Source organism: Triticum aestivum, chromosome 2D (assembly GCF_018294505.1).
Source record: "Triticum aestivum cultivar Chinese Spring chromosome 2D, IWGSC CS RefSeq v2.1, whole genome shotgun sequence".
Taxonomy (NCBI): Eukaryota; Viridiplantae; Streptophyta; class Magnoliopsida; order Poales; family Poaceae; genus Triticum; species Triticum aestivum.
This window is the reverse complement of record NC_057799.1, coordinates 599,264,215-599,336,303: the sequence shown is the minus strand read 5'-3', so window position 1 is coordinate 599,336,303 and position 72,089 is coordinate 599,264,215.

Sequence of the window (72,089 nt, the reverse complement as noted above, 5' to 3'; positions counted from 1 at the left end):
TTAAAGTGTTACTCTGTTCGTATGAACTTAATACTCTAGATGCATGCTAGATAGCGGTCGATGTGTGGAGTAATAGTAGTAGATGCAGGCACGAGTCGGTCTACTTGTTTTGGACGTGATGCCTATATACATGATCATATCTAGATATTCTCATAACTATACTCAATTTTGTCAATTGCTCAACAGTAATTTGTTCACCCACCGTAAATACTTATGCTCTTGAGAGAAGCCACTAGTGAAACCTATGGCCCACGGGTCTATTTTCTGTCATATTAATCTCCCAACAACAAGATATTTCTGGCGTCGTTTTTATTTTACTTTCTTTACTTTGCATCTTTATCATAAAAATACCAAAAATATTATCTTATCATATCTATCAGATCTCACTCTCGTAAGTGACCGTGTAGGGATTGACAACCCCTTATCGCGTTGGTTGCAAGGATTTATTTATTTGTGTAGGTGCGAGGGACTCGTGTGTAGCCTCCTACTGGATTGATACCTTGATTCTCAAAAACTGAGGAAAATACTTACGCTACTTTGCTGCATCATCCTTTCCTCTTCAAGGGAAAACCAACACAGTGCTCAAGAGGTAGCGGGGCTGACGAAGGCAATTGTTTCGACGGTGGCGCTCAACCTTCTAAATCAGCCCCATTGCCACCCTCTCCGCCGATTTGCCCCGCCGCCGCACCGGACGGCCATGGCAGCGCCGACGTCGAGCCGCCCTGCTAGTTCCACGGCCCAGCCATGACCGTGGCGCAGCCCACCTCGAGCGCGGGTCCTGGTGACAGATCTGCCTGCAGCCTTGGCCTCGCCATTAGCCTCCCAGTGGCCGCCCTACTATCGTGGCCTCTCGCGGAGCCCCACTTGCCTTTTCCTACCAATCTCAACCCGGCTCGGCTCGTAGGCATGCCCGTGTGTCGTTCGGTGTCTTGTCGTCCTTCCTCTAGCGAGATCCTTCATCCCCCTCGAGCACCTTCTTCTGCAAAATCGAGTAGGTTCTTGGTCATCTTGCATCTCGTGTCCGTCTTTCTTGTTGAATTTGGTTCTCATGGTGGTGAATTCTGCACGTATTGGGGATCGAAGGTGTTTAACTGTTTTGCTCGCTGTTGACAGGTAGCCAATCTCCTGCAGTTTTGTGGGTGCCTCACTGCTGCGTGCATGCATCCTGTTTCCTGCTCCTCTCCACCCTCCCTAGAGGGCATTCAGCTTGTCAGGTGCCGGCGTGTGTGTTTGCAGGTCCTACCGTCCTAGCAACCGATGGGTCACCCCTTTTCAGCGAGCACTGCGTGCAGTGCGGGCGAGCGTGCCGTGCAGCTCGCCGGGCGTCTGGGCGACGAACCTGACTTGCAGCTCTCTCTCCTCCACTCCTTGTTGTTCGCGGGAAGCAGGGGACAAGCGCACTGCACTAGGGGTGGCCGGTGCACTAGGGGACATAGCAGCCGCACGGGATGCCGCTGAAGGCGGGCAACACGTCGGCGCGGCGCGGATACTGGACTGCATCCTGAAGGCCGTGCAGCGGTCGGCGTCAGGGATGGCGGGAGATGATCCCACGTGTGAGGCGATCAAGGAGGAGCTGCGCGACCTGAGCGCCCGCATGGGCGACCAGCGGGAGTACCAGTAGACGGGGCACGCGGCCTTGCTGGCCGGCATGAGCTCGCACGCGCAGCAGCCCGCCTCGGCGGTGGAGCTGCAGTCGGGGAGCAAACCCCGGGGCGTACCTGACTCCCAAGATGGAGGAGATGGTGGAGACGTCGCGTGAGCAGAGCAGGAAGCATGGCAACAGCAGCGGCAGCGGCGGATCCAGCCAGCTTAATAAACACGTCAAGCAAGACCTGACCGACGACTAATTTCTCTCCCTGGTGAAAAAAACAAGACGCATGTTGATTATGTTATATATGATATGATGCCTTTTTATTATTCCGAAGTCTGAACAACTTCTATAAGTAATTGTTGGTCCTCGTCATCTATGCGTGTGTGCAAAAACATTAAAAATGAAGTTTGCCTTTTCTTGCAATTCCTATTATGCTAATTTTTTGAGTGGATTTTATCATGCTACTATATATACTACCCCTAGTGTTATTCATTAATGAGAACAGATATAAAGAACAATTTGCAGTACCAAAAACAGTGCTCTACAAAGTTTTAACATTTGCATTTTTATAGCATTGATATTTTTTACCTAGATACCACTTATGTCATTCGTAAAGAAACTCCTTTGTTGTCCGCTTGATGAACACAAAACAAAAAAGATCTCAAAAAAGAAGCTCGCTTCTATATTAGATGTAGTTCACTCGCTCAATCCTTGAGGTCCACTCGCTTGGTCAACGCGCGTAAAAAATTAATAAGTACGAACAAAAGACAACAAAAACGCATGAGGTTCACTTTTGGTAGTATCGCGGTTCACTTTCGGAAGTGTTGCGGCCCACTCTCGTTAAAAAAAGTTGAAAAAAAGACAACAAAAACTTGTGCGACAAAGTTTATGTCCGACAAAAAGAAATCATGAAGTTCACTTGACTGCCTGCTGCAGTGCGGTTTTTCGTTTGAAGCAGTGCGTTCTTTTGTCCGATGAAAGGTCCACTCGCTTGGTCAACGCGCGTAAAAAATTAATAAGTATGAAAAAAAGACAACAAGAACTCATGAGGTTCACTTTGGGTAGTGTTACGTTCACTTTCGGAAGTGTTGTGGTCCACTCCCGTTCGGAAAAAAAGTTGAAAAAAAGACAACAAAAACTTGTGCGAGAAAGTTTATGTCTGACAAAAAGAAATCATGAAGTTCACTTACTGCGTGCTGCAGTGCGGTTTTCCGTTTGATGCAGTGCGTTCTTCTATCCGATGAAAGGTCCACTCGCTTGGTCAACGCGCGTAAAAAATTAATAAGTATGAAAAAAGGACAACAAGAACTCATGAGGTTCATTTTGGGTAGTGTTACGGTTCACTTTCGGAAGTGTTGTGGTCCACTCTCGTTCGAAAAAAAAGTTGAAAAAAAGACAACAAAAACTTGTGCGAGAAAGTTTATGTCCGACAAAAAGAAATCATGAAGTTCACTTCACTGTCTGCTGCAGTGCGGTTTTCCGTTTGAAGAAGTGCGTTCTTCTGTCCGATGAAGTACACACGACGATTTTGCTCTTGCGAAAAACAGTGTATGTTTTTCGGTAAAATCAAAACCGCTCGTAAACCGTAAGAAATTAGAGAGAGTGTTCTACATGAAAATTTTGCGTCTCATCGATATCTTTCCAACAACATATGATTTGAATCATTTCGACCAGCAGTTCGGAAAAATTTAGCAAAAAACCGCCGCCGCCACTCGTCGTCTGCCGCACGATTTCTAAAATTAACTTAAAACCGTAAGAAATCTCAAAAACATTACCACATATGAAAGTTGTGCCTCGTCCATAGCTTTTCAACGGCGTATCGCACGCATCGTTTTGACAAACGGTTAAAAAACTGGAGCAAAAACAGTACCAAAAATTTGAATTTTTTGAAAAAACAGAACTCCGCGATTTAGTAAATTTGAAACTGCTCTTAAACCATAACGAATTAGAGAAAATAATAGATATGAAAAAGATGCGCATCGATGATATCATTCCAACGGTGTATCATTTGCCTCATTCCGATGAGTGGTTTAAAAAAACGTGAAAAAATGCTCGCTGCCACTCGTCGTGGGCTGCACCATCTTCAAAACTGCTCTTAAACCGTGAGGAATCTCGAAATGTGTTTAACATGGAGAAGTTGCGCCTAATTTATAGCTTTTCAACGGTATATTACATGCGTCATTCCAACAAACGGTTAAAAAACTAGAGCAAAAAAGCTACCAAAAAACACAAGCGTGCAGTTTTTTCCGACGCGAAAATCACTCGCCTGAGTACTGCAGCACAGTTGGTTCAAACAATGACGTGCACTTGCGTTGAGCATGCAGTATATATATATATATATATATATATATATATATATATATATATATATATATATATATATATATATATATATATATATAGTTATTCTTCACCCCCCTGTATTTTACCACCAATGCACTATAATTTTACATTCCGTAAGTTTTGTTTTATTTTTGACGTAAAAAGAGACTGTAAAAAAAATTAATCGCCGTAAAAAATATTTTATGTTATGTAAAATTACAAACGTAAAAACATAGTGTAAAATATATATAAACTCCAAGTTTCTTGTTTTATGACCTATATTTTTATTTTCTTATACCAAATATTACGTAGTGAATCAATATAAATGTAACTATTTGAATCCAAATGTAATTTAATTATGAAATGATCGTAAGATTACCTCGGGTGAAGAATAACTTTTTCTGCACGCTGGGTGATGAATATTAGCAGAATAACTATTCTGATAACACTTTCGCACTGCACGCTTAACGTAAGTGAACGTCATTGTTTGAACCAAGTGTGCTGCAGTACCCACACGGGTGAACTTGCCGTCGTAAAAAACTGCACGCTGTGTTTTTTGGTACATTTTTTGCTCTAGTTTTTAACCGTTTGTCGGAACGAGACGTGTAATATACCATTGAAAAGCTATGGATTAGGTGCTCCTTCGCCATGTTGAACACTTTTAGAGATTCCTCACGGTTTAAGAGCAGTTTTGAAAATGGTGCGGCCCATGACGAGTGGCAGCGAGCGTTTTTTCGCGATGTCTTCTAAACCGCTCGTCAGAATGAAGCAAATGATACACCATTGAAAAGATATCATCGAGCCGCATCTTTTTCATATCTATTATTTTCTTTAATTCATTACGGTTTAAGAGCAGTTTCAAATTACTAAATCGCGGAATTCTGTTTTTCAAATTTTTTGAAATTTTCGGTATTGTTTTCGCTCCAGTTTTCTAACTGTTTGTCGAAATGAGGCGTATGATACGCCGTTGGAAAGCGCCGTTGGAAAGCTAGAGACGAGGCGCAACTCTCATATGTTAAAATGGTTTTGAGATTCCTTGCGGTTTTTAGTTAATTTTGAAAATCGTGCGGTTGACAACGAGAGGCAGCGGCCGTTTTTCGCCAAATTTTTACAAACCGTTGGTCGAAATGATTCAAATTATACGCCGTTGGAAAGAAATCGATGAGGCACAACTTTTTCATATAGAACACTCTCTCTGATTCCTTACGGTTTAAGAGCAACTTTGATTTTAACGAAATGCGGACGCACTGTTTTTTCGCGACACCAAAATCATCGTACGTACTGCATCAAACAGCAAACCGCACTGCTATAGACTAAAAACCGCACTTCATCAGACGGACAAGTGCACTACATGATTTCTTTTTTTGTGGGACGTAAATTTTCTCAAACGAGGTGGAGTGCACTTCGTGTCGAGCGTTGGTGAACCGCAACACTATCGAGAAGTGAACCGCATTACTTTTTTTCATTCCCGTAACAATTTTTCTGTACTTCACATTTGAGATTAAGTGAACCCCGACACTACTGAAAATGAACCGTGACACTACCGAAAGTGAACCACATGGGTTTTTGTTGTCTATTTTTTCATAGTTATTACCTTTTACGTGCGTAGACCATGCGAGTGGACGACATGGATTGAGCGACTGAACTCCATGATAGGGGCAAGCTAACTGCATTGTTTTTTTAGAATTTTTGTTTCAAAAAATAATTAGATTTTAATAGTTTTTGTTTATAATTAATTGCATTTTTAGTAGGGGATGTGAGCTTCTCAAGAGTTTTTATTATCATGTTTTCTTCACAAAGTAAACCACATGAGGGTTTACATTAAACTGCATCTATCTTTTAACATTACTGACAAATAGGTCGCTGGATTTTACTCAACAGGTCTCAAAACCAAAATACAAATACAATCGGTTCCATTTTTCTTTTGCACAACTGCTCACAGTACCGAAGTGTACTGCTTCTAGAGTAAACATTGGCCATGTGCTCCCACTATTTCTTGGACTAAGTGCTGCACCATTGTCGTCGGTGAGCAGAAACAAAATAATATTGCGAGTACTGCACCACTTTTGCTAGTGCACTGCATGACTAAGTATAAAACTAGAACAATTTTGCGAGTACGGCACCACTTTTACGAGTCCACGGCATGACTAAGTGTAAAACTAACAACCAGATAGCCTCCTGCAATTTTTCTGAAAATGGAAAACAATCAACTTCACAGAGCCATAGATAACTGAACCACGAGCTCATCGTCGGGGCCACCAGTGTGAGCCCACACAGCCGCCAAACAGCCCAAATGAGAGGAACTGCGTGCACGCGAACCTGCCGTCGCCCGAGAATGCCAAACGGCCATACACGGCAGCAACAGAACTAAGTGTACTAGCCACCAAATTTTTCATAACGAACTTGCAAAGTAGACAAGAGTAGTGAACTCCAAGAGACTCCTACATGTTTCTTTTTCACAATGTGAACCACAGAACCTTTTAAAGAAATGAACTTCATTCGTTTTTCTTCAACAATTTTTTATACACAAATTAAAATGCCACTCGGGTGATTGCGGAACTGCACGGTCGTGGACCAGCGCACTACAGGGGTGGCACATGTGCAAGTGCACGAACAACGTACTGAAAACACACATTCATCATAAGTCCACAAGTTCATCAAGGGGTGAAGGAACTTGCTGCTAAACCTTGCCGGCATCACAAGGGCACATAACAAATTTTATCATAGGCAGGCAGCACATAAAAAACGTATCGAGAGAACTGCATGAAATAGCTACCCGAGCCGCATGCCCGCGCAAACTGAGCTTCATGCCGCTCGGGGCCGAACGAAGTGCACGTCCACAAAGAACGTACTGCCCATCAAAACAAAGTGCACGCCACGGCCGCCACACCGCACCGCAATGTTTTGCAATCTGTGGACTCCGCACAGAAAAGAACTAGCAGTCCACGAGCGCTGAACGGCACCACGCCCCTAAAAAATAACTGCACATCGACGACGCCGAACCGCACGCGGCCGGTGGTGAGCTGCGCGTCCATGATAGGGAACTGCACACTATGAGACGAATGGAGGAAGCCTTCGGGGGTGGAGGATCTTGATCCGCAGAGGCGCCAGATCCAGGCGCCCGAAGTCCCTACACGGAGGCAGTGGAGAGTGGGATACGCCGGATCTCGCCGGATCTGGCAGGGCGGCGGCGATGTAGGTAGCCGGGCCGTCGCAGGGTGGGGAGCAGTGCGGCTCGCGCAGGAGATGGGGAGGTGGCTGCGTTGGGGCTTGATGGTCAGGGGTAGAGAAGGTAGGAGGGCTAGGGGAGGGCCTCGGGTAAGCTGGCCAGCGGGAGGAAGAGGAGGCACTCGTTGGGGTGGGGTGGGTCGGGCAAGGAGCTAGGTGGGTGGAGGTGGGGGTCTTGGGGATCCAGTGGTAGCGCCGGCCGGCGGCGCAGAAGAAGGCAAGAGGGGCACCGGCGGAGGTGGCCAGGTGGGGGCGCTGCAGGGAGGGAGAGGAGGCATGGCGGCTCTGGGTGGGTGGTTGGTGGAGGGGAGGAAGAAGAGGAATTGAGGCCAGGATGGGAGGATGGTGGCCGGTGGGTGGGGGTTGTGTGGTGATTGCGGGAGGTGGGGGTGGGGTTTGCGGCGTTTGTTTTTTCTGACGGGTGCGCGGTGGAGTTTGTTTGGTGTTAGCAGAATAAGGCTCTGGTGTTAATAGAATAAGGGTCTTAACGGTGTTATCATAATAGACCCATGCTGTGTGTGTTTGAGTTTCATGTCCTCAATAGCATTCACTTATTGCTAATTCTTTAAGTTGTTTTTCTTCTAAGTGAACGTGATCGGACCCGTTCCCCCTCTATGCTAAACTCAACCCAGTCTGTTCACAAATTCTTCACGTGCGTTCTATTTGGAACATATTCAAAATGTTCAGTGTGTCCTTGTCAGCTGAAGAATTTGCGAACGAAACATTAAAATTTTCATATCTAAATTTTTGGCTTTTGTCGCTCAAACCATTCCGCATCCCATGATGGATTAAACTACTCATCCACAATCTACCACGATCTCCACCTCTCTATACATGGGTGACACATGTCGTTAGAAGAGTAAGGGTCAGGGGCATGTTCGTCCAAATTCTTCAGACGGGCAGTTTTTCACCGTGGCTATAAATACCCCTCCCCTTCCTCAGACCTCACTTACTCCGCTCGGCTGCAACTCTCCTTGCTCGAGCTCTCAGACCTAGTGCCGCCGCTATGCTCCATCGTCGCCGTTGAGGAAGAGCTTCACTGCCTCGACCTTGTCGTCGTCGTACTCGCGCCGGCCGCGGAAATCTTCACTCCGCCGCCGCCGTAGCCGTCTCTCGCTGCCAAGTTAGGGCGTGGGAGATCTGAACGGACGAACTTCTCCAACTCCACTCCTAGTTCGTCGTGTTCTTCGTCCAGGGTAATTAAAATCTGATTTTACTGCCCTTCTTTGATTCTCATGATTCCCACAAAATCTTGAAAAGGTGTTTATTCTTCAACTTCTCATTCCTTAAACACCTAATTACATGAGTACCTTGATTTGTTATCCAAGCTGTGTTTTTCTTCAAGATTCCTCAGTTGTGTGGATTTACTAATCTATACAACTCTGGAACCTAAGTCAAGAATGCTTAGTGAAATTTCTCAGGACACCCATGGTCAAATTCCTCAAACTTGATTCTTTTGAAAAAATTCTGAGAACGCATATGACCTCTCCAAATTCTTCGCACCTATACTCTGTTCACAGGTAGAAAAATGTCTGCTGCTGAATCACTAGGTTCTCATCAACTTAACTCATTTGCAGCGTTCCTCGAAGATAAATTGCATACTTCCTCAGAAACATCCATTGTTCAAAATCCTCAAGTGAAGAAAATGGCTAATGGTAAAAGACCTCAGAAGGGAGGAAAGAGACCAGAGTCCAACACTGCTTTTGAGATCCCTGAGGATATATATGTTGGGTACTGTACTCCTGATGAGAAAATTCATGGCAAAGAAAACAAGAATCAACGCAAAGTGTGCATACAAAGAATTGAGAGGAGATGGGCCAAGGAATGGAGGGAATATCGCTATGTCACTCCCAAGTACATGAAGAAATTCGTTGTACACCCTCCATGTCCAAGACCTCCATTGGCTCCAGGCCAAGAAGCTGATCCCTCAAGCATCAGGAGCGGTGAGGAATTTCCCAATGAATGGGCCAAACGCCAAGCCAAATTGGCTAAAGTGGCAAACGAAGCAGTGAAGAAATTCAATAAAGATTCTGTTGCTGCTGCTGCTGAGGCCTCTACAAGTAAGCCTAAGAAGGCTTTGCCGAAGAAATCAGCTGTGAAGCCGAGTTCTTCAACAGCAATGCCCTCACGGCCATCATCAACGCCCTTAAGGCAAATTCCTCAGGCAACCTCTTCAAGGGCAGCTCCAATTCCCTCTGTTGCCACGAAATCCTCAACTGCTACTGCAAAGTCCTCAACACTCGTGCATCTTGGAATGTGCCAACAGACTACAGGATTTTCTATTGCTTTAGGAGCATCTACAAGTTCCTCAGCTACACCACAGTCCTCAACATGTCCAATTATGTTGAAGAAAAAGGCCACTACTGGATGTGGGTCGAGGCCTAGTCCTCATAAGAAGCAAGTGGCTTTTCAAGTTCCGTCTGATGACGATGAAGCTGATGATGAAGAACTTGCTGAAATCATCAGGGACATGCAAGAAAGGGCCGCTAGAGCCAAAGGCAGTGTTGTGCCTCTCATGCTGGATCCGAAGAAGATCCTGGATTATATTGATCTATGGCACAAGGATCCCAACACTCCTCTACCTGACTTAAACCTCACTCCAGGTCAAAGTCATATGTTAACGGCATTCATCAATGAAGAAAAATGGAAATTTGAAAAGGGGAGGCAAGTCAAGAAAGCTCAGTACAAGGAGGAGCGATTTCTGAAGAAAAATGTTCTGAACATGTCTCCTGAAGAACTTGTATCTTTGCAAAAGGATATCAAAGGCCTCAGTGATGAATTTGACACCTATTATGCAGACTGGCTAGGTGCCAAAGTCAGATTTGTCAAACTGGCCACGAACCTCAAACCCAATGTTGCAGCTCCATCGCAACAAGGCTGAAGCATCTGCTCAGCCTACTGAAGAAAATGCAAGCACAGCTGATGAAAATCAGACTGCTGATGACACTGAGAGTACCAGGGCTGCTGAAGAAATTCCAGCTCCTGAAGAAACTGCCAGGGCAACCACCAATGTTGCGCCTGAAGAACAAACCAGGCCAGCTAAAGCATTTGTTGCGCCTGAGGAAACTGAAAATACCAGGGCGACTGCATCAGTCGTGCCTGAAGAAACTGAACCAACACCATCTGCCTCTCCTGGAAAGTCTTCAAAGATGAGGAATATCAACCTTCCTTCTGCATCAGAAGTGAAGAAACCCAAGGCTGCGGAGAGCGCTGCTGTGAAGAAGAGGAAATCATCAACCTCTGCAGAGTCCTCAGCTCCTAAGAAAGTGAGGACTTTGACGAGCTCTTTCAACAACCCAATTGATGTTGTTCCAATTTCGATAGTGCCATCAAAAGAAATTGTCCCATTTGGTGAAGAATATGTCATACCAGATGACATTGATGAGGAAAATTTTTGATGCTTCCTCAGAGCGGTTGGATGAAGAAATTGAAGTGGACGATATCATTTCCACTCCACTGGTATCATCGCCTATGCCTCAGTTCACAGTTGAAGAGGCGGGCGTTGAAGAAATGGATGAGGATGTGGACATTGGTTCTACAACTCCTGTGCTGAATGATGACTATTGGGAAAGGCATCACCCCAATTCACCGTTGACCACACCTCTGCATCAAATTCCTCAGTCCCCTGTGCAAACTGAAGAAATTCAAACGGGATCTGAAGGACATCAAACTTCACTTCTTTCCATTCCTGAAGAATTTCCAGCTACTATAGCTGAAGAAATATAGACTCAACACGCTGCTGAAGAACCTGAACCTTCAATTCCTCAGTCAGCAGCTCTAGAGATTTGAAGCAAGAGGCTGTGAAATCATCAACTGCTAACCTTCAGCCCAAGTAGCAAAACCCTCATGCTAAAAGGCCAAAGTTCAAGGCTGATGATTTCTTCGCTGAGCACCATTTCTTCATGGATTTCAATCCATATGACTCAACAAGACTTCGACGCAAGCGGTTCTAGACTGCAAGCTAGATGAACTTCTATTCTTCACTCTGATGGTGTCGCTAGGACTACGTCGGTATTTCTCCCAAGAGGAGAGGATGATGTAGCACAACAACGGTAGGTATTTCCCTCAGTTATGAAACAAAGGTATCGAACTAGTAGGAGAACCAAGCAATCACAACATAAGCAGCACCTGCACACAAATAACAACACCTCGCAACCCGACGTGTTAAAGGGGTTGTCAATCCCTTTCGAGGTACGGCGCCTCAAGATAGGCAAACGGACGGGACAAAATTGTATTGGATTGAAATAATAGGTCACAAATAAAATAAAGTGCAACAAGGTATTTGTGTATTTTTTGGTTTAATAGATCTGACTAAAAACGCAAAGGAAAAGTATATCGCAAAGCAAATATATGAGAAAGAAGACCCGGTGGCCATAGGTTTCACTAGTGGCTTCTCTCGAGAAAAATATCAAATGGTGGGTAAACAAATTACTGTTGGGCAATTGATAGAACTTCAAATAATCATGACGATATCCAGGCAATGATCATTACATAGGCATCACGTCCAAGATTAGTAGACCGACTCCTGCCTGCATCTACTACTATTACTCCACACATCGACTGCTATCCAGCATGCATCTAGTGTATTAAGTTCATGGAAAAACGGAGTAATGCAATAAGAACGATGACATGATGTAGACAAGATCCGTTTATCTATATGGCGGTAGATATAGATCTCGTATTTATCCTTAGTAGCAACAATACATACGTGTCGGATCCCCTTCTGTCACTGGGATCAAGCACCGTAAGATCGAACCCACTACCGGGCACCTCTTCCCATTGCAAGATAAATAGATCAAGTTGGCCAAACAAAACCCAAATATCATAGAAGAAATACGAGGCAATAAGAGATCAAAGAAACTAAAATAACTTTCATGGATATAAAAAGATATAACTGATCATAAACTCGAAGTTCATCAGATCCCAACAAACACACCTCAAAAAGGACTTACATCATATGGATCTCCAAGCACCATTGTATTGAGAATCAAAAGAGACAGAGGAAGCCATCTAGCTACTAACTATGGACCCGAAGGTCTACAAAGAACTACTCACGCATCATCGGAGAGGCACCAATGGAGGTGGTGAAACCCTCCATGATGGTGTCTAGATTGGATCTAGTGATTCTGGACTCTGCGGCGGCTGGATGAATATTTCGTCGACTCCCCTAGGGTTCTGGGATTTTTGAGGTATTTATAGAGCAAAGAGGCGGTCTGGGGGGCACCCGAGATGGGCACAACCCACCAGGGCGGGCCTGGGCCTCCTGGCGCACCCTGGTAGGTTGTGCCCCCCTCAGGGCACCCCCAGGTGCAACCAGGGCCCATTGCCTTCCTTCTGGCCCATAAAAATCATCGTGGAGTTTGTGGCATTTGGACTCCGTCTGATATTGATTTAATGCGATGTAAAAACATGGAAAAAACAACAACTGGCACTTGGCACAATGTCAATAGGTTAGTACCAAAAATGATATAAAATGATTATAAAACATCCAAGATTGGTAATAAAACAACATGGAACAATAAAAAATTATAGATAAGTTAGAGACGTATCACACTCATGTTGGACAAGGATAAGGTATTTGAGCACCGTCAAATTCCACATGTTGACATGGAGTCCATTCCTTGCTTCCAGCCGGTCTTAAATTTTCTTCACGAAGCTGGGCTTCTGGACTTCTGTGCTGACATCTGCGATTGGAATGAAGAGCTAATTCTTCAATTCTATGTCACACTGCACCTCACTAGAAATGTGGCTGATGTGAACTCATGGGTGCTTGACTGGATGACTGAGAACACTCACTACAAAGCCCCGGTCTCTAAATTACTTCATGTCGTACCAGTCAGTCCTCCTGCTGAAGGCGCCAGGCTTACATATGAAGAACCTGAGCTTCCAAATCATATGATGCAAGTGCTGATGAAGCCTTTGAAGGCTGGCCAAGCTCCAAGAACCACCCTCGTAGTGAAGGATTTGCTCTATGTGCCAAGGACAATCTACCGCATTCTGACCAAAACCCTCAGTCTGATTAAAGGCCACAACTCTGAAGAAGAAGAGGTTGTTGGCATCATGAAGAATCTACTGTTCAACATTATACATGGTATTCCCATTAACTACCATGATTTCTTCATGAGGACTTTGGCGAATGTTGCACTACCACCGTTTGAGTTGAAGCCTTATGCTCCCTGGATAATGAAGTTCTTCAGAACCAGGTCTTTAATTCACTACCAGGTTGATTGTCAGAATCACCTCAGCTTCTTGCCTCCTATTGAAGTCCTCAAGCGGACCATTTCCTCGGTTGATGAAAAAGGCAAAGCTGCTGTTATTGATGAAGGCTCTCGTCCATTGGAGGGTAAGTTTCGCAAAGCTGCATCTTATTCCACCAATGATGACTCTACAACTCAAGACTCTGCCGCAAAAGCTTCAAAGCTAATTCCTCAATCCACTGCTCCACGAGTGATGATTGATCGTGAGCTTCTTCTAAGTCTTCATCAGAAGGTCGATCATAATCACAAGTGGGTCAAGCGTCAATTTGGCAAAATTCTTCAGAATATGACTGTCACACAAAACTCTGTGAAGAAAAATCACTACTATGCGCATGAAATCTTCGATTGCAGTTGGGCCATATTGTCTCACCTCTACGGTGATGAAGACCTCAAGCAGATGGGATTTCAACGGGACTTTGACTGGTCTCAGCCACATTCAAAGAAATTCAAGAAGGTCAAAGTTCCTTAGCTGGCTACAATTCATATTCTTCATCACGCGAGATGGCAGGCCCTACCTCAACGGACGACCCCAACAACACTGGTGCTCGTCCATCGACATCATGATGATATTCTTCAGGGGCGTTAGTCCTCATTTTTCGTCCCTTTTGGTCATTCGATGACAAAGGGGGAGAAATTTGAGTTAGTCTTCAAGCGGGTCTTATATATGGGTTGTTTTTTTGTTAAGTTACAACTCTTGCTCTTCTGAGGTGTTTGCTCTGATGAGTTGTAAACATAAGTCCTATGTGAAAGTGCGTTAAGTCGACTAGAGGGGGGTGAATAGGCGATTTTTATGAATTCTTCACTGAGGAATTTCAGGGTGAGGAAATTCCTAAGCGAAGAACTACTTGCAGCGGAATAAGTACTCAGATGCAAACATAACAGAGCATAAGCATGGTCATCATGAAGAAATGAAAACAAGCATAGAGTACAGAAAGCGTAAACACAGGATAGACAGGATGAAGACAAATAGACTGAAGAAATTGAACTGAGGAAATTGAGAAAGTCTTCAGTCAAAGTCTTCAAACAGATATGAACAAGCACACAACACAGTAACGAGGAGATGAAAGAGTTAAGGAAATAGAACCAGTAGGCTTGGTGAAGACAATGATTTGGTAGACCAGTTCCAACTGTTGTGACAGTTGTATGTCTGGTTGGAGCGGCTACGTATTTAAACCTGAGGACACACAGTCCCGGACACACAGTCCTCACCGTATTCTCCTTGAGCTAAGGTCACACAGACCTCGCCCAATCACTCGTGGTAAGTCTTCAGGTGACTTCCAAACCTTCACAAACTCAATCACTCGGCGATCCACAATTTCCTCTTGGATGCTCAGACCATGACGCCTAACCGTCTGGAAGATGCACAGTCTTCAAAGGTAACAAGCGTCGGATCCACGCAGGATCAATCTCTTCAGTGATGCTCAATCACTTTGGGTTTGTAGGTGTTTGGGTTTGGGTTTCCTCACTTGATGATTTTCGCTCAAAGTCCTCGGAGGATGGGATGCTCACAAATGACAAGTGTCAGTTTCTCTCGGAGCAGCCAACCAGCTAGTTGTTGTAGGGGGCAGTTATTTATAGCCTAGGGAGCAGCCAGACATGATAAGACATAAATGCCCTTCAATGATATGACCGTTAGGTGGGTAAGATATTTTGGGACAGCTGGCGCATAGCATAGCAACGGTCAGAAATTTGACTACCAAATTCCTCAGGGCTATCATGTTCCTCACTTGTAGGCAATCCGCACTGGCGAATTCCTAACTCCTCAGTCAGAACAAATTCCTCAGAGACCAGAAGAACTTCGTCTCTGTCACTGAATAAATTGACTGAACTGTATGAGATTTCCAATGGCTTCACTCGAAGGGATTGGTAGGTGTAGGATTTTGAGATGAGGATCACTTGTAAATTTTTCCTTAGTATTTCCTCGACCCCCTTTAATAGTACGGTGTTTCCTATGACTCAAGAAAGAGAAAATGAAACTACGAAAACAAAAGTCTTCACGCTCCATGTTCCTCGAATGAATTCCAAGTCTTCAAGGTCACACCAATTTCTTCACTTTCAAAGTCTTCAGAAAGTCTTCAGAAATCCAAAGTCTTCCGTCGAAGACATTCATTTTTAGGGGTCGACTTTCTCTGTAAATATCAAACTCCTCATAGACTTATAGACCTGTGTACACTCACAAACACATTAGTCCCTTAACCTTTAAGTCTTCAATACACCAAAATCACTAAGGGGTACTAGATGCACTTACAATCTCCCCCTTTTTGGTGATTGATGACAATATAGGTTAAGTTTTCAATGGGGATAAACATATGATGTGTAAATACAGACATTGAGGAATTTGATTGCAAGATATAGAAGAACTCCCCCTGAAGATGTGCATAGTGAGGAATTTGCTTTTGAAGCAATGCACACTTGAAGAGTAGAATCATGGAGATCTCCCCCTATATCTTGTAATTCATACACACATTTGACATATAATATGAAGAATTTGAAATGCATGATGAAATATGGTGACTGATGTAATTCAGCATGCATGCATTAATATATGAGGAATAAGCATGCAGAAAAACACAGCAAAAGTATCATACCACCATAGAGTTTAAGTTTACAACTCGATCAAATAAAGTCTCAGAAGAACGAGAGTTGTATCTTTGCAAAAAACGCCCATATAAGTAGACCCGCTTGAAGACTAACTCAAATTTCTCCCCCTTTGTCATCGAATGACCGAAAGGATCGAAAAGTGAGGACTAACGCCCCTGAAGAATATTAAGTTGATGGAGCAGCGCCAGCATTGTTGGGGTCGGTTGTTGTAGTAGGGCCTCCCGCAGTGTCCTCCAAGTCTTCATGCTCATCGGTTTCGCGCGATGAAGAATAGGAGCTGGCCACCAAGGAAGGAACCTTGACCTTCTTGAATTTCTTCGCTGGTGGTGCAGACCAGTCCTCCTTGAGACCCGTTTGCTTCAGATCTTCTTCACCATACAGATGTGACAGAACAGCCCAGGTGCGACCGAAGACTTCATGGAGGTAGTGGTGGTTTTTCTTCACTGCATTGTGTGTAGCATTCATGTTGTGAAGAATAAAACCATACTGGCACTTAACCCATTTGTGGTTGCGATCGGCCTTTTGGTGAAGACTTAGGAGAAGCTCACGATCAGTCATCACTCTTGGAGCTGTGGCTTGAGGATTTGGCTTTGAAGCATTAGCGGCAGAATCATGAGTGGCAGAGTCATCATTGGTGGAGTAAGAAGCGGCTTTGCGGAATTGACCATCCAATGGACGAATGCCTTCATCAATAACTGCAGTGGCCTTGCCCTTTTCATCAGCTGAGGAAAATGTCCGTTTGAGGACTTCAATGGGGGGCAAGTAGCTGAGATGATTCTGAAAATCAGCCTTGTAGTTGAGTGAAGACCTTGTTCTGAGGAATCTCATAATCCAAGGAGCATAAGGCTTCAACTCAAACGGAGAGAGTGCAACATTTGCCAAAGTCCTCATGAAGAAATCATGATAGTTGACAGGAATGCCATGCATGATATTGAACAGCAGATTCTTCATGATGCCAACAACTTCCTCATCAGCTGAGTCGTGGCCTTTGATAGGACTCAAAGTCTTCATCAGAATGCGATAGACTATTCTTGGCACGTACAGCAATTCCTTCACGAGGAATTTGGTCCTTGGGGCTTGACCGGGCTTCAGAGGCTTCATCAACACTTGCATGTAGTGATCCGTAAGCTCAGGTTCATGGTATATGCAACGAGCACCTTCAAGGGGAGGACTCACAGGTAGGTTATGAAGCAATTCAGAGGCCGGTGCTTTGAAGTGAGTATTCTCTGTCATCCAGTCCAAAACCCAAGAGTTCACATCAGAAGCATCTCCTGTGATGTGCAGTGTTGCATAGAACTAAAGAATTAGCTCTTCATTCCAATCAACTATGTCAGTGCAAAAGTTGAGCAGTCCTGCATCATAAAGCACACTGAGGACTGGGGCGAAGCAAGGCAGTGATTCCATGTCCACGTGAGGAATATGCTCATGGTCGAGGACTTTGTCTTTGTTGAACAGCAGTGAAGAATAAAAGTTGGCTTTGCTGGCAGTCCAGAAACGTTTCCTTCTAAGATGAGCAGAGTCATATGGGTTATAGTCGGTGAAGAACACATGCTCGCCGAAGAAGTCATCATCCTTGAATTTTTGCTTCTTCGAGAAGGGATCCTTTGGCTTGGGCTGAGGAGTATCGGTCAATTGCATCACCACCTCAGGAATCACAATCTCAGGATCCACAAGCTGAGGAATTTCAGTTTCTTCTTCAGTGGCAGCCTGGGTCTTCAATCCTTCAGTAACAACTTCTTCAGCACTAGTGGCTGGAATCTCTTCATGTACAGACGGGGTGGCACGAGGTTCTTCAGATCCCATTTGCACTTCAGTATTTACTGGGGACTGAGGAATTTGTTGCAGAGGTGTGAACAGTGGAGAATTGGGGTGCTGACTTTCCCAAAAGTCATCATTCATCACTGGTGTTGTACTCCCAATGTCCACATCTTCTTCTTCTTCACTCATTTCTTCAATGCCGACCTCTGCAGAAGTGAACTGAGGCATGGGCAATGAGACGATTGGGGTTGAAGGGATTGCATCCACTTCAATTTCTTCATCCAACTGCTCTGAAGAAGCAGCAGAAGGAATGTCTTCATCGGATCCACTTGGGATCACATATTCTTCATCAAAAGGAACCAGTTCCTTTGATAGTATGCTTGGGACAGGAACAACATCAATCGGATTCTCAAAAGAGCTAGTCAATGTCTTCATCTTCTTCGGAGCTGGAGAATCTGATGAAGTTGATGCTTTCCTTTTCTTCACAGTTGCACGCTCCGCAGCCTTGGTCTTCTTCACATCTAATGCAGAAGAAAGAATTTGACTTGGGGTAGGTGCAGGAGGAGTAGAGGGAATTGGCTCATTTTCTTCAGGCAAAATTGATGCAGTTGTCCTGGCATTTTCATTTTCTTCAGGCACAGCTGTTGAAGCTTCAGCTGCCCTGACAGTTTCTTCAGGCGCAACACTAGTGGTTGCCCTGACAATTTCTTCAGCGGCTGGAATGCAGTCATCAGCTCTGGTACTCTGACTTTCATCAGCAGCCTAATTTTCATCAGCGGTGCTGGCATGTTCTTCAGTAGGCTGAGCAGATGCCTCAGCCTGAGGAATTTCTTGTTGCGTTGGGGCTGCAACATTGGTTGTGAATTTCTCAGATAACTTCACAAATTTGACTTTGGCTCCAAGCCAGTCAGCATAGTAGCGATCAAATTCATCACTCAGTTGCTTTATCTCTGATTGCAGAGCTACAAGTTCTTCAGGTGAAAGCTTCAAGACGTTTTTCTTCAGAAAGCACTCTTTCTTGTACTGAGCTTTCTTCACCTTCCTCCCCTGTTCATATTTCCATTTTTCTTCATCAATGAAGGCAGTCAATACATGACTTTGACCAGGAGTGAGGTTCATCTCAGGAAAAGGTGTGTTGGGATCCTTGTGCCATAGGTCGATGAAGTCGAGGATCAACTTTGGATCCAGTATCAATGGCACATTGCTGCCTTTGACTCTAGCGGCTCTCTGTTGCCTGTCTCTGATGATTTCAGCAAGTTCTTCATCATCAGCTTCGTCGTCATCAGACGGTACTTGAAAGGCGACCTGCTTCTTGTGAGGACTTAGTCGAGAACCTCGTCCAGCAGTGGCCTTTGTCTTCAGCAGAGTGGGGCCAGTTGAGGAATTTGGAGGAGCTGAAGAACTAGCAGAGGCTCCTGAGGCAATAGAGATGCTTGTTGTCCTTTGGCATGAGGCGAGGTGCACAGGTGCTGAGGATTTGGACGGAGGAGCTGGTGCAGCTTAAGGAATTGGCCGTGAGGGCATAGAGGTTGAAGCACTGGGCTTGTGAGAAGGCTTCTTTGTCATGGCCTTCTTTGGCTTGCTTGAAGAGGCCTCAGCAGTGGTAGCAGCAGCAGCAGAGTCTTCACTGAATTTCCTCACTCCTTCTTCTGCCTGTTTGGCCAATTTAGCTTGACGCTTGGCCCATTCATCAGGATAGTCCTCACCACGCCTGAGGCTGGTAGGATCGGCTTCTTGGCTAGGTGCCAATGGAGGTCTTGGGCATGGAGGGTGAAGAGCGAATTTCTTCATGTACTTAGGAGTGACATATCTGTATTCCCTCCATTCCCGTGCCCATCTCCTCTCTATCCTTTGTATGCGCACCTTGCGTTGATTTTTGTCCTCCTTTCCATGTTTGGCCTCATCAGGAGTGCAATAATCCTTGTAAATGTCATCAAGGATTTCAAAAGCAGTGTTGACCTCAGGTCTCTTTCCACCCTTCTGAGGCTTCTTGCCGTCAGCCATTTTCTTCAGCTGAGGAATCTGAACAATAGAATTCTCTGAATACGTGTGCAAATTTTCTTCGAGGAGCGCTGCAAATGAGTTAAGTTGATGAGAACCTAGTGATTCAGTAGCGGACATGTGTACCTGTGAACAGAGTATAGTTGCGAGGAATTTGGAGAGGTCGTATGCGTTCTCAGAAGTTTTTGCAAAAAGAACAAGTTTGAGGAATTTGACCAGATGAGTCTTGAAGAATTTCACTAAGCGTTCTTTGTCTTAGGTTCCAGAGTTGTACAGATTGAAAATCCACACAATTGAGGAATCTTGAAGAGAAATGTTGCTTAGAGAAACATATCAAGAATAGATGTTATGTGAGGTGTCTAGTGTGTGAGGATTTGAAGAATAAGCACCTTTTGAAGATTTTGTAGAAGACATTCGAATCAACGAGGGCAGTAAAAGTAACTTTTAATTACCCTTGATGAAGAACACGTCGAACTGGGAAGTGTATATTTGAAGCTCGTCGGTTCAGATCTTCCACGCCCTAACTTGGCTGAGGAAGACAGCTACGGCAGCGACGGAGTGAAGAAATCCGTAGCCGGCGCGAGTACGACGGCGACGAGGTCGAGGCAGTGAAGCTCTTCCTCACCGGTGACGATGGAAATAGCGGCGGCGCTAGGTTTTGGGAAGCTCGAGCAAGGGAGTGAGGTCGAGCGAAGTAAAAAACGAAGTGAGGAAGGGGAGGGGTATTTATAGCCGAGGTGAAAAAACCACTCGTCCGAAGAAATTGGACGAACGTACCCCTAAACCTTCTCATTCGCTTGACACGTGTCACCCACGTAATGAGAGGTGGCGATTGTGTGAGATCGTGGGTGAATAGATAATAATTTCATGGGATGCGGAACGGTTTGAGCGGCAAACGCCGAAAATTCAGATAAGATAGTTTTAAAGTTCCGTTCACAAATTCTTCAGCTCACAAGGACATAGTGAAGATTTTGAACGAGTTTCATATAGAACGCACATGAAGAATTTGTGAATAGACTGGGTTGAGTTTAGCATAGACGGGAAAGGATCCGATCACATTCACTTAGCAGAAACAAGCAACTTGAAGAAATAGCAATAAGTGAATGCTATATATATATATATATATATATATATATAGCCAATGAAGAACAACAATGGAAAGAGTGAAGATAATGCCAAGTTGAAGAAATTGAGCAAATGAGGAATTTCAAAAATGAGGAAAAACTCAAATTGAAGATTTTCAACTTTTGGTGGTGGCGTGACCCACCGTATAAGAATGATGATTTCAGACACCACGTACAATTGTCGTAGGGCTCTGAGAATCAAATTCTTCGTTAATTTCTTCACACTTAGAGTGTTAGTCTTCATTGATTGAAGAAAAACGTTTCTTCGTGTGTTGCACATCTAAGTCATCAATTTTGCATAAGTGTTAGGATGTGTGTCCTTTTCAAAGGACATTCGAAGATTCTAAGATATTTAGCTCACACCGCAACTTGCTAAATCTCTTCTCATCCAAGGGCTTTGTGAAGATATCGGCTAGTTGTTCTTCAATCTTCACATGCTCAATAGAAATGTCACCTTTCAACACATGATCACAAAGAAGATGATGATGAATCTGAATGTGCTTTGTCTTCGAGTGCTAAACTGGGTTATGAGCAATCTTGATGGCACTCTCATTGTCACCGTAGAGATGCACATTCTTCACGTTGACACCGTAGTCCTTGAGAGTTTGCTTCATCCATAGCAATTGAGCACAGCAAGAACCAGCAGCAATGTACTCAGCTTCAGCAGTAGACAGTGATACGCAGTTTTCTTTCTTCGAGGACCAACAGACCAAGGATCGTCCGAGGAAATGGCATGTGCCTGATGTTGACTTGCGGTCCACACGATCACCAGCATAGTCAGAGTCTGAATATCCAATGAGATCAAAAGCCGAGCCCTTGGGGTACCATAATCCAAGTGTTGGTGTGTGAGCTAGATATCGAAGAATATGCTTCACAACCTTATGGTGTGATTCCTTCGATGTAGCTTGAAATCGGGCACACATGCAAACACTAAGCATAATGTTTGGCCTAGATGCACATAAGTACAATAAAGAACCAATCATGGAGCAGCATACCTTTTGATCGGAGTCAGTACCATTTTCATCAGTGCATAGATGACCATTTGTGGGCATAGGGATTTGACGCCTTTGCAATCTTGAATGTCGAATTTCCTCAATACATCCTTGAGGTATTTCTCCTGAGATATGAATATGCCATTTCGCTGTTGATGAATTTGAAGACCTAAGAAGAATTTCAATTCTCCCATCATAGACATTTCATATTCATTGGGTTTCTTGTCAGTGAGGAGTTCGTATGCAGTCTTCTTGAAGAATTTGTGAAGATATACCCTGTTGATGATGTGGCATGCAGTATCAATTGCCTCAGTCCAGAAACGATGAGGTGTCTTGTATTCATCAAGCATAGTGTGAGCCATCTCAACAAGAGTCATGTTGTTGCGCTCCACGACGCCATTCTGATGAGGAGTATAAGGAGCAGATAACTCATGAGTAATACCAAGTTCATCAAGATAGTCATCAACCAGTATTCTTGAACTCAGTTCCATTGTCACTTCTAATGTGCTTAATCTTCACACCAAAGTTGGTTGAAGCCCTCGAGGAAAATCGTTTCAAGACTTCCTGCACTTCATGTTTGTAAGTGACAATATGCACCCATGTGTAATGAGAGTAATCATCAACAAAAGCCATATAGAGATGCTTCATTTGTAAAGGCAGAATAGTGATTAGGAGCAAGGAGATCCATGTGAAGCAATTCAAATGGTCGAGTGGTAGTCATAATAGTCTTCGCTGGATGCTTGGCCTTGGTCATCTTTCCAGCTTCACAGGCTCCGCATAAGTGATCCTTGAGGAATTTAACATTCTCAATGCCAATGACATGCTTATTCTTCGCGAGCATGTGCAAATTCCTCATTCCAGCATGACCAAGTCATCGATGCCATAGTCAGCCTTCTGAAGCTTTTGCAAGTAGACATATAGCTGGTTGTGGTCCTGTAGAGAAATCAACAATATACAGATATCCTCTCCTAAAGCCTTAGAAGACTTTGGAATTTTCAGCTTCCATGATCACAACACAACGATACTTGCCAAACATAACAATGATAACCCACAAGTATAGGGGATCAATTGTAGCCTCTTTCGATAAGTAAGAGTGTCGAACCCAACGAGGAGCTAAAGGTAGAACAAATATTCCCTCAAGTTCTATCGACCACTGATACAACTTTACGCACGCTTAACGTTCGCTTTACCTAGAACAACTATGAAACTAGAAGTACTTTGTAGGTGTTTTTGGATAGGTTTGCAAGATAATAAAGAGCACGTAAATAAAAGCTAGGGGCTGTTTAGATAAGGACACAACTAAATTAGCTTTAGTAGAGAGCTTTTTGTTACGAGAAAGTTATTTGTCCCTAGGCAATCGATAACTAGACCGGTAATCACTATTGCAATTTTATTGGAGGGAGAGGCATAAGCTAACATACTTTCTCTACTTGGATCATATGCACTTATGATTGGAACTCTAGCAAGCATCCGCAACTACTAAAGATCATTAAGGTAAAACCCAACCATAGCATTAATGCATCAAGTCCTCTTTATCCCATACGCAAACAACCTACTTACTCGGGTCTGTGCTTCTGTCACTCACGCCACCCACCATAAGCAAATCATGAACATATTGCAAACCCTACAGCGGGAATCCCTCACGCTTGCGCGACACGGAGAGCACCATAGGAAAACACCAATAATAAAACATGCAACTCAAACCAATCTTGATCATCAAGTAACCCATAGGACAAAACAGATCTACTCAAACATCATAGGATAGCCATACATCATTGGGAAATAATATATAGCGTTGAGCACCATGTTTAAGTAGAGATTACAGCGGGTAAGAGAGAGGTTACACCACTGCATAGAGGGGGGAAGAGTTGGTGATGATGGCAGTGAAGTTGTTGGTGAAGATTGCGGTGATGATGATGGCCACGACAGCGTTCCGGCGCCACCGGAAGAGAGGGGGAGAGGGCCCCCTTCGTCTTCTTCTTCCTTGACCTCCTCCGTAGATGGGAGAAGGGTTTCCCCTCTGGTCCTTGGCCTCCATGGCGTGGGAGGGGCGAGAGCCCCTCCGAGATTGGATCTGTCTCTCTGTCTCTCTCTGTTTCTGCGTCCTGGGATTCTGCCCTGGCACCATTTCTTTTATATCTGGGATCCGTAACTCCGATTGGATTGAAACCTTCGCACAGATCTTTTTCAAAAAATTAGATTTCTTGCGGCCAAAGAAGGGCATCAACCACCTTACGGGTGGCCCACGAGGGTCAGGGGCGCGCCTGCTTGGAGTGGGCGTGGGCCCCACCCTCGTGGCCACCTCGGGAACCGTCTCGCGTTGATTTTACTTCCCAAAAATCACAAATATTCCAAAATAATTCTTCGTCCGTTTTTATCCCGTTTGGACTCCGTTTGATATGGAGTTTCTGCAAAACATAAAACATGCAACAAACAGGAACTCGCACTGGGCACTGGATCAATATGTTAGTCCCAAAAATAGTATAAAAAGTTGCCAAAAGTATATGAAAGTTGTATAATATTGGCATGGAACAATTAAAAATTATAGATACGACGAAGACGTATCAGCATCCCCAAGCTTAATTCCTGCTCGTCCTCGAGTAGGTAAATGATAAAAAGATAATTTTTGATGTGGAATGCTACCTAGCATAATCTTGATCATGTATCTAATCATGGCATGAATATTAAGACACGAGTGATTCAAAGTAATAGTCTATCATTTGATATAAAAACAATAATACTTCAAGCCTACTAATAAAGCAATCATGTCTTTTCAAAATAACATGTCCAAAGAAAGTTATCACTACAAAATCATATAGTCTGGCTATGCTCCATCTTCACCACACAAAATATTCACATCATGCACAACCCCGATGACAAGCCAAGCAATTGTTTCATACTTTTGATGTTCTCAAACCTTTTCAACTTTCACGCAATACATGAGCGTGAGCCATGGACATAGCACTACAGGTGGAATAGAATATGATGGGGGTTATGTGGAGAAGACAAAAAGGAGAAAGTCTCACATCAACGCGGCTAATCAACGGGCTATGGAGATGCCCATCAATTGATGTCAATGTGAGGAGTAGCGATTGCCATGCAACGGATGCACTAGAGCTATAAGTGTATGAAAGCTCAAACTGAAACTAAGTGGGTGTGCATCCAACTTGCTTGCTCATGAAGAGCTCGGGCATTTGAGGAAGCCCATCGTTGGAATATACAAGCCAAGTTCTATAATGAAAATTCCCACTAGTATATGAAAGTGATAACTCAAGAGACTCTCTATATGAAGAACATGGTGCTACTTTGAAGCACAAGTGTGGTAAAAGGATAGTAACATTGCCCCTTCTCTCTTTTTCTCTCATTTTTTTATTTTTTTCCTTTTTTCCTTTTTTTTGGGGCCTTCTCTTTTTTTTGGCCTTTCTCTTTTTATTTTTTTTCGTCTGGAGTCTCATCCTGACTTGTGGGGGAATCATAGTCTCCATCATCCTTTCCTCACTGGGGCAATGCTCTAATAATGATGATCATCACACTTTTATTTACTTACAACTCAATATGACAACTCGACATCTGGCACAAAGATATGACTCTATATGAATGCCTCCGGCGGTGTACCGGGATGTGCAATGATCTAGCGTAGCAATGACATCAAAAAACGGACAAGCCATGAAAACATCATGCTAGCTATGTTACGATCATGCAAAGCAATATGACAATAAATGCTCAAGTTATGTATATGATGATGATGGAAGTTGCATGGCAATATATCTCGGAATGGCTATGGAAATGCCATAATAGGTAGGTATGGTGGATTTTTTGAGGAAGATATAATGAGGCTTATGTGTGATAGAGCGTATCGTATCACGGGGTTTGGATGCACCGGCGAAGTTTGCACCAACTCTCGAGGTGAGAAAGGGCAATGCGCAATACCGAAGAGGGTAGCAATGATGGAAGGGTGAGAGTGCGTATAATCCATGGACTCAACATTAGTCATAAAGAACTCACATACTTATTGCAAAAATCTATTAGTCATCGAAACAAAGTACAACGCGCATGCTCTTAGGGGGATAGATTGCTAGGAAAAGACCATCGCTCATCCCCGACCGCCACTCATAAGGAATACAATCAATAAATAAATCATGCTCCGACTTCATTACATAACGGTTCACCATACGTGCATGCTATGGGAATCACAAACCTCAACACAAGTATTTCTACAATCCACAACTACCCACTAGCATGACTCTAATATCACCATCTTTATATCGCAAAACTATTGCAAGGAATCAAACATATCATATTCAGTGATCTACAAGTTTATATAGGATTTTATGACTGACCATGTGAATGACCAGTTCCTGTCATCTCTCTAAATAGATATAAGTGAAGCAAGAGAGTTTAATTCTTTCTACAAAAGATATGCCCACGCTCTAACAAATATAAGTGAAGTAAAAGAGCATTCTACAAATGGCGGTTTTCTATGTAAAGAGAAACATGCAATCCAAACTTCAAATGATATAATGAAGCACATGAAGCATTCTATAAAGCCATACTCAAAAGATATAAGTGAAGTGCAAAGAGCATTCTATAAATCAACCAAGTACTATCTCATACCAGCATGGGGCATAAAAGAAAAAAGAAAACTAAATGCAAAAAGACGCTCCAAGATTTGCACATATTGCATGAACGAAACGAATCCGAAAACATACCGATACTTGTTGAAGAAAGAGGGGATGCCTTCCGGGGCATCCCGAAGCTTAGAAGCTTGAGTCTCCTTGAATATTTACTTGGGGTGCCTTGGGCATCCCGAAGCTTAGAAGCTTGAGTCTCCTTGAATATTTACTTGGGGTGCCTTGGGCATCCCGAAGCTTAGAAGCTTGAGTCTCCTTGAATATTTACTTGGGGTGCCTTGGGCATCCCGAAGCTTGAGCTCTTGCCTCTCTTCCTTCTTCTCACATCGAGACCTCCTCGATCATCGAACACTTCATCCACACAAAACTTCAACAAAAAACTCAGTAAGATCCGTTAGTATAATAAAGCAAATCACTACTCAAGTACTGTTGCAAACCAATTCATATTTTGTTTTTGAATTGTGTATACTTTAATATAGCTTTTTCATGGCTTAATCCACTGATATAAATTGATAGTTTCATCAAAACAAGCAAACTATGCATCAAAAACAGAATCTGTCTAAAACAGAACAGTCTGTAATAATCTGAACATTCACCATACTTCTGATACATGAAAAATTCTGCCACAATTAGGACAAATAAACAATTTATACAGAAAGACAGTGCAAAAATAATCAGAACCATTTGACGTTCCAGTAAGAAATGTAAAATCGAGCACTACAGACAAAGTTTATGTCCTGCACCGTACAAACCAACAAGCATTATAAACATCCTAAAGGCAAACCTTGGCATGTTATTTTTATTCTTAAACTTTATAAAAGCACACAACAAAAATAAATGACTCTCTAAAACTTCCGAGTTGTCTCCCTGGCAGCGCTTTCTTTAAAGCCATTAAGCTAGGCATATAGTGCTCAAGTAATGGATCCACCCGAATCCCAAGGTATATCAAAGCCAATTTTAATTAACAATGATTTGTAATTTAGTAGTGAGCACAAAGTAACATATATCATGTAATAACGAAGTCTAACTCTCTTCCTATGCATCGGCATGTCATAAAAGAACAATTCATCCACACATAGTAAAGGCCAATGCATAGTATAAACAGTTTCTTGCAATTTTTTCATGTTGGAAACATAGAGAGGTGGAGATATAGTTCCTCTTTCATAATAATTGCAAGTAGTAGCAGCAAGAACACGCATATTATCTTCATCAAAATCATCATGTGCAACGTATAAGGCAACCCATCAGTATAATCCTTAATAAGAGCAAACTTCTCCGATATAGTGTAGTTTGGAGAATTCAAAAAGATAATAGGACTATCATGCGTGGGTGCAATAGCAACAATTTCATGTTTAACATAAGGAACTATAGCAAGTTCATCTCCATAAGCATAATTTATATTGGCATCTTGGCCACAAGCATAGCAAGCATCATCAAAAAGGGATATTTAAAGAGAATCAACGGGATCATAATAGTCATCATAGCAATCATCCTTCGGTAAGCACGAAGGGAAATTAAACAATGTATGAGTTGAAGAGTTACTCTCATTAGAAGGTGGGCTCAGGTAGCTAATCCGCTCTTCCCCCTTTTGTTCTTCACTCTCCTCATCATCTTTTTCATCCAATGAGCTCACAGTTTCATCAACTTCTTCTTCCATAGATTCCTGCAAAATATTAGTCTCTTCTTGGACAGCAGAGACTTTCTTAATAAGTGCATTAATTTCGTAATTGTATTCATAATTCTCATAACAATATTTAAGGATAGCTAAATTTTCAGGTCTATAAACAGCATCATCAAAATCTTCAAACTCTTTAAACATAGATTCAATTTCATAAGCACCCATAAAAGCAACAAATTCTTCTATTTGTTCCACATCATAGTAATCATATATACCATTAGCATAAGAAGCTAAGGTTTTATTATCATTAAATTTGCATGAAAAGGGAAGGTGTGTGGAGCCTTCATCCTAGAGCAACAAGTATAATCATAACTCAAGCATACTTGCCGAGCATACCACTTCAATATGTAAATATGATCCCATAATAGTTTCCCTTTTTGAGTCAAGCGATAATCCCTAAAGTATTGACGTTGATCCAATGTTACTCCCATTACCAAATTGAATGGGGTTTTCTCTGGATTATCAAAGTAGTACATAATATCTGTCACATAACGAGCATCGAGGGTTTTAGGAGGTTCCTCATCTCCATGAGTAGCAAGTACACCTAATTTTTTTGGTAATTCGTGTTCCATATCCACAACTAAAGATAAAGAACAACTAAGGAAAACAAATAAAAATTACTTAGTGATAAAGCAAACAAGCACACACGAGAATATTCACCCCACGCTATGACTCCCCGGCAACGGCGCCAGAAAAAGGTCTTGATAACCCACAAGTATAGGGGATCAATTGTAGCCTCTTTCGATAAGTAAGAGTGTCGAACCCAACGAGGAGCTAAAGGTAGAACAAATATTCCCTCAAGTTCTATCGACCACCGATACAACTCTACGCATGCTTAACGTTCGCTTTACCTAGAACACGTATGAAACTAGAAGTACTTTGTAGGTGTTTTTGGATAGGTTTGCAAGATAATAAAGAGCATGTAAATAAAAGGTAGGGGCTGTTTAGATAAGGACACAACTAAATTAGTTTTAGTAGAGAGCTTTTTGTTACGAGAAAGTTATTTGTCCCTAGGCAATCGATAACTAGACCGGTAATCACTATTGCAATTTTATTTGAGGGAGATGCATAAGCTAACATACTTTCTCTACTTGGATCATATGCACTTATGATTGGAACTCTAGCAAGCATCCGCAACTACTAAAGATCATTAAGGTAAAACCCAACCATAGCATTAGAGCATCAAGTCCTCTTTACCCCATACGCAAACAACCTACTTACTTGGGTCCGTGCTTCTGCCACTCACGCCACCCACCATAAGCAAATCATGAACATATTGCAAACCCTACAGCGGGAATCCCTCACGCTTGCGCGACACAGAGAGCACCATAGGAAAGCACCAATAATAAAACATGCAACTCAAACCAATCTTGATCATCAAGTAACCCATAGGACAAAACAGATCTACTCAAACATCATAGGATAGCCATACATCATTGGGAAATTATATATAGCGTTGAGCACCATGTTTAAGTAGAGATTACAGCGGGTAAGAGAGAGGTTACACCGCTGCATAGAGGAGGGAAGAGTTGGTGATGATGGCGGTGAAGTTGTTGGTGAAGATTGCGGTGATGATGATGGCCACGACAGCGTTCCGGCGCCACCGGGAGAGAGGGGGAGAGGGACCCCTTCGTCTTCTTCTTCCTTGACCTCCTCCCTAGATGGGAGAAGGGTTTCCCCTCTGGTCCTTGGCCTCCATGGCGTGGGAGGGGCGAGAGCCCCTCCGAGATTGGATCTGTCTCTCTGTCTCTCTCTGTTTCTGCGTCTTGGGATTCTGCCCTAGCACCGTTTCTTTTATATCTGGGATCCGTAACTCCGATTGGATTGAAACCTTCGCCCAAATATTTTTCCAAAAATTAGCTTTCTTGCGGCCAAACAAGGGCATCAAGCGCCTTACGGGTGGCCCACGAGGGTCAGGGGCGCGCCTGCTTGGAGTGGGCATGGGCCCCACCCTCGTGGCCACCTCGGGCACCGTCTCACGTTGATTTTACTTCCCAAAAATCACAAATATTCCAAAATAATTCTCCGTCAGTTTTTATCCCGTTTGAACTCCATTTGATATGGGGTTTCTGCGAAACATAAAACATGCAACAAACAGGAACTGGCACTGGGCACTGGATCAATATGTTAGTCCCAAAAATAGTATAAAAAGTTACCAAAAGTATATGAAAGTTGTATAATATTGGCATGGAACAATTAAAAATTATAGATACGATGGAGACGTATCAAACAACCATATCAAGATCACAAAGCATTGAGATAGACATGAGGTTGTATCCTAAGGACTCGACAAGCATGACTTTGTCCATGTGTCGATCCTTTGAGATCGCAACCTTACCTAGACCCAATACCTGACTTTTGCCTTTGTCAGCGAAGATGATATGCTTCAGATGCGATGGAGATAAGGGGACATCCATCAATAGATTCTTGTCACCAGTCATGTGATTTGTGCATCCACTATCAAGGACCCACTCATTGGCTTTGGGTTGATCATCCTGCAGATGAATTAGTGTAGCTTACGAACTCATATACTTCATCAGTGAAGAATATGATATCAAATTCATCAAATCAATTTCATCAAACAATGGAGCAAATAAAGCAGTAGGAGGACGTGAGAAATGAAAGTTCATTTCTTCATGATTAGCATGCGTCCTTTCAGGCATTTTTCAGGTCTCCAGCAAATTCTTCAGACGTTTAAGCACGTCTGGAGACCTGACCCTGCATAAGAGATTAGTTCTTTTTCTTCACCACCCACATCTGCAGGGATGGCAAAGAGTTCATCATTCTACGAGCTCCATAAGAGAAAGGTGGCATAGAAGCCAGCCCACTTTGTTTCACATAAGAGGAGTTAGGGTAAGCATATGAGTAAGCAAAGAAATTCTTCGAGGACTTATGAACATAATGGATAGAAGAATAATGCTCATATTCATAGCCCTTAAATCTTCCCTGCAAAACAGAAGTGTTAGCACGATGATGTTCATATGAGGACTTTGATCCTTTTGAGGAATTTGATCCACGTGAGGAATTTGGTCCGTATGAGGACTTGGATCCATATGAAGAATTTGGTCCATATGAAGAATTTGATCTGGGGTTCCTATTCTTCACAGGTGGTGTCATGATGACATTCACCTGAAGACTTTCAAGGCACCTTTTGGGAACCCAGATTTTCTTCATAGGGGAACCGTTCCTGCAGTTAGTACCAACATATCTAGCAAATACTTCACCATTCTGATTTTTCAACAGTTTATAATTGGAGTCAAATGACTCATCAGAAGAATGAGGAGATTCACATGTAAAGCCAGATAAATTAGATGGATCTACTGGAGGTCCTTTTGCAGCAACCCATGACGTTTTGGGATACTACTCAGGCTTCCAGTATGTCCCATCAGCATTGAGTTTCCTCTCAAAGGCAATACCCTCTTTCCTAGGGTTCCTGTTGAGGATCTACTTTTTAAGCACATCACAAAGAGCCTGATGCCCTTTGAGGCTTTTGTACATGCCTGTCATATACAATTCCTTCAGCCCTGCATCATCAGTGATACTAGCAATGTCCTCAGATGAGGAATTAGTTATAGCAGAGACAGGTGAAGAATTTGTAGCAGAAGAAGCATTTGAACATTCATGTGAAGAATTAGCAGATTCACGTTCAATGCACTTCAAACATGGAGGAATGAAATCTTCCTGGGTAGCGCTGATTTGTTGAGCAAGTAATGAATCGCGCTCCTTCTGAAGATCTTCATAACTATCCCTTAGCTTTTCAAGATCTTGCTTTCTTTGAAGAAATTCACAAGAAAGCTTCTCATGATCAGATAAGAGAGTGTTATGATGACTTTGAAGGTTGTCAAACTTAGACTGAAGTCTCTGAAGATTTTCAGTCAGAGTTTTAGTGCGATCCATTTCTTCCCCCAACATATCATCACTTTTGTCTAGCATGTTTTGAACCTTTTCAAAAGCCTTTTGTTGTTTCACAGCAATCTTAGCAAGTTTAGAGTAGCTAGGTTTGAGGTTTTCATCAGATTCATCCTCACTTGATTCAGAGGAGGGATATTTGAATACCTTGGCACCCTTTGCCATGAAGCAGTAGGTGGGAGCGTAGTCATCATCGCCTTCATCAGCCTTGTTGGTGAAGACAATTTCTTCAGAGTTGAAGATGGACTTGCTGACGAACGCAGTGGCGAGATCAGGCTCGCCACACCAGATTCTGACTCCTTAGATGCCTCTTCTTCCTCATGTTCCTTAGATTCAGCTTCAGAGTCCATTTCCTTGCCAATGAATGCCCGAGCCTTCTTAGAGCTGCTCTTCTTGTGAGATGAAGACTTCAAGGATTTTGATGATGAAGACTTTGAAGATTTCTTTTTCTTCTTTGCATCATCAGAACTGTAATCCTTGTATTTCTTCTTCTTTGATTCCTTTTCCCACCGAGGACAATCTTGAATGTAGTGACCGGGTTTCTTGCATTTGTGGCATAGCCTCTTCTTGTAGTCACTAGATGAGGAATCATTACTCCATGAGGATTTTCCAAAACGACCACGTCTTGAGAACTTCTGGAATTTCTTCACAAGCAGTGCTAGCTCCTGACTCAGTTCTTCAGGATCACCAAGGCTACTACCAGAATCTTCACCTTCAGATTCAGAGACAACCTTGGCCTTCAGGGCACGTGATCTGCCATAGCTCGAACCATAGAGATCTCTCTTATCAGCAAGCTGGAACTCATGAATGTTTAGCCTCTCGAGGATATCAGCGGGATCAAGTGACTTGTAATCTCCATGTTCTTGTATCATCAGTGCCGGAGTATCAAATGAGGAATCAAGCGATCTCAGCAATTTCTTCACCATCTCATGGTCGGTGATGTCAGTGGCACCAAGTGCTTGAAGCTCATTCGAGATGTTAGTGAGGCGATCTAAAGGTTTGCTGAACATTTTCATTGTCGAGTGTTTTGAAGCGGTTGAAGAGATTGCGAAGAACGTCAACTCGAGAGTCACGTTGTGTTGAGACTCCTTCATTGAATTTGGACAGCCTATCCCAGATAAGCTTAGCAGTTTCCAAAACACTCACTCTTCCATACTACCCTTTGCTCAGATGGCCACATATGATGTTCTTCGCTTGGGAATCGAGTTGCTTGAATCTCTTCACATCAGTAGCGTTCAGAGAAGGTGAGACTAAGGGAACACCATTTTCCACAACATACCAGAGATCGTTATCAATTTCCGCAAGATGCATTCGCATCTTATTCTTCTAGTAGGGGTAGTCCGTCCCATCGAAGGTAGGACACCTAGCAGAGACCTTGATCATACCTGCGATCGACATAACTAAAACTCCAGGCGGTTAAACCAAAATCACACAGAAGAAGGGAGTACCTTGCTCTAATACCAATTGAAAGTGCATTAAGTCGACTAGAGGGGGGTGAATAGGCGATTTTTATGAATTCTTCACTGGGGAATTTTAGGGTGAGGAAATTCCTAAGCGAAGAACTACTTGCAGCGGAATAAGTACTCAGATGCAAACATAACAGAGCATAAGCATGGTCATCATGAAGAAATGAAAACAAGCATACAGTACAGAAAGCGTAAACACAAGATAGACAGGATGAAGACAAACAGACTGAAGAAATTGAACTGAGGAAATTGAGAAAGTCTTCAGTCAAAGTCTTCAAATAGATATGAACAAGCACACAACACAGTAACGAGGAGATGAAAGAGTTAAGGAAATAGAACCAGTAGGCTTGGTGAAGACAATGATTTGGTAGACCAGTTCCAACTGTTGTGACAGTTGTATGTCTGGTTGGAGCGGCTAGGTATTTAAACCTGAGGACACACAGTCCTCGCCGTATTCTCCTTGAGCTAAGGTCACACAAACCTCGCCCAATCACTCGTGGTAAGTCTTCAGGTGACTTCCAAACCTTCACATACTCGGTCACTCGGCGACCCACAATTTCCTCTTGGATGCTCAGACCATGACGCCTAACCGTCTGGAAGATGCACAGTCTTCAAAGGTAACAAGCGTCGGATTCATGCAGGATCAATCTCTTCAGTGATGCTCAATCACTTTGGGTTTGTAGGTGTTTGGTTTTGGGTTTCCTCACTTGATGATTTTTGCTCAAAGTCCTCGGAGGATGGGATGCTCTCAAATGACAAGTGTCAGTTTCTCTCGGAGCAGCCAACCAGCTAGTGGTTGTAGGGGGTGGCTATTTATAGCCTAGGGAGCAGCCCGACATGATAAGACATAAATGCCCTTCAATGATATGACCGTTAGGTGGGTAAGATATTTTGGGACAGCTGGCGCATAGCACAGCAACGGTCAGAAATTTGACTATCAAATTCCTCAGGGCTATCATGTTCCTCACTTGTAGGCAATCGGCACTGGCGAATTCCTAACTCCTCAGTCAGAACAAATTCCTCAGAGACCAGAAGAACTTCGTCTCTATCACTGAAGAAATTGACTGAACTGTATGAGATTTCCAATGGCTTCACTCGAAGGGATTGGTAGGTGTAGGATTTTGAGATGAGCATCACTTGGAAATTTTTCCTTAGTATTTCCTCGACCCCCTTTAACAGTACGGTGTTTCCTATGACTCAAGAAAGAGAAAATGAAACTACGAAAACAAAAGTCTTCACGCTCCATGTTCCTCGAATGAATTCCAAGTCTTCAAGGTCACGCCAATTTCTTCACTTTCAAAGTCTTCAGAAATCCAAAATCTTCAGTCGAAGACATTCATTTTTAGTGGTCGACTTTCTCTGTAAATATCAAACTCCTCATAGACTTATAGACCTCTGTACACTCACAAACACATTAGTCCCTTAACCTATAAGTCTTCAATACACCAAAATCACTAAGGGGCACTAGATGCACTTACACTATGGTGCTCTCATGTGACAGCCTGGATTTTGCCTTCTCTCTTTTCCGGACTTGCCTTCTCTCTCTTTTCTGGACTTGGTTTTTATCGTGGTTTTTGCCCTAACTTGGTTTGGATTTTGGACTCATTTCAAATGGACTTGTCACTTGGGCATATCCTTGACTTTCACCCAAGTGACCTATCTACTTTATTCCTCTGATAAGTCTCAAAAATAATCAAATGAATATTTTTCATAAAAGAAAAAATATTCATTTTTCTCTCTGAAATTCAATTAAGAAACTTGTGCTCCAAAGCAACCCCAATTTTTCTTGCTCGGAAAATCTGAGATAATTCCTGAATATTCTTAGAACCTTGGCACACCTTCCCATGCAAAAATATTACATCACTTTTTGGAATATTTTTATTGTAGAAAATCATTTCTATTCTGGCCCAAACTTCCAGTTTGTACAGCAAGTACATTTTTCCTTGAGCTTTTAGCCTTGATCTTTCTTGAGCTTAAACACCCTCCTAAGAAACCCTAAACCCCAAGAGATCAGCCCTAATGGCCTTCTAGAAGGTGGCCAAACTTGGCGACCAAGTTTCTGGACAGAGAGTTGTCAGCTTAGTAGAGTCAAGTCTGGTCGGCCTGGGCATGAGCTATCACCTCTCCTATACTAAACACTGCACGCACGAACGCGTAGACAAGGTTTGGCTTCTCCTGGGTGTCGTTTTGACCATGCCAGCTTGGTGACCGCGCGATGACACGGCACCTGGCAGCGTCTCGGCGCGCTCTGGCTGGCGCTTTCCTCTCTGTTTCGCGCGTGCTCGTTCCAGCGCTCGCCGACGGCTGCCGCGCCACGCCACAAGCCCCGATCCATCACCGTTGACCGTTCCCTGGCGCTCGCCGACGCCGGAGCCGCCGCAGCAAGCATGGGCACGTCGCGGCCAAAACGCCACAGTGCGCGCGTGTGCTTGTCCACTTCCCCAACCCCTCGTGTGCTCGTCCACGAGCGTGAGCAAGCTCCTGCGTTAACGCTGAGTGTTTGCCCCCTCGCATTGGAGCTTCTCGTCGCCGTTCGCCGCGTGTCCAGAGAGCCCCGGCGGCGACACGTTCCCCCCCCCCTTCGCTCCGGCTATATATAGCGCTCCCCTCCTCGATTTCTAGCAAAGCACCACTCCACACCACCTCCACGAACACGTAGACGAGCAGCAGCTCGGTCGGGCAGGCCTCTGGCCGTCGCCCCGACCGGAGGACTCCGGCGATCCCCGCAGGCCAGCCGCCGCTCTCCGGTGCCTCTCGAGCTCAAGCAGCTGCTTGGGCGGGGCATTGGTGACCTGTTGGTGCTGCCTGGACTCCGCCGAGCCCACGCAGCCGCCCCTAGCCGTCGTCTTCAACCTCTCCGGCGAAACCCGTCCGCCACCGTAGCTTGCGAGCTCAACCGCGAGCAGCTCCGTCCACCCCACGCCAAGCTACGGGTACGGGCAGGTGCGCCTCGAGCCCCGCTTCAATCCTATCCCTCTAGCCTAGCCCCAAACCCCCTCGTTGCCGGCGTGCGCTCTGGCGAAGCCTCGCCTCTCTCTGATATCGCGCGCCCCCTCTCTCTCCTAACGTGCAGGACCCACCTGTCGGTCTCACCACCCGCGCCCGAAGCGGTACGAGTGGAGGCGTAATTCTGTTTTACGCCTTCGACGTCACCCCCCCAGGATTTCTGTTTAATTCAAATATTATTCAGAAATTTGACTAAACTTTGACCAGCCACCATTTGTAAACCATAAGTCCAAATGATTTGATTCTTTTTGCATTGTCTTTGTTTCAGAAAGCTCTAGCAGCACACCAGAAGGTGGATTTTTCCTTGTTGCCTAGCATTTCTGGTGATTTTCAGAATTTGTTTTGACAAATATTTTTGTGGTTTTAAATTCTTTTCTGAAGGAGAAGCTTGTCTTGAAGCTAACCAAGAGGGGTGTGATCCTCCTCTACACTAAGGCAAGCCACATGAGCATTTGGATGGTGTTATTTCAATATCTATGATTTTCTACTTGAATATGAGTTCTTATTTGCATTTAAAATTTGATAAGTAATTTTGGTAAATTACTAGTTACTTTATTCTGCTAGATATGCTTGTTTTAGTTACTGGTTGAATGCATGAACTTGTGTGGTTAAGTAGAGTAAGATTTTGCACTATACATATTGCTATGGAAATTAATGGTAGTTATTTTAATAGTGAAATTTTCATTTAAATAAAGAACTAATAAAAATATTGCTTGATGATAAAAATGAGTTATAACCAGAGAGTTTTGATCTTTAGTGTTGCAAGATAATTATGTGGTTAAGTTTGATCCATGAATATGAGTTGTTTGCTTTGCATGACGAGTAGTTGCATGAAAAAAAAATTATCATGTTAATGATAAAAAGTTTTATCAAAGTTAAACTGGATTAAGTTCAACTTGAATATGATGTTGATCACATCATGGTGCCACTGAATCGGGTTTTTAATTCAGTGCGACCACATTTAACTTATGGGAATGTCTTGATTCGGTCCTTTGTTGTGACTCTCACCGGTGCCTCCCGGGAGGGAAGGTTATGGGCGTGCATACCCTGGCCCGGTAGGCAGACATAACCTTGTGTGCTCGTTTTTGTTTTTATGGTACCTTGTCCCCGTTTGGGACCGTTTTGCTACGACGGTGGCCGTTGATGTCTTTGGTAGACACGGGGCCACCCAAGACCTAGCACAGAGAGGGAGTTGGTCGGAGTAGCCGGGGAGAGTGCATGACAAAGGGAGGGTTTCGTCGCAATGCTTTGGTCCACCCGAATGGGAGTGCGAGGCCAGGGTTCCGTAGTGTGGGTAAAGTGCGCTACCTCTGCAGAGTGTATTTAATCTATCGATAGTCGCGTCCTGAGTTATGGGCATAACTCGTGAGTAAGTCACACCATGGATCAACTTTTATAATAAATCTTGCAAACTAAGTGATTGTTGTGATGAATTGGTTCATGATGAATCATGAACGCTGGAGGTGTTCATGAGTGATTGGTTTCAGGTGTGACCCCGGTGCGGTCACCGTTTGGTTACGAGGTAACCGTCTGGTGAGCGAGTCCGTGAGACTCGGATCACGTATTTTTTTGCATTGCATCGGTGGTATTTCTTGTATCGAATTAAACTGATTAATTATCTTGATATTGTCTGTCACTGTGCTTATGTTTGTTGTGAGCTTGCAAGTACATTCAATGTACTGACCTGGCGTGTTATGCCAGCTTTCAGGCAAGTCGATTCGCATCGGAGCGCATCTCGTGTCTAGGTTGTGTCCACGTCGGTGTCCCTGTGCTATGGAGTGCCACTTCGTCGTTCTTCTGCTGCCGCATAGTTCGTGTGATCGAGGCCCCAGCCATGTTCATTAAATAATGTACGTACTGTCCGGCAGCACCGTGTGTGCCGCTTGGCCTCATATCTCGATGTAATATCAGATCTATGTACTCCGCTAGTAATAAAGTGGTTGTTTCTATACCATGTTGTTGTGTGTTGCCAGAAGACTTGATCTCTGGGCTGGCAATGCAAGGTAAACTGGTTGCTCTGAGCCGGGGTGCCACAACGCTTGGTATCAGAGCCGCACTGATTGTAAGACACGCTAGACCGTTAGTGCGTTAGTGAAATGGTAGATAGCTTCGTTTGAGTGCCGGTAGTCATAGAAACTGGTTGTTGCATTGCATGCATGTTTATTTGTTGTTACTAACCATGTGGTTTGTGAGTGTAGATGGAACCAGTACCGATCTTGTACCATCCTGAGCCAGCTCCGTACACATCGCCGCACTTGCTTCAGAACGTGTGGCGACGACTCTATCCAGAGGGTGCTGATCGAGAGTATCGGGTGTATCGCGAGCATCTGGCCGGTGCATTGTATGAGTATTATGCTGAGGTCACTCTACACCACAGTTCCCCTTCCGGCGCTTACACTCGTTCGACTAAGGGTGGTCTTGCTTCTACGCCATCTCAGGCGGTTCAGTTTGCTGCTATCGAGGCTCTTGTAGACTTGCGCTACAATGAGGTTCGCATGCACGCCCACCCTGGTTTTTTCTACTACCCATCTCTGCACGAGAATGGGCGTATCCGCTTTCCTTTGATTAATCCGGCGTGCGATCGTCCCACTAGCCACTTTTCTCGCTACATCACCACTAGTTATCTCCTGAACTACGAGTTAACTCGGGAGCTTTCACGCGCTCGCGCAGCTCTCGCGGCTGCTCGTATAAGGAACCCTCTTCCTGTTGTCATCTATACTTCTGCTCCGGTTCCTTCCGCCTCCGTTCCTCCGACGACCTCGCAGGGTACCGTTAACCCTCTGACGGTGAACCCTCGCAGTGCTCCTGCTGCATGGTCTTCCCTTGTCGCTACTCCTGCCGCTCCTATGCTTAGATCCCATCCCCGCCTGTCCCTGAGGGAGAGCCCTCGAGGCAGCGCCAGCGCGTCTCTCTTCCCCCGGAGGTCTCTACTATCAGTTCAGGATCTGGGTCCGGCTCAGGAGACGAGCCTGCAGCAGCACCATCCGAGCAGTAGACCGTTAGAGTATCGTTGTAGTCATGAGCATGATGTATGGCTGTAATCGCACTTGTCATCATGTGTAGTTTCATGTACGAGGGTAGTAGACTCATTGTGATGTTTATTTTCATGTTGGGGTTATGTATAATTATGTTCGGACCTTTTATTCGCCTTGGTTTTCATTCGCTGTTTTCTTCCGGGATTTGTCATTGGCTTTTTCCCCCATTTTGGAATTTTTTCATCATGGTTGCTATGTATTGGGAAAACGAAAAATAGGATGACGTGTGGAGGCAGCAGCCGCCAAGCTTGTGAGTGATGTCTACTACGCAACCTTCTTCTTGTAGACATTGTTGGGCCTCCAAGTGCGGAGGTTTGTAGGATAGTAGCAAATTTCCCTCAAGTGGATGACCTAAGGTTTATCAATCCGTGGGAGGTGTAGGATGAAGATGGTCTCTCTCAAACAACCCTGCAACCAAATAACAAAGATTCTCTTGTGTCCCCAACGCACCCAATACAATGGTAAATTGTATAGGTGAACTAGTTCGGCGAAGATATGGTGATACAAGTGCAATATGGATGGTAGATATAGGTTTTTGTAATCTTAAAATATAAAAACAGCAAGGTAACTAATGATAAAAGTGAGCACAAACGATATTGCAATGCGTTGAAACAAGGCCTAGGGTTCATACTTTCACTAGTGAAAGTTCTCTCAACAATAATAACATAATTGGATCATAAAACTATCCCTCAACATGCAACAAAGAGTCACTCCAAAGTCACTAATAGCGGAGAACAAACGAAGAGATTATTGTAGGGTACGAAACCACCTCAAAGTTATCCTTTCTGATCGATCTATTCAAGAGTCCGTAGTAAAATAACACGAAGCTATTCTTTCCGTTCAATCTATCATAGAGTTCGTACTAGAATAACACCTTCAGACACAAATCCACCAAAACCCTAATGTCACCTAGATACTCCAATTTCACCTCAAGTATCCGTGGGTATGATTATACGATATGTATCACACAATCTCAGATTCATCTATTCAACCAACACATAGAACTTCAAAGAGTGCCCCAAAGTTTCTACCGGAGAGTCAAGACGAAAACGTGTGCCAACCCCTAGGCATAAGTTCACAAACGGAACCCGCAAGTTGATCACCAAAACATACATCAAGTAGATCACATGAATATCCCATTGTCACCACAGATAAACACATGCAAGACATACATCAAGTGTTCTCAAATCCTTAAAGACTCAATCCGATAAGATAACTTCGAAGGGAAAATTCAACCCATTACAAGAGAGTAGAGGGGGAGAAACATCATAAGATCCAACTATAATAGCAAAGCTCGCGATACATCAAGATCATACCACCTCAAGAACACGAGAGAGAGAGATCAAACACATAGCTACTGGTACAAACCCTCAGCCCCGAGGGTGAACTACTCCCTCCTCGTCATGGAGAGCGCCGGGATGATGAAGATGGCCACCGGTGAGGGATCCCCCCTCTGGCAGGGTGCCGGAACAGGGTCCCGATTGGTTTTTGGTGGCTACAGAGACTTGCGGCAGCGGAACTCCCGATCTATTCTGCTCCCCGATGGTTTTACGGTATATGGATATATATAGGCGAAAGAAGTCGGTCAGGGGAGCCATGAGGGGCCCACGAGGGTGGAGGGCGCGCCCAGGGGGTGGGCGCGCCCCCCTGCCTCGTGCCTTCCTCGTTGCTTCCCTTATGTATACTCCAAGTCTTCTGGATTGCTTCCGTTCCAAAAATAACTCTCCCGAAGGTTTCATTCCATTTGGACTCCGTTTGATATTCCTTTTCTGCGAAACACTAAAACAAGGAGAAAAACAGAAACTGGCACTGGGCTCTGGGTTAATAGGTTAGTCCCAAAAATCATATAAAAGTGCATAGTAAAGCCCATTAAACATCCAAGATGGATAATATAATAGCATGAATACTTCATAAATTGTAGATACGTTGGAGACGTATCAGCATCCCCAAGCTTAATTCCTGCTCGTCCTCGAGTAGGTAAATGATAAAAGAAATAATTTATGAAGTGTGAATGCTAGCAGGTGCACAAGTTTGATCAATGATAATATCAATCACCTTTTCTGGCATCATTATATATCATAACAGTAGCTCATATCATAAAGCTTCTCATGATCAAGTAACAAGCTATTCACATGTTAAAGTATAGATCATAAACTTTCTTGAAAACTAACAAAACGTGTTATTAGTCATCAAACAATTACAATTCATCTTATTTTCAGGAAGAGTCTATGTCAGAGCTTTGATTTAGCAAACTCCACATACTCAACTATCATTTAGTCTCTCACAATTGCTAACACTCACGCGATATTTATGGGTTCAAAGTTTTAATCAGACACAGAGAAAGAGAGGGGCTTATAGATTCGCCTCCCAACCTTTTACCTCAAGGGTAATGTCAACAATAATAGTTCATGATGCCTTACATCCAATTGGATATATATATCAGAATCTTTCCAACACGAGGTGCTTGCCAAAGGATAAAATGAAAAAAAGGAAAGGTGAAGATCACCATGACTCTTGCATAAGGTAAAAGACAATAATAAAAGATAGGCCCTTCGCAGAGGGAAGCAGAGGTTGCCATGCGCTTTTATAGTTGGATGCACAAAATCTTAATGCGAGGGAACGTCACTTTATATTGCCACTTGTGATGGGGACCTTTATTATGCAGTCCGTCGCTTTTATTGCTTCCATATCACAAGATCGTATAAAGCTTATTTTCTCCACACTAAAAGATCATACATATTTAGAGCAATTTTTATTGCATGCACCGATGACAACTTACTTGAAGGATCTTACTCAATCCATAGGTAGGTATGGTGGACTCTCATGGCAATACTGGTTTAAGGGATGTTTGGAAGCACAAGTAGTATTTCTACTTGGTGCAAAGAATTTGGCTAGCATGAGGGGGAAAGGCAAGCTCAACGTGTTGGGCGATCCATGACAATATACTTTATTTCGGATATAAGAAAACATAACCCATTACGTTGTCTTCCTTGTCCAACATCAACCTTTTAGCATGTCATATTTTAATGAGTGCTCACAATTACATAAGATGTCCAAGATAGTATATTTATATGTGAAATCTTTCTTCCTTCAATATTCTTTCATGAATTGTTCAAGTGACCAATACAATGTTTGCTAACCCTCAATAAATTTACCACCTCTACTTCTTATATGTAAAGTCATTACTCCCCATGGGATAAGCATATGAAACATATATAATTTCAGATTTATGATATTCAATTCATTCAACCATTTACTCATAGGATATAAGTGAAGCACACGAGTAAATGACAAACTACTCCAAAAAGATATAAGTGAAGATCAATGAGTAGTTAAATAATTATGTAGCTTTGTGAAGACTCTCTCTCATTTAAGAACTTCAGATCTTGGTATTTTATTCAAACAACAAGCAAAGCTAAATAAAATAAAATGACGCTCCAAGCAAAACACATATCATGTGGTGAATAAAAATATAGCTCCAACTAAAGTTATCGATGAACGAAGACGATAGAGGGGATGCCATCCGGGGCATCCCCAAGCATAGGCTCTTGGTTGTCCTTCAATATTATCTTGGGGTGCCTTGGGCATCCTGATACGTCCATTTTGCATCATGCTTTTATATCGATATTTATTGCATTATGGGCTGTTGTTACACATTATGTCACAATACTTATGCCTATTCTCTCTTATTTTACAAGGTTTACATAAGGAGGGAGAATGCCGGCAGCTGGAATTCTGGGCTGGAAAAGGAGCAAATATTAGAGACCTATTCTGCACAACTCCAAAAGTCCTGAAACTCCACGAAAGTTATTTTTGGAAATAATAAAAAATATTGAGCGGAAGAAATACGTCAGGGGGGCCTCCACCTGTCCACGAGGGCGGGGGGCGCGCCCTACCCCCCTGGGCGCGCCCCCTGCCTCGTGGGCCCCCTGTTGGGCCTCCGGTGCCCATCTTCTGCTATATGAAGTCTTTCGTCCGAAGAAAAATCATAAGCAAGCTTTCGGGACAAGACTCCGCCGCCACAAGGCGGAACCTTGGCGGAACCAATCTAGGGCTCCGGCAGAGCTGTTCTGCCGGGGACACTTCCCTCCGGGAGGGGGAAATCATCGCCATCGTCATCACCAATGCTCCTCTCATCAGGAGAGGGCAATCTCCATCAACATCTTCACCAGCACCATCTCCTCTCAAACCCTAGTTCATCTTTTGTATCCAATTCTTGTCTCTGAGTCTGGGGTTGGTACCCGTAGGTTGCTAGTAGTGTTGATTACTCCTTGTAGTTGATGCTAGTTGATTTATTTGGTTGAAGATCATATGTCCAGATCCTATATGCATATTAATACCCCTCTGATTATGACCATGAATATGCTTTGTGAGTAGTTACGTTTGTTCCTGAGGACATGGGAGAAGTCTTGCTATTCGTAGTCATGTGAATTTGGTATTCGTTCGATATTTTGATGAGATGTATGTTGTCTCTCCTCTAGTGGTGTTATGTGAACGTCGACTACATGACACTTCACCATTATTTGGGCCTAGAGGAAGGCATTGGGAAGTAATAAGTAGATGACGGGTTGCTAGAGTCACAGAAGCTTAAACCCTAGTTTATGCGTTGCTTCGTAAGGGGCTGATTTGGATCCACATATTTCATGCTATAGTTAGGTTTACCTTAATACTTCTTTTGTAGTTGCGGATGCTTGCAATAGGGGTTAATCATAAGTGGGATGCTTGTTCAAGTAAGGACAACACCCAAGCACCGGTCCACCCACATATAAAATTATCAAAGTACCGAACGCGAATCATATGAACGTGATGAAAACTAGCTTGACGATAATTCCCATGTGTCCTCGGGAGCGCTTTTCTGTATATAAGAGGTTGTCCAGGCTTGTCCTTTGCTACAAAAAGGATTGGACCACCTTGCTGCACTTTATTTACTATTTTTACTTGTTGCTCGTTACAAATTATCTTATCACAAAACTATCTGTTACCTATAATTTCAGTGCTTGCAGAGAATACCTTGTTGAAAACCGCTTATCATTTCCTTCTGCTCCTCGTTGGGTTCGACACTCTTACTTATCAAAAGGACTACGATAGATCCCCTATACTTGTGGGGCATCAAGACTCTTTTCTGGCGTCGTTGCCGGGGAGTGAAGCGCCTTTGGTAGGTGGAATTTGGTAAGGAAAAATTTATATAGTGTGCTGAAATTTACTGTCACTTGTTACTATGGAAAGTAATCCTCTGAGGGGCTTGTTCGGGGTATCTTCACCCCGACCAGTAGAGCAAAGAGTTGCTCCTCAACCTACTGAACCCACTGAAAATGAAAATGTCTGCTTTGAAATTCCTTCGGGTATGTTAGAAAAACTGCTAGCTAATCCTTTTGCAGGACACGGAACAATGCATCCTGATGAGCACCTAATCTATGTGGATGAAGTTTGTGGATTATTTAAGCTTGCAGGTATACCCGATGATGTTATTAAGACGAAGGTATTCCCTTTATCTTTGAAGGGAGATGCATTGACATGGTATAGGCTATGTGATGATACGGGGTCATGGAACTACAAACGATTGAAATTGGAATTTCATCAGAAGTTTTATCCTATGCATCTTGTTCATCGTGATCGCAATTATATATATAATTTTTTGCCTCGCGAAGGAGAAAGCATCGCTCAAGCTTGGGGGAGGCTTAAATCAATGTTATATTCATGCCCCAATCATGAGCTCCCAAGAGAAATAATTATTCAAAGTTTTTATGCTCGGCTTTCTGATAACAATCGCACCATGCTCGATACTTCTTGTGCTAGCTCTTTTATGATGAAGACTATTGAATTCAAATGGGATTTATTGGAAAGAATTAAACGCAACTCTGAAGATTGGGATCTCAACGAAGGTAAGGAGTCAGGTATGACACCTAAGTTTGATTGTGTTAAATCTTTTATGGATATCGATGTTTTCCATAAATTTAGCACTAAATCTGGACTTGACTCTGAGATAGTAGCTTCCTTTTGTGAATCTTTTGCTGCTCACGTTGATCTCCCCCGGGAGAAGTGGTTTAAATATCATCCTCCCATAGAAGTAAAAGTAGCTGCACCTATTAAAGTTGAAGAAAAGACTATCACTTATAATGATCCTATTGTTCCTACTACTTATGTTGAGAAACCACCTTTCCCTGTTAGAATAAAGGATCATGCTAAAGCTTCAACTGTGGTTCGTAAAAGCAATATTAGAACCTATACACCTCCTGAGCAAGTTAAAGTTGAACCTAATATTGCTATAGTTAAAGATCTCTTGTCTGATAATATTGATGGGCATGTTATTCACTTCCATGATGAAACTGCTGGAATTGCTAAACCTTGTGCTAAAGATAAACATAGACATGTGCTAGGCATGCCTGTTATTTCTGTTAAAATAGGAGATCATTGTTATCATGGCTTATGTGACATGGGTGCTAGTGCTAGTGCAATACCTATTGACTTATACAAAGAAATTATGCATGATATTTCACCTACTGAGTTAGAAGAAATTGATGTCACAATTAAACTTGCCAATAGGGATACTATTTCACCCATGGGAATTGTTAGAGATGTTGAAGTCTTGTGTGGGAAAACTAAATATCCTGCTGATTTTCTTGTTCTTGGTTCCCCACAAGATAGCTTTTGTCCCATTATTTTTGGTAGACCCTTCTTGAACACTGTTAATGCTAAGATAGACTGCGAAAAGGATGTTGTTACTATTGGTTTGGGTGATATGTCTCATGAGTTTAATTTCTCTAAATTTAGTAGACAACACCGTGTAGAGGAATTGCCTAGTAAGGATGAAATAATTGGTCTTGCTTCTATTGCCGTACCTCCTAGTGATCCTTTAGAAAAATATTTGCTAGACCATGAAAATGATATGTTTATGAATGAAAGAAGGGAAATAGATGAAGTATTATTTAAATAGGAACCCATCCTGAAACACAATTTGCCTGTTGAAATCCTAGGGGATCCTCCTCCACCTAAGGGTGATCCTGTGTTTGAGCTTAAACCATTGCCTGATACTCTTAAATATGCTTATCTTGATGAAAAGAAGATATATCCTGTTATTATTAGTGCTAACCTTTCAGAGCATGAAGAAGAGAGATTATTGAAAACTCTGAATAAGCACCGTGTTGCTATTGGATATACTCTTGATAATCTTAAGGGCATTAGTCCCACTCTATGCCAACATAAAATAAATTTGGAGAAAGATGCCAAACCAGTTCATGATCATCAACGACGGCTGAATCCTAAGATGAAAGAAGTGGTAAGAAAGGAAATACTAAAGCTCCTTGAGGCAGGTATAATTTATCCCGTTGCTGATAGTCAGTGGGTAAGTCCTGTCCATTGTGTCCCTAAGAAGGGAGGTATTACTGTTGTTCCTAATGATAAAGATGAATTGATCCCGCAAAGAATTATTACAGGTTATAGGATGGTAATTGATTTCCGCAAATTAAATAAGGCTACTAAAATGGATCATTACCCCTTACCTTTTATCGATTAAATGCTAGAAAGATTATCCAAGCATTCACATTTTTGCTTTCTAGATGGTTATTCTGGTTTCTCTCAAATACCTGTGTCAGCTGATGATCAATCAAACACCACTTTTACTTGCCCTTTCGGTACTTTTGCTTATAGATGTATGCCTTTTGGTTTATGTAATGCACCTGCTACCTTTCAAAGATGCATGATGGCTATATTCTCTGACTTTTGTGAAAAGATTTGTGAGGTTTTCATGGACGATTTCTCCGTTTATGGATCCTCTTTTGATGATTGCTTGAGCAACCTTGATCGAGTTTTGCAGAGATGTGAAGAAACTTATATTGTCTTGAATTGGGAAAAGTGCCACTTTATGGTTAATGAAGGTATTGTCTTGGGGCATAAAGTTTCTGAAAGAGGCATTGAAGTTGATAAAGCCAAGGTTGATGCTATTGAAAAGATGCCATGTCCCAAGGACATGAAAGGTATAAGAAGTTTCCTTGGTCATGCCGGCTTTTACAGGAGGTTCATTAAGGACTTCTCAAAAATCTCTCGTCCCCTGACTAATTTATTACAAAAAGATATACCATTTGTCTTTGATGATGATTGTGTAGAAGCATTTGAAATACTTAAGAAAGCATTGATCTCTGCACCTATTGTTCAGCCACCTGATTGGAATTTACCCTTTCAAATTATGTGTGATGCTAGTGATTATGCTGTAGGTGCTGTTCTAGGGCAAAGAGTTGATAAGAAATTAAATGTTATTCAATATGCTAGCCAAACTCTAGACAATGCTCAAAGAAATTATGCTACTACTGAAAAAGAATTCTTAGCAGTTGTATTTGCTTGTGATAAGTTCAGACCTTATATTGTTGATTCTAAAGTAACTATTCACACAGATCATGCTGCTATTAAATATCTTATGGAAAAGAAAGATGCTAAACCTAGACTTATTAGATGGGTTCTCTTGCTACAAGAATTTGATTTGCATATTATTGATAGAAAGGGAGCTGAGAACCCTGTTGTAGACAACTTGTCTAGGCTAGAAAATGTTCTTGATGACCCACTACCTATTGATGATAGCTTTCCTGATGAATAACTAAATGTCATAAATGCTTCTCGTACTGCTCCATGGTATGCTGATTATGCTAATTACATTGTTGCTAAATTTATACCACCTAGTTTCACATACCAGCAAAAGAAAAAGGTTTTCTATGATTTGAGACATTACTTTTGGGATGACCCACATCTTTATAAAGAAGGAGTAGATGGTGTTATTAGACGTTGTGTACCTGAGCATGAATAGGAACAGATCCTACGCAAGTGTCACTCTGAAGCTTATGGAGGACACCACGCTGGAGATAGAACTGCACATAAGGTATTGCAATCCGGTTTTTATTGGCCTACTCTCTTCAAGGATGCCCGTAAGTTTGTTTTATCTTATGATGAATGCCAAAGAATTGGTAATATTAGTAGACGTCAAGAAATGCCTATGAATTATTCACTTGTTATGAACCATTTGATGTTTGGGGCTTTGATTATATGGGACCTTTTCCTGCCTCTAATGGATACACACATATTTTATTTGTTGTTGAGTATGTTACTAAGTGGGTAGAAGCTATTCCAACTAGTAGTGCTGATCATAACACATCTATTAAAATGCTCAAAGAAGTTATTTTCCCGAGGTTTGGAGTCCCTAGATATTTAATGACTGATGGTGGTTCACATTTTATTCATGGTGCTTTCCAAAAAATGCTTGCTAAATATGATGTTAATCATAGAATTGCATCTCCTTATCACCACAGTCTAGTGGTCAAGTAGAATTGAGCAATAGAGAGCTCAAATTAATTTTGCAAAAGACTGTTAACAGATCTAGAAAGAATTGGTCCAAGAAACTTGATGATGCATTATGGGCCTATAGAACTGCATATAAAAATCCTATGGGTATGTCTCCGTATAAAATGATTTATGGAAAAGCATGTCACATACCTCTCGAACTAGAGCATAAGGCTTATTGGGCTATTAAGGAACTCAATTATGATTTCAAACTTGCCGGTGAGAAGATGTTATTTGACATTAGCTCACTTGATGAATGGAGAACCCAAGCCTATGAGAATGCCAAGTTGTTTAAAGAAAAGGTTAAAAGATGGCATGACAAAAGAATACAAAAGCATGAGTTTAATGTAGGTGATTATGTATTGCTATACAACTCTCGTTTAAGATTTTTTGCAGGAAAACTTCTCTCTAAATGGGAAGGCCCTTACTTTATCGAGGAGGTCTATCGTTCCGCTGCCATAAAATCAACAACTTCGAAGGCACGAATCCAAGGTGGTGAACGGTCAAAGAATTAAACACTATATCTCAAGTAATCCTATAAATGTTGAAACCAATGTTATTGAAACCGTAACCCCGGAGGAATACATAAGGGACACTTTCCGGAACGTTTCAGACTCCGAAAAGGAATAGGTATGTGGTACGGTAAGTAAACCGACTCCAAAACAGTTCTAATGGCAATTTTTCTCCGTTTTGGAATATTTAGAAAAATAGAAAAATAAGAAGCAGTCCGGGAAGGACACGAGGGCTCCACGAGGGTGGAGGGCGCGCCCTACCCCCCTAGGCGCGCCCCCTGCCTCGTGGGCACCTCGTGCGCTCTCCGGACTCCGTTTTCTTGCACGATACGTATTTTGGTCGGTAAAAATTCATTATATAATCTCCTGAAGGTTTTGACTCCTGTATCACGCAATTGTCCTCTGTTCTCGTTTCGAGCTGTTTCTCTGACAGATCTAGATCATCCTGACGTCTCCAAACGCCCCCAAGGATAAGTTCTTCGAGAAGGTCATCAACCCCTACCTCGCGGAGGTGCTGCAACACCCTCAAACCATTGAGATGTGTGATGGGTTGCTGCACATCCGTGATGTTGAGGGACCATGGAGGACCGAAAGCGTGGAGACAAGGCTTGAAGCAATGGAGCAACAAGTTTTCAAGTGCCAGGAGATGGTGGAGCGTGGACTTGACTCCAATCACATAATAATCACGGAGTTCACCAACAATCATCAAGCTCCATGAGAAAATCGAGCACCTCCAAGCCCAAATCTATGACCTGCAAAACCAAAACTGTGAGTATGAATATAGATTCAAAAGGATGAGTTTGGCTGCAGATTTAAGGATCCCGGAGACTCGATCATCCTTCTATGATGGTGAGCCTATGCCTTGGAAGATGGACGACAAGCCTACATCATCAACAATCCCTTCACCAGCCAAGGAGACATAATCACATGGGTATGGGCACTCCCCTTGGCAACTGCCAAGCTTGGGGGAGATGCCCCAGTATCGTATCACCACCACATCTCCTTTCTTTACCGATTTTCTTAGTTCGGTCCTATTAGTAGTATCTTGATCTAGTGGAATAAAGTTTTGGTATGATCTATTTTTGAGATTTGCTTTATGATCCCTCTATGTAATCGAGTCTGTGAGCTATATATAATAAAGATTAGTGTTGAGTCAAGGGCTTGATTATCTTGCTATGATCTTGAGTGAAAAAAAGAAAAAAAGAAAAGAATAAAAAGAAATAAAAAGAGATCATATTGATCTTATGAAGAGTAATGACTTCACATAGAAAGAGTATGATGATTAAAAATTGTTGAGAGTTGACAAACATAGCTTTGGTCATCGTTGCAATTAATAGGAAGTAATAAAGAAAGAGAGATTTCACATATAAATATACTATCTTGGACATCTTTTATGATTGGGAGCACTCATTAAAATATGACATGTTAAAGAGTTGATGTTGGACAAGGAAGACAACGTAATGGGTTATGTTTTCTTATACCGGAGATAAAGTATATTGTCATGCATCATCCAACAGGTTGAGCTTGCCTTTCCCCCTCATGCTAGCCAAATTCTTTGCACCAAGTAGAGATACTACTTGTGCTTCCAAAAACCCTTAAACCCAGTTTTGCCATGAGAGTCCACCATATCTACCTATGGATTGAATAAGATCCGTCAAGTAAGTTGTCGTCGGTGCAAGCAATAAAAATTGTTCTCTAAATATGTATGACTGATTGGTGTGGAGGAAATAAGCTTTATACGATCTTGTGATGTGGAAGAAATAAAAGCGACGGACTGCATAATAAAGGTCCATATCACAAGTGGCAATATAAAGTGACGTTCTTTCGCATTAAGATTTTGTGCATCCAACCTTGAAAGCGCATGGCAACCTCTGCTTCCCTCTGCGAAGGGCCTATCTTTTTTTATTATTTTTATCTTATGCAAGAGTCTTGGTGATCCTCACCTTTCCTTTTTACATTTTATCCTTTGGCAAGCACAGGATGTTGGAAAGATCCCGATAGATATATCTAATTGGATGTAAGTTGGCATGAACTATTATTGTTGACATTACCCTTGAGGTAAAAGGTTGGGAGGCAAAACTATAAGCCCCTATCTTTCTCTGTGTCCGATTAAAACTCCGTAACCACAAGTATTGCGTGAGTGTTAGCAATTATGAAAGACTAAATGATAGTTGAGTATGTGGACTTGCTAGAAAGCTCTGACATAGACTCTTTCTGATGTTATGATAAATTGCAATTGCCTCAATGACTTAGATTATAGTTTGTTAGTTCTCAATAAAGTTTCTGATTCATACTTTGCATTGTGAATAGATTATTACTTGAGCATAAGGAATCATATGACAATATCCATATATGTTGTTGTTATGAGAATAATCATGATGCCCTCATGTCCATATTTTATTTTTTCGACACCTCTACCTCTAAACATGTGGACATATTTATCGTTATCGGCTTTCGCTTGAGGACAAGCGAGGTCTAAGCTTGGGGGAGTTGATACGTCCATTTTGCATCATGCTTTTATATCGATATTTATTGCATTATGGGCTGTTATTACACATTATGTCACAATACTTATGCCTATTCTCTCTTATTTTACAAGGTTTACATAAGGAGGGAGAATGCCGGCAGCTCAAATTCTAGGCTGGAAAAGGAGCAATATTAGAGACCTATTCTGCAGAACTCCAAAAGTCCTGAAACTCCACGAAAGTTATTTTTGGAAATAATAAAAAATACTGAGCAGAAGAAATACGTCAGGGGGCCTCCACCTGTCCACGAGGGTGGGGGCGCGCCCTACCCCCCTTGGCGCACCCCCTGCCTCGTGGGCCCCCTGTTGGCCCTCCGGTGCCCATCTTCTGCTATATGAAGTCTTTCGTCCGAAGAAAAATCATAAGCAAGCTGTCGGGACGAGACTCCGCCGCCACGAGGCGGAACCTTGGTGGAACCAATCTAGGGCTCCGGCAGAGCTGTTCTGCCGGGGACACTTCCCTCCGGGAGGGGGAAATCATCGCCATCGTCATCACCAACACTCCTCTCATCGGGAGAGGGCAATCTCCATCAACATCTTCACCAGCACCATCTCCTCTCAAACCCTAGTTCATCTTTTGTATCCAATTCTTGTCTCTGAGTCTGGGATTGGTACCTGTAGGTTGCTAGTAGTGTTGATTACTCCATGTAGTTGATGCTAGTTGGTTTATTTTGTGGAAGATCATATGTTTAGATCCTATATGCATATTAATACCCCTCTTGATTATGAACATGAATATGCTTTGTGAGTTGTTACATTTGTTCCTGAGGACATGGGAGAAGTCTTGCTATTAGTAGTCATGTGAATTTGGTATTCGTTCGGTATTTTGATGAGATGTATGTCGTCTCTCCTCTAGTGGTGTTATGTGAACGTCGACTACATGACACTTCACCATTATTTGGGCCTAGAGGAAGGCATTGGGAAGTAATAAGTAGATGATGGGTTGCTAGAGTGACAGAAGCTTAAACCCTAGTTTATGCGTTGCTTTGTAAGGGGCTGATTTGGATCCACATGTTTCATGCTATGGTTAGGTTTACCTAATACTTCTTTTGTAGTTGCGGATGCTTGCAATAGGGGTTAATCATAAGTGGGATGCTTGTTCAAGTAAGGACAACACCCAAGCACCAGTCCACCCACATATCAAATTATGAAAGTACCGAACGCGAATCATATGAACGTGATGAAAACTAGCTTGACGATAATTCCCATGTGTCCTCGAGAGCGCTTTTCTCTATATAAGAGTTTGTCCAGGCTTGTCCTTTGCTACAAAAAGGATTGGGCCATCTTGCTGCACTTTATTTACTATTGTTACTTGTTGCTCGTTACAAATTATCTGATCACAAAACTATCTGTTACCTATAATTTCAGTGCTTGCAGAGAATACCTTGCTGAAAACCGCTTATCATTTCCTTCTGCTCCTCGTTGGGTTCGACACTCTTACTTATCGAAAGGACTACGATAGATCCCCTATACTTGTGGGTCATCACATCCCCAAGCTTAGGCTCTTTCCACTCCTTATTCCATAGTCCATCGAATCTTTACCCAAAACTTGAAAACTTCACAACACAAAACTTAACAGAAAATCTCGTGAGCTCCGCTAGCGAAAGAAAACAAAACACCACTTCAAGGTACTGTAATGAACTCATTCTTTATTTGTATTGGTCTTAAATCTACTTTATTCCAACTTCACTATGGTTTATAAACTATTTTACTAGCCATAGATTCATCAAAATAAGCAAACAACACACGAAAAACAGAATCTGTCAAAAACAGAACAGTCTGTAGTAATCTGTAACTAACGCAAACTTCTGGCACTCAAAAATTTCTACCAAAATAGGAAGACCTAGAAAATTTGTTTATTGATCAGTATCAATTGGAATCGATATTTTATCACGTTCTGGTGATTTTTAACAATTGTTTTGGTGAACAGAAAGTTTCTGGGATTTTCAGCAAGATCAAATAACTATCATCCAAGAAGATCTTATAGGTCTTACTTGGCACAAACACTAATTAAAACATAAAACCACATCTAAACAGAAGCTAGATGGATTATTTATTACTAAACAGAACCAAAAAGCAAGAAAGTAAAATAAAATTGGGTTGCCTCCCAACAAGCGCTAACGTTTAAAGCCCCTAGCTAGGCATGATGATTTCAATGATGCTCACATAAAAGATAAGAATTGAAACATAAAGAGAGCATCATGAAGAATATGACTAGCACATTTAACTCTAACCCACTTCCTATGCATAGGGATTTTGTGAACAAACAATTTATGGGAACAATAATCAACTAGCATAGGAAGGCAAAACAAGCATAACTTTAAAACTTTAAGCCCATAGAGAGGAAACTCGATATTATTGCAATTCCTACAAGCATACATTCCTCCCTCATAGTAATTTTCAGTAGCATCATGAATGAATTAAACAATATAACCATCACATAAAGCATTCTTTTCATGATCTACAAGCATAGAATATTTATTACTCTCCACATAAGCAAATTTCTTCTCATGAATACTGGTGGGAGCAAACTCAACAAAATAACTATCATGTGATTGAAAATTAAGATCAAGATGACAAGTTTCATGGTTATCATTATTCTTTATAGCATACGTTTCATCACAATAATCATCATAGATAGGAGGCATGCTTTCATCATAATAAATTTGCACATCTAAACTTGGGAGACTAAACATATCATCTTCATCAAACATAGCATCCTCAAGCTTGTGGCTTTTCATATCATTAGCATAATGGGTATTCAAAGGATTCATACTAACAACATTGCAATCATACTCATCATACAAAGATTTAGTGCCAAACATTTTATAGATTTCTTCTTCTAGTACTTGAGCACAATTTTCCTTACCATCATTTTCACGAAAGATATTAAAAAGATGAAGCATATGAGGCACCCTCAATTCCATTTTTTGTAGTTTTCTTTTATAGACTAAACTAGTGATAAAACAGGAAACAAAAAGATTCAATTGCAAGATCTAAAGATATACCTTCAAGCACTCACCTCCCCGGCAACGGCGCCAGAAAAGAGCTTGATGTCTACTACGCAACCTTCTTCTTGTAGACGTTGTTGGGCCTCCAAGTGCAGAGGTTTGTAGGACAGTAGCAAATTTCCCTCAAGTGGATGACCTAAGGTTTATCAATCCGTGGGAGGTGTAGGATGAAGATGGTCTCTCTCAAACAACCCTGCAACCAAATAACAAAGAGTCCCTTGTGTCCCCAACACACCTAAGACAATGGTAAATTGTATAGGTGCACTAGTTCGGCGAAGAGATGATGATACAAGTGCAATATGGATGGTAGATATAGGTTTTTGTAATCTTAAAATATAAAAACAGCAAGGTAACTAATGATAAAAGTGAGCACAAATGATATTGCAATGCGTTGAAACAAGGCCTAGGGTTCATACTTTCACTAGTGCAAGTTCTCTCAACAATAATAACATAATTGGATCATAAAACTATCCCTCAACATGCAACAAAGAGTCACTCCAAAGTCACTAATAGCGGAGAACAAACGAAGAGATTATTGTAGGGTACGAAACCACCTCAAAGTTATCCTTTCTGATCGATCTATTCAAGAGTCCGTAGTAAAATAACACGAAGCTATTCTTTCCGTTCAATCTATCATAGAGTTCGTACTAGAATAACACCTTAAGACACAAATCAACCAAAACCCTAATGTCACCTAGATACTCCAATGTTACCTCAAGTATCCTTGGGTATGATTATACGATATGCATCACACAATCTCAGATTCATCTATTCAACCAACACATAGAACTTCAAAGAGTGCCCCAAAGTTTCTACTGGAGAGTCAAGACGAAAATGTGTGCCAACCCCTATGCATAAGTTCACAAACAGAACCCGCAAGTTGATCACCAAAACATACATCAAGTAGATCACATGAATATCCCATTGTCACCATAGATAAACACATGCAAGACATACATCAAGTGTTCTCAAATCCTTAAAGACTCAATCCGATAAGATAACTTCAAAGGGAAAACTCAATCCATTACAAGAGAGTAGAGGGGGAGAAACATCATAAGATCCAACTATAATAGCAAAGCTCACGATACATCAAGATCGTACCACCTCAAGAACACGAGAGGGAGAGATCAAACACATAGCTACTGGTACATACCCTCAGCCCCGAGGGTGAACTACTCCCTCCTCGTCATGGAGAGCGTCGGGATGATGAAGATGGCCACCGGTGAGGGATCCCCCCTCCGGCAGGGTGCCGGAACAGGGTCCCGATTGGTTTTTGGTGTCTACAGAGGCTTGCGGCGGCGGAACTCCCGGTCTATTCTGGTCCCCGATGGTTTTAGGGTATATGGATATATATAGGCGAAAGAAGTCGGTCAGGGGAGCCACGAGGGGCCCACGAGGGTGGAGGGCGTGCCTAAGGGGTGGGCGCGCCCCCTGCCTTGTGCCTTCCTTGTTGCTTCCCTTACGTATACTCCAAGTCTTCTGGATTGCTTCCGTTCCAAAAATAACTCTCCCGAAGGTTTCATTACGTTTGGACTCCGTTTAATATTCCTTTTCTGCGAAACACTGAAACAAGGAGAAAAACAGAAACTGGCACTGGGCTCTGGGTTAATAGGTTAGTCCCAAAAATCATATAAAAGTGCATAGTAAAGCCCATTAAACATCCAAGATGGATAATATTATAGCATGAATACTTCATAAATTATAGATATGTTGGAGACATATCAGTGAGGATGTCCCTGTCCGTCGCTCCGCAAGACAGGCAGGACATTCCCCTGAGCCATACCAGCCACCTCTGTCTCCACCGCCACATCCGCCTTCCACCGAGCAAATCCTGCGAATGTTTGAACAAAGAAGGAGCAACGATCTGCTGGAAATACTGAAAAGTGTACAAGTTATGGTTGGGCAGAATGGAAACCAGAATGGCCATCACTCCAAGCTGTCAGATTTTCAGCAAACCAAGCCTCCCAGTTTCAGCCACGCTGCTGACCCTTTGGACGCCGACGACTGGCTAAGGACTATTGAGAGGAAATTGGAGATTGCTCGCACGGAAGAAGGAGACAAGGTTCCCTTCGCAACGCATTATCTCGAAGGAGCTGCCGCTATATGGTGGGATAATGCCAAGACAATATGGCCTGTAGACGAGGAAATTACTTGGACAAAATTCAAGGATCATTTCCGCAAGTATCATATTCCCACCGGAGTCATGAAAATCAAGCAACGCGAATTCCTCGCTCTCACACAAGGCAGCATGACCGTCAACGAGTATCTGAATAAATTCAACCATCTAGCCCGCTATTCTCTCCATGATGTTGCCACGGAAGAGCGGAAGGTTGATCGTTTTCGTGGAGGCCTGAATGAGCATCTCAGGTGCACTCTCAGCATGTTTGATTTCCCAGACTTCCTAACTCTGGTGAACAAAGCCCTTATCGCAGAAAGGGAACACAAGCTCCTGCACGACCACAAGCCAGATGTTAAAGACCACAAGCGCAAATTCGAGCCAAAGAAGGATATGCAACTAGTGCAAAAGGCCCGTACTTGGCAACAGACTCAGGTGGAGTACAAACCCAACTGGCAGCAGAATGTCAACAAGACTACTACACAAGTCAAGAATGTCGCGACCTGCCCGGTGCGCGACGATTGTCAGCACAACAATTCATGCTTCAGCTGTGGCCAAACTGGACACTACGCTCGACAGTGTCCCAAGAACACCAAGCACGTAGCTCCATTTCAGTCGCAAGTCAACCACATGGAGCTGTATTCTGCCCCATATATGATCCAAGGGAAAATTCATCACATCTCCGCGGACGAAGCCCAAGAGGACCCAGAAGTCGTCATTGGTATGTTTCTTGTTAATGACATACCCGCCGTAATTTTATTTGACTCTGGGGCTTCCCACTCTTTTATTTCGCGGGGTTTTGCTTCCCAAAACAATTTTCCTTGCTCGATTTTGGGAAAGCACATACTGGTACAATCCCCAGGATCCCTACTCTGAAGCAATCTCGTCTGCCGAAATTTGGAGATTGACATCAAGGGCATCAAGTTTCCAACATCATTGATAATCATCAATTCCAACAAATTGGATGTCATTCTGGGCAAGAATTGGTTAACTCAATATCAAGTCTGCATCAGTTGTGCGACCAGAGAAGTTACCCTGAAATATATGGAAGGTCGCACCACAAGTTTTTATGCCCGCAAGCACATACCCACGAAAGATATGGTTTTCGCAGCAGTGGCAGAAGAAGTGGAATTAATTCTAGTGGTCAGCGAGTACCCAGATGTATTTCCTGAAGAATTGCCAGGCATGCCACCCGACCGCGAATTGGAATTTGCAATTGACTTGGTGCCTGGAACCACTCCAATACACAAGAAATATTAACGGATGCCTTCCTCAAAATTGGTGGAATTGAAGAAACAACTGGATGAGATGCTGCAGAAAGGATACATCCGTCCAAGCTCTTCACCATGGGGTTCACCAGCGATCTTTGTGGACAAAAAGGATGGCAGTCTACGAATGTGCGTAGACTACCGACAGCTGAATGACGTCACCATCAAAAACAAGTATCCACTGCCAAGGATTGACGATCTGTTTGATCAACTCAATGGGGCCCAAGTATTCTCAAAAATTGATTTGAGGACTGGATATCATCAACTCAGGATAAAGAAAGAAGATATTCCTAAGACCGTGTTCACCACTCGATATGGTCTTTATGAATATACCGTGATGTCCTTCGGTCTCACCAACGCCCTTGCCTTCTTTATGCATATGATGAACAAGGTGTTTATGGACTTCTTGGATAAATTTGTGGTGGTGTTCATTGATGACATCCTCATTTACTCCAAGAGCAAGCACGAACACAAGGAACATCTTCGAGCAGTTCCGCAAAGGCTTCGCGACCATCAACTTTATGCCAAATTCAGCAAATGTGAGTTCTGGCTCCAGCAAGTGGGATTCCTCGGGCATGTCCTCTCGGCAGAAGGAATCTCAGTGGACCCAAGCAAGGTAAAGGATGTACTTGATTGGTCTGCACCCACAACAGTCTCAGAAGTACGGAGTTTCCTTGGACTAGCCGGATATTATCGCCGCTTTATCGAAGGATTCTCAAAGATCGCCAAGCCAATGACTGAGCTTCTTAAGAAGGATAAGAAGTTCGTATGGAGTGGACTGCGAACGGAGTTTCAATGAGTTAAAAATCAGGCTGACCTCGGCACCAGTATTAACTCTTCTAGACATCTACCGCAGTTTTGATGTCTACTGCGACGCATCCAGAAAAGGACTTGGGTGTGTACTCATGCAAGATGGCAAAGTGGTGGCTTATGCATCTCGACAACTGCGGCAACACGAAGGAAACTATCCTACTCATGATTTGGAATTGGCCGCGGTGGTGCACGCTTTCAAGATCTGGAGACACTATCTGATTGGAAAGAAGTGCCAGATATTCACCGACCATAAGAGTCTCAAGTATATATTCACTCAACAGCGAAGATGGCTCGAGTTGGTTAAGGACTACGTCCTCGGAATAAATTATCACCCAGGCAAAGCTAATGTGGTGGCTGACGCCCTCAGCCGCAAACCAGCCAACCTTAATGCCCTAATGGATTCCTTGCCTCCTGAGCTTTATGAAGAAATCATGCAGCTCAATTTGGTAATCACCGACGCCCGTCTTGCCAATATTTTGGAAGTTGCCCCTACTCTTGAAGAAGAAATCTGCAGTGCGCAAGCGAATGATGAGAGGTTAAAAATATATGTTCAGAAGATGCACCAAGGGCATGCACCGGATTTCTCTATGGATCAGCAAGGTTCGCTAAGGTTCCGAGGAAGACTTTGTGTACCCAACCAAGGAATGAAGAAGAAAATATTGGCAGAAGCGCATGAAGCACCATACTCAATTCACCCCGGTGGTACCAAAATGTATGAGGACCTTCGTCAGGTATTTTGGTGGGATGCAATGAAGAAAGACATCGCATACTTTGTGGCCTGTTGCGACATATGCAATAAGGTAAAGGAGGAACACCAAAAACCCGCCGAACTCCTCCAGCCTCTGCCGGTATCCCAATGGAAATGGGATGATATCTGCATGGATTTCATCACCGGACTACCAAAGTCTCATCGAGGAAACGACGCAATATGGGTCATAGTGGACACCCTAACAAAGGTGGCACATTTCCTTCCTATCCGGACCACATACCGTGCAAATCAACTCGCACAGCTGTATGTGTCAAGAATCGTTAGTCTGCATGGAGGACCAAAGATTATCACCTCTGACAGCGGATCTCTCTTCACCTCCGCATTTTGGTCCCGACTACATCAAGCCTTGGGGACCGCTCTGAAATACAGCACGGCTTATCATCCTCAGATAGATGGACAGACTGAGCGAGTAAATCAAATACTCGAAGATATGCTCAGGGCATGTACATTGGCCAAGGGACCAAGTGGGAAGACTGTCTGCCCTACGCCGAGTTTTCCTACAACAACAGTTTCCATGCCAGCTTAAAGATGTCACCCTATGAAGCCCTGTATGGCGGAAATGCCGCACTCCATTGAACTAGTCTCAAACCGGAGATAGCCGCATTTTCGAGACTGATTTAATGCTCGAAGCAAAGAAGCAAGTCAAGGAAATCCGAGACAGACTGCAACTGGCCAAATCCCAACAGAAGAGCTACTATGATGCCAAACATCGTCAGATCAGCTTCAAACCCGGAGAACACGTATATCTCCGAGTCACCCCCATGAAAGGAGTCAAGAGGTTTCAGACCCGTGGAAAATTGGCACCCAGATATATCGGTCCATTCCCCATCATGGCCAGAGTCGGTACGGTTGCATATCAGTTGGAATTGCCACCGGAACTGTCAGAAGTACACAACATGTTTCACATATCACAGCTAAGAAGATGTATCTCGCTACCGGAGAAAAGGACTGACATGGCAGAGATAGAATTGGCTAAGGATTTGACTTATGAAGAAAAAACAACCAGATTATTGGATCAGACAGAAAGGGTCACTCGCAGCAAAGAAATAAGGTTTTACAAGGTTCAGTGGGAGCACCACACCGAATAGGAAGCGACCTGGGAAAGAGAGGAATTTTTAAGAACTGCATACCCAGAATGGTTTTCCCAAGCAACCGAATCTCGAGGATGAGATTCATCTTAAGTGGGGGAGGTTTGTGACAGCCTGGATTTTGCCTTCTCTCTTTTTCGGACTTGCCTTCTCTCTCTCTTTTCCGGACTTGGTTTTTATCGTGGTTTTTCCCCTGACTTGATTTGGATTTTGGAATCATTTCAAATGGACTTGTCACTTGGGCATATCCTTGACTTTCACCCAAGTGACCTATCTACTTTATTCCTCTGATAAATCTCAAAAATAATCAAATGAATATTTTTCATAAAAGAAAAAATATTCATTTTTCTCTCTGAAATTCAATTCAGAAACTTGTGCTCCAAAGCAACCCCAATTTTTCTTGCTCGGAAAAATCTGAGATAATTCCTGAATATTCTTAGGACCTTGGCACACCTTCCCATGCAAAAATATTACATCACTTTTTGGAATATTTTTGCTGTAGAAAATCATTTCTATTCTGGCCCAAACTTCCAGTTTGTACAGCAAGTACATTTTTCCTTGAGCTTTTAGCCTTGATCTTTCTTGAGCTTAAACACCCTCCTAAGAAACCCTAAACCCCAGGAGATCAGCCCTAATGGCCTTCTAGAAGGTGGCCAAACTTGGCGACCAAGTTCTGGACAGAAACTTGTCAGCTTAGTAGAGTCAAGTCTGGTCGGCCTGGGCATGAGCTATCACCTCTCCTAGACTAAACACTGCACGGACGAACGCGTAGACAAGGTTTGGCTGCTCCTGGGCGTCGTTTTAACCATGCCAGCTTGGTGACCGCGCGAGGACACGGCGCCTGGTAGCGTCTCGACGCGCTCTGGCTGGCGCTTTCCTCTCTGTTTCGCGCGTGCTCGTTCTAGCGCTCGCCGACGGCTATCACGCCACGCCACAAGCCCCGATCCATCACCCTTGACCGCTCCCTGGCGCTCGGCGACGCCGGAGCCGCCGCAGCAAGCACGGGCACGTTGCAGCCAAAACACCATAGCGCGCGCGTGCGCTTGTCCACTTCCCCAACCGCCTCCTGTGCTCGTCCGCGAGCGTGGGCAAGCTCCTGCATTGATGCTGAGCGTTTGCCCCCTTGCATTGGAGCTTCTCGTCGCCAATCACCGCGTGTCCAGAGAGCCCCGGCGGCGACACGTTCCCCCCCCCCTTCGCTCCGGCTATATATAGCGCTCCCCTCCTCGATTTCTTGCCAAGCACCACTCCACACCACCTCCACGAACACGTAGACGAGCAGCAGCTCGGTCGGGCAGGCCTCTGGCCGTCGTCCCGACCAGAGGACTCCGGCGATCCCCGCAGGCCAGCTGCCGCTCTCCGATGCCTCTCGAGCTCGAGCAACTGCTAGGGCGGGGCATTGGTGACCTGTTGGTGCTGCCTGGACTCCACCGAGCCCTCGGAGCTGCCCCAAGCCATCGTCTTCAACCTCTCCGGCGAAACCCGTCCACCACCGTAGCTTGCGAGCTCAACCGCGAGCAGCTCCGTCCACCCCACGCCAAGTTACGGGTACAGGCACGTGTGCCTCGAGCCCCGCTTCAATCCTATCCCTCTAGCCTAGCCCCAAACCCCCTTGCCGCCGGCGTGAGCTCCGGCGAAGCCTCGCCTCTCTCTGATCTCGCTCGCCCTCTCTCTCTCCTGATGCGCGAGACCCACCTGTCGGTCTCACCACTCAACGTAATTAAGTTTTATGAAAGTTAAACTGGATTCAGTGCGACCACATCATGGTGCCACTGAATCGGGTTTTTAATTCAGTGCGACCACATTTACCTTATGGGAAGGTCTTGATTCGGTCCTTTGTTCTGGCTCTCATCGGTGCCTCCCGGGAGGGAAGGTTATGGGCGTGCATACCCTGGCCCGGTAGGCAGACCTAACCTTGTGTGCTCGTTTTTGTTTTTATGGTACCTTGTCCCCGTTTGGGACCGTTTTGCTACGACGGTGGCCGTTGGTGTCTTTGGTAGACACGGGGCCACCCAAGACCTAGCCCAGAGAGGGAGTTGGTCAGAGTGGCCGGGGAGAGTGCATGACAAAGGGAGGGTTTCGTCGCAATGCTTTGGTCCACCCGAATGGGAGTGCGAGGCCAGGGTTCCGTAGTGTGGGTAAAGTGTGCTACCTCTGCAGAGTGTATTTAATCTATCGATAGCCGCGTCCTTGGTTATGGGCATAACTCGTGAGTAAGTCACACCATGGATCAACTTTTATAATAAATCTTGCAAACTAAGTGATTGTTGTGATGCATTGGTTCATGATGAATCATGAACGCTGGAGGTGTTCATGAGTGATTGGTTTCAGGTGTGACCCCAGTGCGGTCACCGTTTGGTTACGAGGTAACCGTCTGGTGAGCGAGTCCGTGAGACTCGGATCACGTATTTTTTTGCATTGCATCGGTGGTATTTCTTGTATCGAATTAAACTGATTAATTATCTTGATATTATCTGTCACTATGCTTATGTTTGTTGTGAGCTTGCAAGTACATTCAATGTACTGACCTGGCGTGTTATGCCAGCTTTCAGGCAAGTCGATTCGCATCGGAGCGCATCTCGTGTCTAGGTTGTGTCCACGTCGGTGTCCCTGTGCTATGGAGTGCCACTTCGTCGTTCTTCTGCTGCCGCGTAGTTCGTGTGATCGAGGCCCCATCCATGTTCATTAAATAATGTACGTACGGTCCGGCAGCACCGTGTGTGCCGCTTGGCCTCATATCTCGATGTAATATCAGACCTATGTACTCCGCTAGTATCAATAAAGCGGTTGTTTTTGTACCATGTTGTTGTGTGTTGCCAGAAGACTTGATCTCTAAAATGGCAATGCAAGGTAAACCGGTTGCTCTGAGCCAGGGTGCCACATAAGATACTTTTGAACTGCTTTCTGCATGCTTATTTCCTCAAGTACCTTAATGCACGCATGCTGAATTTCGTCAGAGGCCATATTTCATCATGCATTTCAGACTCTTCATATTATATGTCAAATGTGTGTATGAATTACAAGATATAGGGGGAGATCTCCATGATTTTACTCTACAATGTGCATTTGCCATCCAAAGAAAATTCCTCAAATATGCACATCTTCAGGGGAAGTTCTTCTATATCTTGCAATCAAATTCCTCAATATCAGTATTTACACTTCATATATTTATCCCCGTTGAAAACTTAACCTATTTGTTATCAATCACAAAAAAGGGGGAGATTGTAAGTGCATCTAGTGCCCCTTAGTGATTTTGGTGTATTGAAGACTTATAGGTTAAGGGACTAATGTGATTTTGAGTGTACACAGGTTTTATAAGTCTATGAGGAGTTTGATATTTATGATCAAAGTCGGCCCCTAAAAATGAATGTCTTCAGTTGAAGACTTCGGTTTTCTTGAAGACTTTTAAAATGAGGAAATTGGTGTGACCTTGCAGACTTTGATATTAATGCGGCGATTATGAAGCGTGAAGACTTTTGTTTTTGCAGTTTCATTTTCTCTTTCTTGAGTCACAGGAAACACCGTACTGTTAAAGGGGGTCGAGGTAAAACTAAGGAAACACTTTCCATGTGATGCTCATCTAAAAGCCTACACCTACCCAATCCTTTCGTGTGAAGCCATTGGAAATCTCATACAGTTCAGTCAATTTCTTCAGTGACAGAGACGAAGATCTTCCGCTCTTTGAGGAATTTGTTCTGACTGAGGAGTTAGGAATTCGCCAGTGCAGATTGCCTACAAGTGGGGAACATAGCCCTGAAGAATTTGAGAGCTCAAATTTCCGACCATTGCTATGCTATGCGCCAGCTGTCCAAAATATTCCACCCACCTAACGGTCATATCATTGAAGGAAATTTATGTCTTCTCATGTCTGGCTGCTCCCCGGCTATAAATAGCCGCCCCCTACAACCACTAGCTGGTTGGCTACTCCGAGAGAAACTGACACTTGTCATTGAGAGCATCCCATCCTCCGAGGACTTTAAGTGAAAATCATTAGTGAGGAAAAACCCAAACACCTCCAACCTAAAGTGATTGAGCATCACTGAAGAGATTGTTCCTGTGTGGAACCGACGCTTGTTACCTTTGAGGACTGTGCATCCTCTAGACGGTTAGGTGTCATGGTCTAGAGCATCCAAGAGGAATTGTAGATCGCCGAGTGACCGAGTCTGTGAAGGTTTGGAAGTCACCTGAAGACTTACCACGAGTGATTGGGCGAGGTCTGTGTGACTTTAGCTTAAGGAGAATACGGTGAGGACTGTGTGTCCGGGACTGTGTGTCCTCAGGTATAAATACCTAGCCACTCCAACCAGACGTACAACTGTCACAACAGTTGGAACTAGTCTACCAAATCATCGTCTTCACCAAGCTACTGGTTCTATTTCCTCAACCCTTTTATTTCTTCATTCATGTGTTTATGAACTTGATCGTTACTGTTTGAAGACTTTGACTGAAGACTTTCTCAATTTCCTCAACTCTATTTCTTTAGTCATCTTATCTTCAGCCTGCTTATCCTGTTTACATGCTACCTATGCTCTGTGCTTGTTTCATATCATCATGATGACTGTGTTACTGCCAGGTTATGCTTGCACCTGAGTACTTATTCCGCTGCTGGTAGTTCATCACTTAGCAAATTCCTCAAGTTGTATTTTCTCAGTGACGAATTTGTAAAAATCGCCTATTCACCCCCCTCTAGTCGATATAACGCACTTTCACATGTGTTTGACTATTATTTATCAAATGTACTGATGAGTGTTATCGTTATGCTCATCGCATCAGGTATATGGGATCACGGAGTTCGAACCACGAGGAGGCAAGAGCAGGGAGACCATGAAGCGCTACTCTGAAACTAGTGACAGAAAGGTTTAGTACGGTCACGTATTTTTTATCACCGTGGATACAAGAGGTGTAGTAATTAAAAACCTAATGCTTTTGTCTGGTTCTATCTTAATTATCAAGGCAACTCTGCGCGACGAATAGGGCCTTCGATTGGACAACCAACTCTTGATGCAGGGTATGTTCCGGCCAAGACGTAATTTGGACACATCCACCACTTCGATATGTTGCAAGCACATCTTGACGGGTGTCTTCCAAGTCACAAAATTAATATCACAATGATCCCCTTCGCAAGTATATGGTTTTACGAATTAAGTCCTCATATCCATATCTATTTTTATTATAAGTATCTCTGTTGCAACTCGATTACGATCACCTATAGCGATGTCAAGGCGGAGAAATAGCAATCAACGTCCTAGAGTTCAAGTTTACTTACTACAGTTCTAGCATTCTAGTGGACACAAGCTATGCATGTGAGTAATGAAAATAATAGTCCCAGTAGCGGGGTCGGCAATGCAAAAAAGCAAAACGTAGGGGCCACCTTCCCTCGGGGATGCTATTTGGCACATAGGTCGCCCGATAGCGACCTCACTTTACCCCGGATCCCCGCTGCGTACATGTGGGCCAACCAAACTAGCTCACTTCCGGTTTTAGGAAGGTTCTAGAACCTTCCGAATCCGTTTTCTTTCTTTCGTTCTCCTTTTCTTTTACGTTTTTTCTTTTAATTCTTGTTTCTTTTCATTTTTTATTTTCCAAATTCCGAAACATTTTCTGAAAATCATGGAACATTTTTTCAAATCGGTGAACATTTTAGAAAATTGATTTTTTTTCAAATCAGGTTTGAGATTTATTGAAATTCAAAATTAGTTCATTGAATTCAAAATTTGTTCATCATATTTCAAAACTGTTCATGATTTTTTTTAAATAATGGATTTAAAAAATGTTCTTGAATTTAGAAAAAATTCATCAAATTCAAAAAAAATTAATGAATTTATATTTTTCTCATGATATACAAAAAATGTTCATCAAAATTAAAAAGACGTTTTTGAAAAATTCAAGTTTTTGTTTATCAAAATTCAAAAAATGTTCATAAAAATTCCTTTTTTGTCCTTCAGAATTGAAAAAAATAAACATCAAATCAAAAATGTTCATGTTTTTTAATTTGTGAACATTTTCTAAATTCGCAAACATTTGTTTGCATCGGTGAACATTTTTAAAATTCTAAGCAATTTTGAAATCTCGATTTTTTATAAATAAGCAATAAAACAGAAAAGAAACACAAAACAAAAAAGAACTGAAAAAAATATGGGAGCCCCACCCCACCTAGGCCACCCATGTTAGAGCATGGGGGAGACAGGGGGCGTTGCACCTTTCCCTGTGCGCACGGACGGAATAGGAGCTCCCACCTGCCCCACGCCTTAATGGTAGGGAGCCAACGGCGTTCGTGCATGGTTAGCTGGGGGCACGGCCAACCGCAAGTGAATCGCTCAGTCACTTCACTTGTCGACTGCTTTGTCTAAAAAATCCTCGTCGACTGCTTGCTTTTTACGTATACTCGTTGGCCGCTCTCTATAAAAAAGAAGTAGCTGCTGGCTCTCGAAGGAGAAGACACCCGGTTTTCTGAGAAAAAGCAAGAATTTTAAAAAAAATCATGAACACATGAATGGTTTTATAAAAAACATGTATTTGAAAAAGTTCACGCAACTAAAAAAATTATGAATATGAAAACAAATCTAGAATTTGAAAAAAAAATGAATTTAAAAAAGTTAACGAACTTGAAAAAGTTCACGGATTTAGGAAAACTTCACGAATTTGAGAGAAGTCCACGAAGTAAAAAAAAGTTTCAAAATCTAGAAAAAGTTTGTGAACTTGAAAAAGATCAAGAATTGAAAAACCTATGAATTTGAAAAATATTCACAAAGTTACAAAAGTTCACAACCTTAAGGAATGTTTGTGAATTTTTAAAAAAATATTGGCAAATTTGGCAAAGGTTAACAAACCTAGAAAAAGTTCACGAATTTGAGAAAAGTTCACGAATATGGAAAAATGTTCGTAAATTTGAAAAACATCGTGAATTTTTAAAAAGTCATGAATTAGAGAACAAAAAAAACAAGAAAATAGAAAATAACCGAAGAAAAGCCTTCTGGAAGAAAACAAGAGAAAACCCCGTCCTAGAAAACTGGGGAAACCGAGATGGTTCCCAAAAGAGGATGGGGGAAAACTAAATGGGTTCGCCTGCTTAAGAGAAGTCCGCGAGCGAGGGGTGTGCTCCATGTACAGTTTGACATGACCAAAGCAAGTGATTTGTTAAACCCTTTGAATGGGATTGGGTCAACCAACCAGCCCACGGTCCTCTCTAAAAAATCAAAAAGTTATTTCATGCTCAACTAGAAGGCCAAAGATCTTGAGCCAGCCTATTTCCTGTTTTCCACCTTATTTTATTTTTACTTTTTACTTTTCATATTTTCCCTTTCTTCTTTTATTCTTGCTTTTCTTGGTCCATTTCTATTATTTTTACATAACATTATACTTGATTTTTTTCACATTACCTGAACATGTATTCACATGTGTATGTTTTTTCTCCAAATATACAACTTAGAACTATGATCCATTTTAATCCGCAAATAAATATATTTACATAATAATTTTAATAAAATATGAGATGAACATTTTATTTCATTCGTCTGAAGATTTACGGTGTAAATGTGTTTTTTTATATTTTCCCCAATATAATCTATTCTATTTATTAAACTCATTTGATAGTGTTTTGAAATGTATTAAATAAAAATGGGTCGGTGGAGAGTTGAACGCCTATGCCTTTACTGGGCAATTTGATACACTAAGCATAAAATAGGAGTATGTTAGCAAACAATGTTGTTCAGACATCTTGAAGAACGCGAGCATACCACGTGAATGTGTAGCAATGGGACGGCCCACCATGCCAATTTCCTATGTTTGGTTAAAAAGATCTTTTGGAATTTTATCATTTCAGGAAAAATGATTTTTAGATATGTCACTTATTATTATTGTTATTTACTTTATGTTTCTGCTATGTTTTTTGTGCCATTTCCTATATTTTTCCCTTGGGGTGTATGTGAAAACTTTTTTGTGAAGTATATGAAAGTATTACACATATTTTTACATTAATAAATTATTTAAAATTTTATGAATTTTTAAAATGAACTCCTTTTCAAAATAAATAGCTATTTTTTGTATACATGAATAAATTAAATAGGAGTTGAACATTTTTGTTCACATATATGACTACTTATATTGAATACTGGAACATATCTTATTTTTCACAATACATGAGTGTTCCTATTATCGTTGATTTTTGGAAATCTACTAAACAAAAAACATATTAACAAAATCAGAAGAAAAATGTGCTAATGGTAAGTGATTGTGGTTAGCCCATATAGGAGCTCTTTGGTTGCTCAAGTCCCAATATCGTTGTGCGCATGCTTCCATGAGCTTCACTTATATCCTTTGATGATTGATACTATTGCTTTATGTTTATTGTGGGTTGTCCTACCTAAGTGGGAGTTCTTAAGTAATATGATTAATTGAACTTTAATTTATCATGAACTTAGTCCTGGTAGTATTAGCATATCTATGTTGTAGATCAATAGCTCGTGATGTAGCTCCCCGTTTATTTTTTATATGTTCCTAGAGAAATATAAGTTGAAAGATGATAATAGCAATGATGCGGACTTGGTCCGTGATCTGAGGATTTTCCTCATTACTGCACAGAAAAATTATGTCCTTGATGCACCGCTAGGTGACATAACTATTGCAGGAGTAGATGCAGATGTTATGAACGTTTTGACAAGCTCGGTATGATGACTACTTGATAGTTTAGTGCATCATGCTTTACAGCTTAGAACCGGGACTTCAAAAATGTTTTGAACGCCACGGAGCATATAAGATGTTCCAAGAGTTGAAATTGGTATTTCATACTCATGTCCGTGTCAAGAGGTATGAGACCTCTGACAGTACTTTGCCTACAAGATGGAGGAGAATAGCTCAACCAGTGAGCGTGTGCTCAGATTGTCTGGGTACTACAATTGCTTGAATCAAGTGGGAGTTAATCTTCTAGATAAGATAGTAATTGACAAAGTTCTCTAGTCACTATCACCAAGTTACTAGAACTTCGTGATGAACTATAATATGCAAGGGATGACGAAAGTAATTCCCGAGCTCTTCGCGATGCTGAAATCGGCGAAGGTAGAAATCAAGAAAGAGCATCAATTGTTGATGGTTAACAAGACTACTAGTTTCAAGAAAAGGGCAAAGGAAAAGAAAGGGAACTTCAAGAAGAATGGCAAGCAAGTTGTCACTCCCATGAAGAAGCCCGAAGGTAGACCTAAACCTGAAACTGAGTGATTCTACTTCAAAGGGAATGGTCACTGGAAGCGGAACTACCCCAAATGCTTGGCGGATAAGACGGATGGCAAAGTGAACAAAGGTATATTTGATATACATATTATTGATGTTTACTTTACTAGTGTTTATAGCAACCCCTCGGTATTTCATACTGGTTTAGTTGCTAAGAGTAGTAACTCAAAACGGAAGTTGCAAAGTGAACAGAGACTAGTTAAGGGCGAGGTGACGATGTGTGTTGGAAGTGATTCCAAGGTTGATAGGATCACCATCACACACTCCCTCTACTTCGGGATTAGTGTTGAACCCAAAGGAAATTGTTGGGTACACCTTCTATCACAGATCTGAAGGCAAGATATTCGTTGCTAAGAATGGATCCTTTCTAGGGAAGGAGTTTCTCTCGAAAGAAGTGAGTGGGAGGAAAGTAGAACTTGATAAGGTAATTGAACATTCTCCCGAATTGGAAAGTAGTTCATCACAGAAATTAGTTCCAGTGATGCTTACACAAATTAGTGAGGAAGTTAATGATGATGATCATGAAGCTTCAGATCAAGTTACTACCAAACCTCGTAGGCCAACAAGAACATGTTCCTCACCAGAGTGGTACGGTAATCTTGTCCTGGAAATCATGTTACTAGACCATGACAAACCTACGAACTATGAGGAAGCGATGATGAGCCCAGATTCCGCAAAATGGCTTGAGGCCATGAAATCTGAGATGGGATCCATGTATGAGAACAAAGTGTGGACTTTGGTTGACTTGCCCGATGATCGGCAAGCCATAGAGAATAAAATGGATTTTCAAGAGGAAGACGGACGCTGATAGTAGTGTTACTATCTACAAAGCTCGAATTGTCGCAAAAAATGTTTTCAACAAGTTCAAGGTGTTGACTACAATGAGATTTTCTCACTTGTATCGATGCTTAAAAGTCTGTCCGAATCATGTTAGCAATTGCCGCATTTTATGAAATTTGGCAAATGGATGTCAAACCTGCATTCCTTAATGGATTTCTTAAAGAAGAGTTGTATATGATGCAACCAGAAGGTTTTGTCGATCCTAAAGGTGCTAACAAAGTGTGCAAAGCTCCATGGATCCATCTATGGACTGGTTCAAGCATCTCGGAGTTGGAATATACGCTTTGATGAGTTGATCAAAGCATACAGTTTTATACAGACTTGCGGTGAATCCTGTATTTAGAAAAAGTGAGTGGGAGCACTACATCCTTTCTGATAAGTATGTGTGAATGACATATTATTGATCGGAAATGATGTAGAATTTTCTGGAAAGCATAAAGGAGTGTTTGAAAGGAGATTTTCAAAGAAAGACCTCGGTGAAGCTGCTTACATATTGGGCATCAAGATCTATAGAGATAGATCAAGACGCTTGATAAGTTTTTTCAATAAGTACATACCTTGACAAGATTTTGAAGTAGTTCAAAATGGAACAGTCAAAGAAGGAGTTCTTGCCTGTGTTGCAAGGTGTGAAGTTGAGTAAAGACTCAAAACCAGACCACGACAGAAAATAGAAAGAGAATGAAAAGACGTTCCCTATGCCTCAGTCATAGGTTCTATAAAGTATGCTATGCTATGTACCAGACCTATTGTGTACCTCACCATGAGTTTGGCAAGAGGGTACAATAGTGATCCAGGAGTGGATCACTAGACAGCGGTCAAATTAATACTTAGTGGAATAAGGATGTGTTTCTCGGTTATGGAGGTGACAAAAAGTTCGTCGTAAAGGGTTACGTCGATGCAAGTTTTGACACGGATCTGGATGACTCTATGTCTCAATCTGGATACATATTGAAAGTGGGAGCAATTAGCTAGAGTAGCTCCGTGCAGAGCATTGTAGACA